A 72,089-nucleotide genomic window follows, 5' to 3' on the forward strand; every position below is an offset into this window, starting at 1 on the left:
TCATCATAACAAGAAGATCAAATTCCTATGATCTGATCAATGAGAATTTCTGAGTTATGAGTTTGGCAAACACTTAAGACATTGTGGAATTGTTTCACAGTTGAAGCCACCTAGAACACCACTGGGTTATGGTGTGTCCGGACGTCGTAATTGAACCTTATGAGATATGGTGCGATCTATGATGTCTCTTATCAATCTACCGTTTTCATTTTGAGGTTATGCGTTAGAGACACCTACATTCACTTTAGATAGGACACCATCTAAGTCCGTTGAGACGACGTCGTATGAACATTGGTTTGGCAAGAAACCAAAGTTGTCGTTCTTAATGTTTGGGGCTACGATGCTTAAGGCTTCAGCCAGAGAAGCTCGAACCCAAAGCGGACAAACACATCTTCATAGAATACCCAATGGTGACAGTTGGGTACACCTTCTATCTCAGATCCGAGGGCAAATTGTTTATCTCTAAGAACGGGTCCTTTCTCGAGAAGGAGTTTCTCTCTAAAGAATTGAGTGGGAGGAAGATAGAACTTGATGAGGTTGTGGAACCTTTACTTCAACCAGAGAGTGATGCAACACAGAAAGATGTTTTTTGTGGCGCCTACGTCTGTTGAAGAGGAAGTTAATGATAGTGATCATGAAGCATCGGATCAAGTTGCTATCGAACCTCGTAGGTCGACAAGGATATGTACTACTCCTGAGTGGTACGGTAATCCTGTCTTAGATATCATGTTGTTAGACAACAATGAACCTACGAGCTATGGAGAAGCGATGGTGGGCCCGTATTCCGACAGATGGTTAGAAGCCATGAAATCCGAGATAGGATCCATGTATCAGAACAAAGTATGGACTTTGGTGGGCTTGCCCGATGATCGGCAATCCATTGAGATAAATGGATCTTTAAGAAGAAGACGGACGTGGGCGGTAATGTTACCGTCTATGAAGCTCGACTTGTGGGAAAGAGTCTTTTCACAAGTTCAAGGAGTTGACTACAATGAGAATTTCTCACCCATAGCGATGCTTAAGTCCGTCGGAATCATGATAGCATTAGCTGTATTTTTTGATTATGAAATCTTACAGATGGATGTCAAAACTAGTTTTCTTACCAGTTTTCGTAAGAAAAGTTGTATGTGATACAATCAAAGTTTTGTCGATCCCAAGGATGCTAAAAGGTATGCTGGCTCCAGCAATCCTTCTATGGACTAGAGCAAGCATCTCGGAATCGGAATATATGTTTTGATGGAGTGATCAAAGCTTTTAGGTTTATACAATGTTTGTTAGAAACTTGTATTTACAAGAAAGTGAGTGGGAGCACTACAACATTTCTGATAAGTATATGTAGATGACATATTGTTGATCCGAAATAATGTAGAATTTCTGGAAAGCATAAACGGTTGTTTGAATAGTGATTTTCAAAGGAAGACCTGGATAAAGCTGCTTACATATTGGGCATCAAGATCTATAGAGATAGATCAAGATGCCTGATGATACTTTCAAAGAACGCACACCTTGACATGTTTTTGAAGGAGTTCAAAATAGATCAGTCAAAGAAGGGGTTCTTACCTGAGTTGTAAGGTGTGAAGTTGAGTAAGACTCAAAGCTTGACCACGGCATAAGAAAGAGAAAGGACGAAGGTCGTCCCCTATGCTTTTGTCATAGGCTCTATACGGTATGCCATGCTGAAGTACCGCACCTGATGTGTGCCTTGCCACATGTCTGGCAGGAGGGTACAAAGGTGATCTCAGAGTAGATCACCAGATAGCGGTCAAAATTATCCTTAGAGGAATAAGGAAATGTTTCTCGGTTATGGAGGTGATAAAGAGTTCGACGTAAAGAGTTACGTCGATGCAAGCTTAACACCTATCCGGATAGCTCTGAGTAGAGATACCGGGTACGTATAATGGAGCAACAATTTGGAATAGCTCCAAGTGGAACGTGGCAGCAGCATCTATGATATAAAGTTTTGCGAAATACATAGGGATCTGAATATGGCAAGACCTGTTGACTACAACCTCTCTCACAAGCATAACATGATCAAACCCAGAACTCTTTAAGTGTTTATCACATAGTGATGTGAACTAGATCATTGAGTCTAGTAGACTCTTGGATGTTGGACACATGGCGATGTTACCTGTGAGTGTTAATCACATGGCGATGTGAACTAGATTATTGACTCTAGTGCAAGTGGGAGACTGTTGGAAATATGCCCTAGAGGCAACAATAAATTAGTTATTATTATATTATATTTCATTGTTCATGATAATCGTTTATTATCCATGCTAGAATTGTATTGATAGGAAACTTAGATACATGTGTGGATACATAGACAACACCATGTCCCTAGTAAGCCTCTAGTTGACTAGCTCGTTGATCAATAGATGGTTGCGGTTTCCTGACCATGGACATTGGATGTCGTTGATAACGGGATCACATCATTAGGAGAATGATGTGATGGACAAGACCCAATCCTAAGCCTAGCACAAAGATTGTGTAGTTCGTATGCTAAAGCTTTTCTAATGTCAAGTATCATTTCCTTAGACCATGAGATTGTGCAACTCCCGGATACCGTAGGAATGCTTTGGGTGTACCAAACGTCACAACGTAACTGGGTAGCTATAAAGGTTCACTACAGGTATCTCCAAAAGTGTCTGTTGGGTTGGCACGAATCGAGACTGGGATTTGTCACTCCATGTAAACGGAGAGGTATCTCTGGGCCCACTCGGTAGGACATCATCATAATGTGCACAATGTGATCAAGGAGTTGATCACGGGATGATGTGTTACGGAACGAGTAAAGAGACTTGCCGGTAACGAGATTGAACAAGGTATCGGGGTACCGACGATCGAATCTCGGGCAAGTACCGTACTGATGGACAAAGGGAATTGTATACGGGATTGATTGAATCCTTGACATCGTGGTTCATCCGATGAGATCATCGTGGAGCATGTGGGAGCCAACATGGGTATCCAGATCCTGCTGTTGGTTATTGACCGGAGAGTTTTCTCGCCCATGTCTGCATGACTCCCGAGCCCGTAGGGTCTACACACTTAAGGTTTGATGACGCTAGGGTTATAGGGAATAGATGTACGTGGTTACCGAATGTTTTTCGGAGTCCCGGATGAGATCCCAGACGTCACGAGGAGTTCCGGAATGGTCCGAAGGTAAAGATTTATATATGGGAAGTCATCAGACGGTCACCGGAATAATTCGGGGGTTACCGGTATTGTACCGGGACCACCGGAGGGGTTCCGGGGGTCCACCGGGAGGGTCCACCTGCCCCGGAGGGCCCTATGGCTGTATGTGGAGAGGGACTAGCCCCTTAGCGGGCTGGCCGCCTCCCCCCTAGGGCCCATGCGCCTAGGGTTTGGGGGAACCCTAAAGGGGGGCGCCCCCCCTTGCCTTGGGGGGCAAGGCAACCCCCCTTGGCCGCCGCCCCCTCCTCAGATTGGATCTGAGGGGGCCGGCCCCCCTCTCCCTTGCCCCTATATATATGTGGGGGTTGGGAGGGCAGCCGCACCCAAGTTCTGGCAGCCCTCCCCCTCTCCCAAGTCCTCCTCTTCTCCTACGGTGCTTGGCGAAGCCCTGCAGGATTACCACGCTCCTCCTTCACCACCATGTCGTCGTGCTGCTGCTGGATGGAGTGTTCCCCAACCTCTCCTTCTCCCCTTGCTGGATCAAGGCGTAGGAGACGTCACCGGGCTGTACGTGTGTTGAACGCGAAGGTGCCGTCCATTCGGCACTAGGATCATCGGTGATTTGGATCACGACGAGTACGACTCCATCAACCCCGTTCACTTGAATGCTTCCGCTTAGCGATCTACAAGGGTATGTAGATGCACTCCCCTTCCACTCGTTGCTAGATTACTCCATAGATTGATCTTGGTGATGCGTATAAAATTTTAAATTTCTGCTACATTCCCCAACAAATCTTAGACCATCTCCATTCACCAATAGCTCAAACCAGTTCGAAGGTCATGTTTTCACCACACTGTGGATTATCTTATTGGACCCAACAGAAGAGATGATGTAGTTTTGAATTATGAACGTAGGATATGTCGTCACCGGACGACGAAAGTCTCCCGGGGGAGTGCGGCTGGTGCCACGACGATCGAGGTCTGTGCGACATGCCTCACCTGGACGATGATCGGCGCTTCAGCATTAAGCTCGAGGAGACCTTCGAAGTTGAAACGGTACACAACGACGAAAAGTGTTATTTTCATAATTAAGCATGACTTCAACTTTTTCAACGTGTAATTTTCATCTTTTATAATTCGAGTATAGCTTATCCCGTGCCATGCAAGACGCTATGTCTTGGAGAGGATGGATTTTGCAGACCATGAAATTTCTAAAACAAAGAAAATTCACCTAAGGAATCATCACGATGTGGATTTTGAAGTAAATCTATATAATTCTGGGAGCGTAACCCATTTTGGTTGAAAAAATTGGGAAGCATTTTGCAAGATGTATGGTTTTGATGAGGGTATGCTTGTCACCATGGATCTTGGTGATCCTAAAATCGAGCAATACAATATGGACATTGGGTCCTTATTGATACGCCTCCAATTCTACCGCCATCTGAGTTTCTCAAACATAGTTATTAGCTAATTTATATTGTTTATTTCAAAATAGTTGATAGCTTGTTTCCATTGACAACTTATTTTCATTGTTCAAAGAATGTGCGGGAGATGGTAGACAAAACCCACTACACCGGTGGCTCGGAGTTAACAACTTACAAGGAGAAAAATCATCTGGTCGGATTTTGTACTGACATTGAGAATTACAATATCTACAATCAAACTCCTCAACATTATGGTCAATATGTGCCACTAGTGCATGTTTTCAACTACGGTAACTACCATGGAGATACCCTGGTAAGATTTTTTACTATTACGACATCCGTGCATCTTTTGCATACTTCTAAAACTAGTACATCATTGCTAACTATGAAGTTATTACTATGTTTTTCAACAGATAATCGTAGAGAATTGTGTTCCTCATTTGATGTATCAGAAAGGTAGCCTTATTGTTTTGAACATACAGCCAGGTCATCCTACGAATCTCAACTGTCGATACTAGATTTCTAAAAGAAATGGAGACATGCAAATCAAAGGATGGAAAAATGTATGGACAGTCGTAAGGAGGTTCTTGGAAGAAAAAGGAAGCGAAGCACAAGAATTGGAGACAGGATGATCTCCATTCTCCATAATGGAGAGTCAGGGTCTATATTGTTTTATGTTATTTTACCTTAAATAGGGTATTTAGGTCCTACCTTATACTGATGATCATGTGCTAAGAACAATTAAGTAGGGTTGGTTCGATGACTATCAAGATGATGATCGTATGACTTGTTATTAATAACGAGTAGAAGTTGTATGATGATGATTAGTAGGACTTGTTAGGATTAGTATTACTTCTGACAAACTCGCTACTCGCGGTCTCGAGACTTGTAATGTTCTATCTTTGTTCGGTCTTTTGAATTCGGAGACTAATATGATGAATTGTATTCGGAGACTAATCTTTTATTGTATTCGATGAATCTACTATTTATATGTTTTGCTCTTTATATTATGTGCAGTAATATGTTTTGTAACCTGTGCAAATATCAGAAAAAAATAATCCCTAATATTCATACTAGTGGCGCACCACTCAGAACACTAATGGTGCACTGCAAAAAGGACTCTAAGGGCGCATCATCCACTAGTGCGCCATTAGTATGCCAAAGCACATGGATAAATATGGCCCCCTAGGAGGCATACTAATGGCACACCGTGGGCTATACTAATGGCGCACTACATGGTGCTCCATTAGTATACCAAATACTAATGGCGCACCACAAGTGCGCCATTAGTAAAAAATACTAATGGCGTGATACTAGTGGCGCACCTGTAGTGCGCCATTAGTAGGCAAAACAGGTGCGCCACTAGTAGGCCTTTTCCTAGTAGTGCATGACTCTTGTATAAAGGTAGGAGATAAAAATAAAAGATAGGCCTTTCGTAGAGGGAAGCAGAGGTTGTCATGCGCTTTTATGGTTGCACACACGAAACCTTAATGCAAAGGAACATCACCTTATATTGCCGCTTATGATAAAGAACTTTATTATGCACTCTGTCACTTTTATTTCTTCCATATCACAAGTTCGTATAAAGCTTATTTTCCTCACACTAAAAGATCATACATATTTAAAGAGTAGTTTCTATTGCTTGCACCGATGACAACTTACTTGAAAGATCTTACTCAATCAATAGGTAGATATAGTGGACTGTCATGGCAACACTTGGTTTAAAGGATTTTGGATGCACAAGCAGTATCTCGACTTGGTGCAAAAGATTTGGCTAGCATAGGATGAGAAGCAAGCTCAACATGTTGGAGGACCCATGTAACGCCCCGGATGTAACTTTCCATAATTGTAACTCCAACTCTTGCCATTTCCGGCTATGTGATATGTTATTTCCACCGTGGTTGGGTTTTGTACTTGTTTTGCAGTTTCTTCATGTCATGCATTTCATCTCATGTCATCATGTGCATCCCATTTGCATTCGTGTTCGTCTCATGCATCCGGACATTTTCCCCATTGTCCGTTTCGTAATCCGACACTCCCACATGCACCCATTGCACCTCTCAGATCTGGTTTCGTGAGCGGGAGAAAAACATTCTCGGAATGGCTGAGTTTTTTTGAGTGGCCATGGTATACCACCGGTAGGCCGCCTTTCAAATTTCGTTCCATTTGGAGGTCGTTTGATGCCCCAACGGTTAACCGGGTAACCGCAAAAGCCCCTCTCTCCTTGCAGCCCAACACACCTCCAAAACAGCCCCCTAGCCCATCTAAACCCCCTCCATGGTTTCCACCGTTGGATCATGATCGTGTGGGCGAAAACCGCACCTCATTTAGACTGTCCTAGCCCCTACCTATAAATATGCCTCCCCCTCCTCAAAATCCGGGCGAAACCCTAGCTCCACCCTCCTCCGCGCCACCCGACACGTCCGCCGCCGCCTGGACCAATCGCGCGCCGCCACCTTTCCTCACCGCCGCCACCCACCGCCACAGCCCGCGGGGCCCGAAGCGGGCCCATGCGAGCCTGCCCGCCGCCGTCGCCTTCCTCCCGCAGCGCTGTGCCCACGCCTCCCGCCGACGGCCGCCGCCCGTCTCCACCATTGCACGTCGCCCCTCGCCGCCGCACCGAACCACGTCACCTGCCAGACCTCCCCCGCCGACGTGTCCCAGAGCCGTGCCGCCCCGAGCTCGCTGCCTGACGTCGCGCCGTCTCCTCCGCCGCCAATCGTTGCCCCGCCGCCGCTCGTCGTCGCCGGATCCGTCTTCCCCGCGAAACTCCGGCCACTGTCGCGCCATCTCCGACGAAACTCCGGCCACCTCGAGATCCGCATCGGCAAACGCTAGATCTGGAGGTTGCATATTTTTCCAAGTCCTTGGTTTTTCATCATCATGTGCACCACTTTGACATGTCATATCTCCATGCTCATAGCTCCGATTTGCGCATACGATATATCAAAATGTTCGTCTCGTGATGCTATTCATTCTAGTGTCATTTGCATGCATTTTACTATCCATATTGATGCCCTAATCTTCGTTGCAATAGTGCTATATGATGTTGTCTACTGAAATTCATCATAACTTGCTGATTTGTCATTTTCATTGCATTTTGTGTGTGCATCCTATGAGCATCAAGTCTACATGTTTTAGGAGCTCCTACATGCCATCTTTACAGTGGTGCAAGCCTTGTATTTTTATGAGCTCTATGGTGACTAGCACAAGCATGCAAAGTAGGCTATGCGATGATGCTGATTTCAGACACTTGGTAATTTTGCCAAGTCTTTTCCTGTTACATTATGTTGCTATGTTGCCTTGTTGCCACAAGTAGATCCATCCATATTTTGATGAAGTTCATTAAGAGTGTTTTGAACATATGGTTATGTTCTATCCATTTAGGCCTCTGGTTGTAATTATGGAGTACTATAGCTTGTTACTACCATGCTCTACTTTTGCTAAATGTTGTTGCTGGAAGATTGTTAACATGAAGTTCATTTTTGCCATGTGTTTTGCTAGTGATCCATGCACCCTATGAACTTGCTCTGCCATGTTTAGATTCATAAATGTGTCTTCTTACTGTTGGTTACCTTGTGATGCTATGAAATGCTTTGTGGTGAGTGGCATGAGCTTGCGAAGTTGCTATCATAAATCTGTTTCTGCCATGTCAGGTTTTTCTTTGAAGTCTGAAACTGATCATATCACTTGCCATGTTTGCATGGGTGCTACCTCATTTTCTGTGCATCTTTGGCTAAATTCATTAAGGGAGTTTTGTTCTTTGCCTTTACTACAAGCATGCCATGCCTTTGTCTGCCATGATATGTTCCTGTAGCATGTTGTTTGCTAGCTCTAAACACTCCTACCCGATGCTGTTTATGACATGTTTAGTATTTTCACCAAGTCCGTGATGTTGTTATCATTTGCATTTTTGCCATGCTATTTTAGGCCTGTTCTAGTGAGTTCTAGAAGGAGCTCAGTGTTCATTATTTGTAGAGCTTCACCTGTACTTCACTGCCATGTGCTTTGTTTCTATGTTGGAGTGATGTAGCATAGTTACATGATGCATTTGAATTGGTATGATGCTGTTAAGGACAATTTTGCATCGTTCCTGTTTTGCTCATCATTTGCAAACCGCGCATCTGTTTTCAGTGATCCTTATATCGATTTCGACTGAAATAACCCCATCTTTCTAGCGGCATGCTTGGTTTGCCAAGTTGATGCCTTGATCATATTTTCCCTCCGGGGTACCTATATGCATTACACATCATATCTTGCATTCCATGCCATGTCTTGCATCATGTTGCTTGTGCATTGTGCCATGATTGACTGTTGTTCCGTTGCTTGTGTTATTTCTATGGGTAGAGCCAGGATACGAGTACGTGAACGAGGAACCTGTTGAGTACGTTTACGAGGAGCAAGCTTTCGACTACTCTGAGAACTCTGCAGGCAAGATGATCATTACCCCCGATATCACTTCTATCTTTGCTTGCTTGTTGTTCGTTCTATCGCTATGTCGTGCTACCTACCACTTGTTTATCATGCCTCCAATATTGCCATGTCAAGCCTCTAAACCACCTTCCTAGCCAACGTTGTTTGGCTATGTTACCGCTTTTTCTCAACCCTCTTATAGCGTTGCTAGTTGCAGGTGCCTTGCAGGTTGTTCCATGTTGGAACATAGATATGTTGGGATATCACAATATCTCATTTAATTAATGCATCTATATACTTGGCAAAGGGTGGAAGGCTTGGCCTTTTGCTCAGTGTTTCGTTCCACTCTTGCCACCCTAGTTTTCGTCATACCGGTGTTATTTTCCTTGATTTTCCGTTCCTTACGCGGTTGGGGTTATGGGACCCCCTTGACAGTTCACTTTGAATAAGAATCCTCCAGCAAGGCACAACCTTGGTTTTAACATTTGCCTAATAACAACTAAAACTTTGCCTAGGGAGTAATTAACCCGAGGATTATCTTAATTCAACCCCCCGGGCCAATGTTCCTCTGAGTACTGGTCCAACCTGGGCGATGTCCGTCGCCCCCTGGGCAACCAGGGTCTTAGCCAACCCGACGTCTTGCCCATCCAGTGTGCCCTGAGAACGAGATACGTGCGACTCCTATCGGGATTTGTCAGCACATCGGGCAGTCTTGCTGGTCTTGTTTTACCATTGTCAAAATGTCTTGTAACTGGGATCCCGAGACTGATCGGGTCTTTCCGGGAGAAGGAATATCCTTTGTTGATCGTGAGAGCTTGTGATGGGCTAAGTTGGGACACCCCTGTAGGGTATAAACTTTCAAGAGTCGTGCCCACAGTTATGTGGCAGATGGGAATTTGTTAATATCCGGTTGTAGAGAACTTGACACTTGACTTAATTCAAAATGCATCAACCGCATGTGTAGCCATGATGGTCTCTTTTTGGCAGAGTCTGAGAAGGGAACACCGTTGGATTATGTTTGAACGTAAGTAGTTCAGGATCACTTCTTGATCACTTCTAGCCTTGCGCCCGTTGCGTAGTTTCTCTTCTTCCTCTTGTACTCGTATGTTAGCCACCATATTTGCTTAGCGCTTGCTGCAACTCCACCTCGTAAACACATCCTACCCATGAGCTTAAATTGTCTTAATCTCACGGGTTTTGAGATTGCTGAGTCCCCATGACTCACGGTTACTACCAAAACAGTTGTAGGTGCCGATGAGACCAGTGATGGTGATGTTACCGAACTCAAGTGGGAGTTTGACGAGGACCTTGGCCGTTACTATGCGTCTTTTCTGGATGATCAATAATGGTGCGTAGTTGGGACGATCGGGATCTAGCATTTGAGGTTATCTTCCTTTCATTTGGATTTGTCCATAGTCGGACTATGTGTGTACTTTGAATGATGTATGAATTATTTGATCATTGTGTGACGTGGCGATTGTAAGCCAACTATTTACCCCTTTCTTGTTCATTACATGAGATTGTGTGAAGGTGACCCTTCTTGCGACAAAACGAAAATGCGGTTAAGCCTCTAATTCGTGCCTCGACATGTGGGAGATATAGCCGCAACTTGGGCATTACAATCCATGACAATATAACTTCTATTCGGATATTGGAAAACATAACTTATTATGTTGTCTTCCTTGTCCTACATCAACTTATTAGCATATAATATTTTAATGAGTGCTCATAATCACAAAAGATGTCTAAGAAAGTGTATTTGTATGTGAAACCTCTCTTTCTTTATTACTTATTAATTGCAACAATGACCAGCACTATGTTTGTCAACTCTCAACAAATTTTATTCATCATACTATTTATATGTGAAGTCATCACTCTCGAATAGATCATTATATAATATTTTTATTTCTTTTTATTCTTTTCCAAGATCAAAGCAAGGAAGCAAAGCCATGAACTCAAAACTACTCTTTATTATATAACTCTCGGACTCGATTACATAGATGGAACACAAAGCAAACCTCAAAGACTAAATCATACTAAAACTTTTATTCTACTAGATGACGATAAGACCAAAAGGATCAAACTAAGACAAACGATAAATATAAATATGTGATAGTGATACGATACCAGGAAACCTCCCCCAAGCTTGGCACAAGCCAAGGGGAGAGCCCATACCCATGTACTCAAGTCTCCTCTAGAGCTGGTGATGATGAAGTTGATGATGTAGGGATCTTGTTCTCTGTCTTCCAAGGCATAGGTTCACCATCGTAAAAATATGAACGAGTCTCCGGAATCTTTAAATCTACAGTCAAATGCATCCTCTTAAATCTATATTCATACTCACAGTTTTGGTTTTGCATGTCATAGATCTGGGCTTGGAGATGCTCGATTTTCTCATGGAGCTTGAAGATGGCCTCTCCAATATATTTGTTTTCCAACTTGTGGTCATGGGTGAATTCCATGATCTTGGAGTGGTTGGCGGTGAGTCCATGTTCTAGTATCCCCTGGCACTTGAAGACCTCCTCCTCCAATGTTCGATCTTGGCATCCATGCTTTCGGTCCTTCTTGGCCCTTGAACGTCCCGGATGTGAAGCACCCCCTCACGCATCTCAATGGATTGAGGGTGTTGCATCACCTCTGGAAGGTAGGGGTTGATAACCTTCTTATAGAACTTGTCCTTGGGGGCACTTGGAGACGTCATGGCGATCTAGATCTTTCAGAAAAATAGCTCGAAACAAGAACAGAGGATATTTCCATGATACGATGGTCAAAACGTTTGGGAGATTATATAATGAATTTTTACCATGCAAAACAAGTAATCTGGGAGAAAATAGAGTCCGGAGGGCACACGAGCTGGCCACAAACTTGGGAGGCATGCCCCCATGGCTTGTCGCCTCCTCGTGCGCTATTCGAACTGCTATTTATTTTCCTAATTTTTAAAATATTCCAAAACGGAGTAAAATTGCTGTTAGAAAGCTTTTGGAGTCAGTTTACTTACCGTATCACATACCTATTCCTTTTCACGGTTTTTGTGCGTGCTGGAAAGTTTCCATTATGTACTCCTTTGGTGTTATGGTATGAATAATATTAGTTTCAACATTTATGGGAGTACTTGATATATAATGTTTGATTCTTTGCCCATTCACCACCTTCGGGTTATTGCATTCAGTGTTGTTGATCCTGATGGCACCGGAACGATAAACTTCTTCGATAATGTAAGACCCTTCCCATTTAGAGAGAAGTTTTCCTGTAAAAAATCTTAAACGAGATTTGTACAACAAGACTTGGTCACCTACATTAAATTCCCACTTTGTATCATTTTGTCATGCCATCTTTTAACTTTTTATTTAAACAACTTGGCATTTTTATAGGCTTGGGTTCTCCATTCATCAAGTGAGCTAATGTCAAATAAACGCTTCTGACTAGCAAGTTTGAAATCATAGTTGAGTTCTTTGATTGCCAAATAAGCTTTATGTTCTAATTCAAGAGGTAAGTGACATGCTTTTCCATAAACCATTTTATATGGGGACATACCCATAGGATTTTTATAAGCAGTTCTATAAGCCCATAATGCATCATCAAGTTTCTTAGACCAATTCTTTCTAGATCTATTAACAATCTTTTGCGAGATCAATTTTATTTCTCTATTACTGAATTGTACTTGACCACTAGACTAAGGATGATAAGGTGATATTCTATGGTTAACATCATACTTAGTAAGCAATTTCCAGAAAGCACCATGAATAAAGTGTGAACCACCATCAGTCATTAAATATCTAGGGACTGCAAACCTCAGGGAAATAACTTCTTTGAGCATTTTCATCGAAGTGTTATGATCAACACTACTAGATGGAATAGCTTCTACCCACTTCGTAAGGTAATCAACAGCAACCAAAATATGAGTATACCTATTAGAGGATGGAAAAGGTCCCATATAATCAAATACCCAAACATCAAATGGTTCAATAACAAGTGAATAATTCATTAGCATTACCTGACGTCTACTAATGTTACCAATTCTTTGACATTCACCGCAAGACAAGACAAACTTACGAGCATCTTTGAAAAGATTAGGCCAATAAAAACCATATTGTAATACCTTGTGTGAAGTTCTATCTCCAGCATGGTGTCCTCTGTAGGCCTCGGAGTGACACCTGCGTAAGATTTGTTCCAGTTCATGCTCAGGTACACAATGTCTAATAAGACCATCTACTCCTTCTTTATAAAGGTGTGGGTCATCCCAGAAGTAATGTCTTAAATCATACAAGAACTTTTTCTTTTGTTGGTATGTGAAACTACGTGGTATAAATTTAGCAACAATATAATTGGCATAGTCTGCATGCCATGGAGTACTACAAGAAGCATTTATGACAACTAGTTGTTCATCAGGAATGCTATCATCAATAGGTAGTGGGTCATCAAGAATATTTTCTAACCTAGACAAGTTATCTCCTACGGGGTTCTCAGCTCCTTTCCTATCAGTAATATGTAAATCAAATTCTTGTAGAAAGAGAACCCATCTAATAAGTCTAGGTTTAGCATCTTCATTTTCCATGAGGTATTTTATAGTAGCATGATCTGTGTGAACAATTACCTTGGAATCAATAATATAAGATCTGAATTTATCAAAAGCAAACACAACTGCTGAAAATTCTTTTTTAGTAGTAGCATAATTTCTTTGAGCAATGTCTAGAGTTTTACTATCATAATGGATAATATTTAATTTCTTATCAACTCTTTGTCCTAGAACATCACCAACACCATAATCACTAGCATCACATATAATTTCAAAGGGTAGGTTCCAATTAGGTGGTTGAACAATAGGTGCATAAATTAAGGCTTTCTTAAGTATTTCGAAGGCTTCTAAACAATCATCATCAAAAACAAATGGAACATCTTTTTGCAAAAGATTAGTGAGAGGCCTAGAAATTTGAGAGAAGTATTTTATAAATCTCCTATAGAAACCAGCATGACCAAGGAAGCTTCGTATACCTTTGATATCTTTAGGACACGAAATTTTTCAATTGTATCAACTTAGCTTTATCAACTTCAATGCCTCTTTCGGAGATTTTATGCCCCAAGACAATACCTTCATTAACCATAAAGTGGCACTTCTCCCAATTCAAAAAAAAGAATAGTTTATTCACATCTCTGCAAAACTCGATCAAGGTTGCTTAAGCAATCATTAAAAGAAGTTCCGTAAAAGGACAAATCATCCATGAAAACCTCAAGAATCTTTTCACAAAAGTCAGAGAATATAACAGTCATACATCTTCGAAAGGTAGCAGGTGCATTACATAAACAAAAAGGCATGAGTCTATAAGCAAAAGTACCTAAAGGGCATGTAAAAGTAGTTTTTTCTAGATCCTCTTGTGACACGTGTATTTGGGAAAAACCAGAATATCCATCTATAAAGAAAAAATGTGCATGTTTGGAAAGTCTTTCGAGCATTATATCAATAAAAGGTAGAGGGTAATGATCTTTCCTAGTAGCTTTGTTTCATTTTCTAAAATCAATTACCATTCTATAGCCTGTGAAAATTCTTTGTGGAATCAGTTCATTTTCATCATTAGGAACAACAGTAATACGTCCCTTCTTAGGCACACAATGAACAAGACTTACCCACCTACAATCAGCAATAGGATAGATTATGCATGCTTTTAGAAGCTTTAATATTTCATTTCCTACCATTTATTTCCACTGGTGCGCGTCGGTCCTAAACAAACGGTTTAAAACCCCTTTCCGCGACGGCATTTGGAACCGTCGCCAAATGAGTGTGGGCGATAGGGGGGGTCCTTCCCACACGACCAAAACCCGTCGGGGATATGCCCTCCTAGCACACACGTTCGGCAAAATGAGGTCGTGTGCGACCGGCGAGCACTCAAATACAGAAATACGTACAATAGAGCTAAAAAAATACAATTATACGACGAAATTGTTTCCGGTCGCAAGTACATCCCACATAGTCAGTTCCCGCTAAACATTTCCGTTCGTATGCACATCCCACACAATCTCTCCAAGGAAAACGTGTCCGTTCACAAGTACATCACACACAATTTTTCCCGTTAAATCATTTGTGTTATTGAATGTATCACAGATGGTCCGTAGAAGAAACTGTGTGGCAAAGGCTGTCCATCACACACATTTTTTATGTGATAAACGTTTGCGCAAGGTGACCCAGCGCAAACAGTTTTCAAGATAAAGTCGTGTGTGATTGTTCATCGATCCAAAATGGTTTATTCCTAGAAACTGTGTGTGTTGCCTGAGGTCATCGCCCATGGTATTTTTTCAACAACCGTTTTCAATAGCAAAACACAATTAGCAGGCTAATTCACCATTAGCAGGCTAATTATCCGATTATTTATAATCCATTTATTAATCTAATTGACATTTCATATTATGCACACAATATATTTCATTTCCATATTTAGGAAGCAGAATTTCATAATTGAAATACATCAGAGTGCAACATAATATAGCTTGAGCACTCAGCTACCACATTACACAACTTTTGAAATTAGCATCACAGACGGTATATAGACAGATGCATCTCATCTGGAAAACTGGTGAAGCGGAAGGTGAATATTGATCCTTCATTCATGTTGAAGGTCTTTGTAACTTTAGGAAAGTGCATGTGGATGATTGACCGTCCGTCCTTCGTCCTCTTCACGAACACTTCAATATTGAACCATGGGTGTTGTATGAAAACCTTCCTCGCCTCCTGATCATATAGGTGGTTTGAGAGGTAATCATTAGTGAACTGCTTTGGAAAGGCCTGAAAACAAGGATGTGCATAAATATCTTCTCTATATTGGAAATGGGGCAAAGGAATAAAAAATGCAAGGTATAATAGTTGGTACCATCTTGTAGTGAACTGATGTCTTCTTCGTTGTGCAGACAAAGATCTTGTTGTTTTTTGTCGCTAATTTCTTTATCCTAACAATCTTTCTGAGTTTCTTGATTTGATTGATATTCATGGACAACTCATTTCCCCATATGCAAAAAGGGCCGAACAATGGGTCAAAACCTCTGATAGCAGGACCTACATGTGCAAGACCAAATTGTTAAAAACCAAAATATTACAATGGTTCCTGGAATTGCACAATAATGTGCTATTAGACAACGGACCATGCACGTGCTAACCTCGATTGTAAACCTCACTGCTTCCCATTGTTTCCCGACAACACATATAAGGTAGTTAGTCATCAGGTTAAGTAAGGGTTCGCATGCTATCAGTAAAATATGTTGATGAAAAATAAGCACATTGTAGATTCATCAGATTAATTGATGCCACACGGAAAACCCATTTACCCAAACCAAGCATGATTAAGTACTAGGAAATATAGCAATTGTATATTATGTTTCTCATGTATTAAGTGCAGCCAAATTCGATTTATTCATCACATGCACAACACTACAAAATTCTACCCACGACAATTGGACATCGCATTGCAGAATTGAACTAACCAGTTAACTAAACAGCACAACAAATGAACCAAACATTAACTGAGCACCACATTGCAGAATATAACATACTCCCAATAGAAGATCAGAGAGTTAACCAAATAGTTAACTACAACCAATTGTAGCAATTGTATTTGTTTCTCATGTATTTACTACAGCCAAATTCAATTTATTTCTCACATGGTATACAATAACATAATGTACCCACAATTTTGTAAAGATAAATTCGATTTATTTCTCACATGGAAGAAAATACAAAATTGCAGCCAGAAGAATTGAACATCACATTTGTAGAATTGAACCAAACAGTTAACTTAAGACGACAACTAATTAACAAAACAGTTAATAAGTGAGCACCACACAACACGACATATAGAACATATACACTAGAGCAACCGATTGCATGGTGAAATTAGATAGCAAAATTCACTAGAATTTGTGAAGGAAAGGCAGGAGAAGCACATGCAACGGGTAAACCGAGCATGCTTAACTGGCACATCTAGCAATTGGCAAGGTGCTCCGTCAAGATCTGGGGACCGCACGAATGGCAGCCATCACGACCACATCCGTGCGTGCGGCCGCAATTTGCTTCTCCGCTGCCAAATGCTCCTTAAGGTCCTGGATATACTGCGTGCACCATGGCTTAGGCTGGCGCTTTTTTGGTGGAGGTGTCTGTGATTTGGGTGGAAGGTGTCGCGCTCGCGCCGACGGTCGGGGCATGTGGGATGTGGAAGGAGGAGGAGGATGGGGGTCGGGTGTGGATTACCTGCCTGGATAGAGGAGGCCGAGCAGCGTGAAGGAGGGTCACCGACGAGGAGGTGGTGGCACTGCAAGCAAGGAGTGAAGGTTTCAACTTGGAAAGGAAGGAGGAAAGAGGGGAAATGTGGCTTGTGGTTAGGGGAAAGGGGTGGGGAGGTAGATATTTCCGTGGAAACCGAAAATTTGGAATCGCTTCAGCCAAAAAACTAGCGTGCAAAGTGTCATCAGGCACGGTCCCTTATTCAGAACTGTGTACGATATATGGACATCACAAACGATTCAAATAGCTTAGCTCGTGTGTGATGAGTGAACGTTAAAAGTTTTGGTTCGAATTTCCATGGTTACAATGGTCATCCACGTCATTGCATAATTTGGGTACACAAAGGAGACTACAACACACCCACACTTCTTAATCGGACAAGTTCAGCAATTAAACAAAGCTAGCTGACCTAAACATAACTCTAACAAATTAAAGACCAGCACTCTTAATTAAACAAAACAAAGATTACTACTACGGCTGGTGCTCGTCGATCTCCGCCGCCGCCTCCATGTCCAGCTCGCGCCTGACGGTCTCCTGGTGTAACACCCCCTATGCGACTATATCTCCCACGTGTCGAGGCACGACCTAGAGGCATAATCGCATTGAAGCCATATGTCGCAAGTTAGGCAATCTTCACAACACCCCATGTAATATGAATAATAAAGGGGTGATAACATAGTTGGCTTACACTCGCCACGTCAATCAAGTACATAAATAACATCACATCATCCAAACACTCATGGCCCGACTACGGTGCCAAAATGAAAGATAACCCAACATGCGACAACGATCCCGTTCACCCCCAACTGGGCACCACTACTGATCATCGGGAAAGGAAACATAGTAACGTTGAGAGTCTTCGTCGAACTCCCACTTGAGCTCATACGCGTCTCCTGGAGCGGAATCATCAGGCCCTGCATCAGGTGTAATAGTAATCTGTGAGCCACAGGGACTCAGCAATCTCGCACCCTCGCGATCAAGACTATTTAAGCTTATAGGTATGGCAAGGTAAATATATGTGGAGCTGCAGCAAGCGACTAGCAAGTATGGTGGCTAACTTATTCGCAAAAGACAGCGAGAAGAGGAGGCAAAGCGCATGCGAGAAAATAGAGAGCAACCTGCGCAAACATTACTCCAACACCGTGTCCACTTCCCGGACTCCGCCGAGAAGAGGCCATCACGGTAACACACTCAGTTGATTCATTTTAATTAAGTTAAGGTTCAAGTTATCTACAATCGGACATTAACAAATTCCCATCTGCCCATAACCACGGGCACGGCTTTCGAAAGTTCAAATCCCTGCAGGGGAGTCCCAACTTAGCCCATGACAAGCTCTCACGGTCAACGAAGGGATAGACCTCCTCCTAAGACGTTCTGATCAGACTCGGTATCTCGGTAATTCAAGACACTTCGACAAGTTAAAACAAGACCAGCAAAACCGCCCGAATGTGCCGACAAATCCCGATAGGAGCTGCACATATCTCTTTCTCAGGGCACACTCAGATTGTCTAAACTTTCGGTAGGCCAGCCCAGAGTTGCCCCTGGTAGCCACTAGCGGCTGACAGTTTGGACCAACACTCAGAGGAGCACTGGCCCGGGGGGGGGGGGGTTAAAATAATGATGACCCTTGAGTTTGCAGAACCCAAGGGAAAGAAAAGGCTAGGTGGCAAATGGTAAAACCAAGGTTGGGCATTGCTGGAAAAGCTTTAATCAAGGCTAAATATCAAGGGGTTCCCATTATAACCCAACCGCGTAAGGAACGCAAAATCCGGGAACATAACACCGATATGACGGAAACTAGGGTGGCAAGAGTGGAACAAAACGCTAGGCGAGAGGCCGAGCCTTCCACCCTTTACCAAGTATATAGATGCATTAAGATAACATAGCAATATAATGATATCCCAACAAGTAAATAAATGTTCCAACGAGGAACGGCCTTCAATCTTCACCTGCAACTAGCAACGCTATAAGAGGGGCTGAGCAAAGCGGTAACATAGCCAATCAACGGTTTCCTAGGACAATGGTGGGTTAGAGGTTTGACATGGCAATTTGGGAGGCTTGCAAGCAAGTGGTAGGCATCGTAGCAATGGCATAGCAAAAGAGCGAGAAAACTAGCATAGCAAAGATAGTAGTGATTTCGAGGGTATGATCATCTTGCCTGCACAGTTGTCAGAGTTGACTGGATCCTCGAAAGCAAACTCAACGGGCTCCTCGTTAGCGAACTCGTCTCCCGGATCTACCCAAACAAGACAAACAAGCAACAAGGACACAATCAACCACGTGCAAGGATCAAGCAATATGATGCAATGATGATATGCTATGCGGGATGCGATGCGGGATGCAAAATGCAAGATATGACAGGAAATGCATGAACCTGGCCTCAACTTGGAAAACCAAGTACGCCACTGGAAATATGAGATGAAATCGCTTGAAAACGATATAAAGAACGTCGGAATCGGAGTTACGGTTTGGAAATGGCAAGCGATTCAAAAATGACTCCGGTCTGCGATTTACAACAAGTAGGCATCTAAATGCAATGAAATGAACATGCTACAGCACCCAAACATGACAACAAAATACATGGCAGAGATGCATTCAAGATGCTTAACAAAAGTCTAGCACTGAGCTACGGCCAATTCGTCCATTAACAGGTTCAAACAAGCATGGCAAAAATGCATATGACAAACAGATCTCAGACTTAGTGAAATTAACACTTGTCTGGAATTTCAGATCAAGTAGCACTCTTCGGAGCAACAAAACTATATGCTACAGGAACTGAACATGGCAAAGTAAAGCATGGCATGGAGCTAGTCAAAGAGCTTAACAAAAGTCCCTTAGTGACCTTGAGCCAAAAGGGATCAGAAAATACAATTGCAAGCATGTGAACATAGCAAAAACATAATCAGTTATAAGACTTAGTGAAAAACTGGCACGTGCTGAAATATAACTCAAGTAGGCATGTTTACGAGCTCGATGCACTCACTACGGTGCAAGTCATGACAAGACAAGCATACATCCATCAAGAAGGCACAAAATTCTAGCTAGACATGGCAAGAACAAAAGCATAGCATGCACGGATCAACTACAATATCACCGGCAAAATTGCAAACAAGTTGACAATCTGCCCAGATTCACAAAGTAGCAAAAGTAGAGCTCGATTGACTCAAGCTAGGATGCTCCATAATTGCAAGCAAAGACATGGATGGATAGAGCACTACAATAATAACAAAACATCCTTACTGATCATCCTCAAAAGAGGCACGGATCAATAGGAAACAACATGAACATATGGCATCATGAGCTAAACAGCTCCAGGACTTTGTGAAATTGCTAAGTCCCTGAAAATAGAATTAGCAAGTGCACCACTTTGCAAGCTTGCACTAGTCACCACACACATCACAAAAATGCATGGGTTGCACCTATGGAAAGATGACAAAACCCTTAACAAAACACATGTAGAGCATCAGGGCATATCATGCACACATTAATCATGGCAAAAATGACAAAAACCTAAATGGGGTAGCAGATCTAACAATTAACTCAAGTAGCGCTCTTCTAATAGCATTTCGGGCATCAAGATGAGCTCAAATAAAAATGATGCAATGGAATGAAATGATGTACTCTCTGAGATGAACATTTTGATATGCTATATGCATGAATCGGAGCTATGGATGCAAAGTTACGGGGCTACGAACATGTGCACTTGTACTGAAATTTCTGGGACTTGGAAGAAAAAATCACCCCACGAGAAAAAAAAATCAACTCCGGCGAGAAGAGGCCGGTTCCTCCGTCTCCGGCGACGGCGAGGCTCGAACGCGGCGGGGGGAGTCCGTGGAGCGGCCGGACTCCGGCGGGGCGGCCGGATCTGGCTCCGGGAGGCGCGGGCGGCGCGGATCCGAGGCGGCGGCGGCCGGATCGAGGCGGCGGCGGCCGGTGGATCGATGGAGAGGTTCCGGTGGCGGCGAGGTTCCGGTGGCGGCGGCGGCGCGGCCGGCGACGAGGAGGTGAGGCGGGCGGCCGGCTCGGGCTGAGGAGGAGGAGGCAGGCGGCGGCGATGGCCTCGCGGGGGCCCCGAGCGGCCCTCGCGGGCCGTGGCGGCGGCTGGCGGCGGAGTGCCATGTGGCGGACGTCTATTGGCCCGGGGCGGTGGTGGCGGAGCGTCCGGACATGTCCGTCGGCAGGATTTTTGTCCGGCGTGGCGCGGGGACGATTTCTAGGGTTTCGGGGAGGAAGGAGATCCGAAAATCAGGGGGGGTTTAAATAGGCATAGAGGGAGCTAGAAGAGTCAAAATGAGGTGCGGTTTTCGGCCACACGATTGTGATCGAACGCTCTAGATGATGGAGCATATTTAGGTGGGTTTTGGGCCAAATTGGAGGGGTGTTGGGCTGCAACACACACGAGGCCTTTTCGGTCCCTCGGTTAACCGTTGGAGTATCAAACGAAGTCCAAATGATATGAAACTTGACAGGCGGTCTACCGGTAGTAAGCCAAGGCCGCTTGGCAAGTCTCGGTCCAATCCGGAAATGTTTAATCCCCACACAGGAAAGAAAGCTAGAAATGACCACCGGGGGAGAACGAAGCGCTGGAATGCAAAACGGACAACGGGGAAAATGCTCAAATGCATGACACGAACACGTATGCAAATGCAATGCACATGATGACATGATATGAGATGCATGACAACGATAACAACACATGGAGACAAAGACCCGAACCCGAGGAAATAAATATAACTTAACGCCGGAAACGGCAAGAGTTGGAGTACAAATTGGGAAAGTTACATCCGGGGTGTTACACCTGGGGAAAGGGCTGCATGTCATCCATCACACCATACTCGGCAAGCATCTCGCCATCCGTGTCCACCACCTCTTTGGAAAAGGCCGCCATGACCTTGGCGTGGGCGGACGCGATCTGGGCTTGGACGGGCTCTGTCGTCGCAAGGTATGCGGCGGAGGAACGGACGGCTGCTCGAACGCTCTCGGTGATTTTTTTGACACTTGAAACAGTAGGAGAGGATCCTACTATATGTAATAATTATAGTATCAAAAAGGTCTTAAAAGTCATAACCTTACATCCATTTCCATGGAGAAGTTGGGGGTGTCAAAGGAATAAAAAGAGAGTTAAGAAGGGAGAGCTAAATGCTAGAAACAAAAGAGGTCAAAAAGAGTTTGTGTTTTTCTCCCACTCTATAACGAAGTAGGGAAAGGTCTTCTCTCAACTGAGCTAGCCAGCATGTTTTCGATGGTACGATCCCTCTGAAGTGTTTGTTGTTCCTCTCTTTCCATATGCTCCATGTAGCCTGCAGGAAAATATCCATGAACATTGGCCTATTCCATGTAGATTTTTCCTTTTCTATCCATTGAAGTCTTGTGCCGTGTGTTATCCAGCCAATGTCAAGGTGTGACTAGCTTTCTTGGCTAAATGGGCAGGTAAAGAAGAGATGTTCCAAAGTTTCCTCGGTAGGTGAGTCACATAGAAGGCATGTGTGGTTATCACCAATGTTGTAGTGCCTCCTCTTGAGCATATTTTGTGTTTTGAGTCTGTCTGATAGGAGAATCCAGCCAAACACTTTAATTTTCATGGTGACCTTGGATTTCCAAAGCCACTTGTAAGATTGGTGGGCATTGATCTCTCTAAAGTAATATGAGTAGTATTGCTTGGCTGGGTAGTCTCCTTTGGCCCAAATGCATGTCCACTTGTGATCCCCTTGGGTCAAGTTGATAGGTGCCAACAATTGTTGTAGGTCTAGAAATTCTGCATGTGCTTGTTCTGACAAGGGAAGATGGAACATTTCCCCCAATGTTTCAGCCGTTAAGAAGGCTTGAACTGAGATATCTTCATTTCTAGTGAAAGAGAAGGCCCTGGGATAGCTGCTAGCTAGAACATCATCCATCCATAGATCTTTCCATAGCAAAGTGTTGTGGCCATCCTGAATGGTAACCTTGGTGATGCCTCTATAGATGGGCATGAGCTTTGTGATATCTCTCCACCAGAAGGAACCACATGCATCCCATATTATGTGGTATAGTATGTGTTCCATATTAGTTCCACCCAAGGTAGATCCCAATGATTATAGAATTTGTGTAGGTACTTAAGCAGCAAGCCATCACTTTGAGTTCGGAGGTCTAAAATACCCATCCCACTGCATTCCTTTGGCTTGCAGATCATGCTCCAAGCAGCCAGAGAGTTCAATTATAGTTATAGGTAACTTGAGAGTGCATAGAGCAAAGATTGTCAACGAAGTGATCAAAGAGTTGAGTAGCGAGAGTTTTGCTCCATAAGAAATCATGTTGAGAGTAGTTGTAAGGCGTCGTTCCACTTTGCATACCAATGGAATTAGATCATGAACTGAGGGCATTGTGGACCCCAAAGGCAGCCCGAGGTAAGTGAACGACATTTTGCCAGTCATGCAACTAAAGATTTGGGCGATGTTATTACTCAGAGAATCATCACAATTGATTGGAATAAGAGATGATTTGTGAAAATTGATTTTTAGTTCAATGGATGTAGCATAATCAGACAAGATTTGCTTGATTGTTGTTGCTTGTGTTTCACATGCAGGGAGGACCAGTATGGTGTCGTCGGCGTATTGGATAACCGGGTAGTCTTTTTGAGTGGTGCACGATAAAGGACGCTGAATTATACCTTGAGCGAAAGAATCATTAATTACTGCTCGAAGGAGGTCGACTGCCAGCACAAAAATCAATGGAGATAACGGATCATCGTGTCGCACTCAACTTATGCAATGAAATTGTCGCCCCGGTACACCATTAAGCAAAACTGAAGATTTTCCCAATGAGAGGATAACCTTGATCCAGTTTAGCCACTTATTGTTAAATCCCATGTGCTTCATTATATCTAACATGGCATAATGTTCAATTGTGTCAAACGCCTTAGCGAAGTCAAGTTTAAGGACTATTGGTTTTTTGAAGCTTGGCATTGATAGATGTACTCGAACGCCCATGCCAGACAATCTTGGATAGATCATCCTTTCAAAAACACATATTGATTTCCATGCACTATCTTTAAGATGAGCTTTTGTAGACGATTGACAAGTAGCCTATTAATTATCTTAAGACAGTAGTTAAGTAGAGTGATGGGCCTATAGCCACTGACTGAAGTAGGTGCATTAATTTTTGGTACCAAGGTAATGAAACCCTCATTGATGCTTTCAAGGTTTAGATTTCCCTGATGTAATTGATTGCAAATCTTGTATAAGTCCTCTTTAATCACGTGAAAACAAGTTTTGAGGAAGTGACCAATAAATCTGTCCGGTCCCGAGGCTCTGTCAGCAGGCATGTATTTAATAACATCATGGATTTCTTTGTGAGTGGATGGCACTGTGAGTTGGTCAAGATCCTCTATCCTTTTGATAATTCTGGCTAAATCAAATTTCATTTCGTGTTGCGCAGATGAGCCAAGCCGCTTTTTGAATGCTTGAAAAATAACGGACTCCTTCACCGCATGATCTTCCACACAGTAGCCATCATCAGTGGTAAGTGATGTATTATTATTTCTTCTATATCTTTCTGAGGCCATTGCTTGGAAAAATTTTGGTTGCTCATCACCAAACTTGACCCAACGGATAGTGCATCTTTTCCTCCAATATTCTTTCTAATAAGCAAGGAGTCGCAGAATGTGATTTTTGTGTATTCGACGAAAGTTGGCTTCAGGTGTGGTGAGGCGCCTTTTATTTTCAAGTTCATCAAGTTCAAATAGATCTCTCTTAGAGTTTTCAATAGCAATTGACGGTTTGGAAATACCTTTACTCCAGCTCTTAAGGTCATGCCTCAGGATTTTAAACTTTCGAGATAGGACAGTAGCCATGTTGGCCGAACGTACTGGTTTGCACCAAGAGTGATTAACCGTTTCCAAAAAGCCAGGATGGTGCACCCAATAAGATTCAAATCTAAAAATCTTCGACCGGGGGATGGTTGTCTCAATGCACACAACACAAGGAATGTGATTGGAGACCAGCCGGCCTAGGGGCTTAACTAGGGTTTTAGGGTATGATGAAGTCCAATTAGTGCTCGTAAAAAACCAGTCAATCTATTCTAGGAGGGGGTCTACCTGCATATTACTCCAGGTATAAGCTCGACCTTTGATTGGCAGTTCCACTAGGCTCTGGGTGTGGATAAAATCATTAAATGTGATCATCTCCCCAAAATTTCCACCAGGTTTATTATGGTTATCTGGGTCATGAATGAAATTAAAATCACCCAAGAGGAGCCAATCTTCATTGTGGGGGATATTGAGGTCAAGAAGCCACTGTATGAAATCCCTGTGTTCTTCACCTTGACAAGGGCCATAAACATTCACTAGGGTCCAATGCTGTGCCGATTGTGTGGATTGAAAATGGATAACCAGAGCAAAGTCCTTGGAGGCTATTATAGTGGCCATAAAAATGGAGCTGTTCCAAATCGTGGCAATTCCACCCGAAGCACCACGAGCAGGAATAAATCAAATTTGTCAAAATGTCGCGGGCAGAAAGACTTAATAAAGTTATTATCGAAAGTGTGCTTCTTAGTTTCCTGCAAGCATATAACAGCACACCCGCTAACGTTGATGACATTAAATAGAGCAAGTTGTTTTGGTTCAGAATTTAAGCCACGCACGTTCCAACAAAGAATTTAAGCCACGCACGTTCCAACCAAAAGTACCATGGACTAAATGAAAAGAGAATTAAGCGCTGGATGAGGAGGGAAAAGTATCCTCCTTAACTTCATTGAGAGACGCTTCAGAGAGCTCCACTGCAGTTATTGAACATTTAACTGTACCAACTAGCTGAATCGTGGCAATGGGTGTCGCAGGTGGAACTGCAGTATTGTCCTCAAGTGCAGACGGAACCATTGAAGACTTCGCTGACGGATTGATCTGAGGTTTCACCTTAGATGCTCTTGGCTTGCTGTCAGTTATGGCAGGGACTTTGAAACCATCGTATTTGTTGGACTTGGTGCTCCTACGGAGAGAAATAGAGGACATATGCATAGTCTTCTTCCCCTTCCTGTTATGAACGGTTGAGGTATTCCATGCTTCCACAGAGGTATCAATAGTGGTTGCATCCGGTGCCACGGTTTCAGTGATCATTGGAGCTTCAGGAAGCACATTATATGGGGTTTCTGTGATTGCAAGGAGTGCATTACCAGGTGAGGTGTTGACCACAACAGAAGTATCCATCGGCTCAAGGTCTGGGTTGACAAATGAGTTTAAGTCAGGTGTGTCCTGGAGCTCTTCAAGCTGAACAGAAGAAGCAACAGATTCCCTTGTTTGCTTGGTAGCAGAGACTGTCACTATGTCATTTTCAATAGTGATCACTGCTTTAACCTGCACCCAATCATTCCGAAGGCCAACACTAGTGCTCCAAGGACCATAAGAGGCAACCCGTGTCATGATAGTAGTTCTTAGAAAGGAGTTCAGCCTGATGAAGGAAAACCCTTGATTAACCAGCATTTAACAAACCACATTACCTGGCTTAGTCATAGAAAACTTCAGCCCTATCTGAGTGAGTGACACTGCCACTTCCAAAGTATTTCTCTAAAAAGCAGGTGGTTCCGTTGGGCTGATTGGAGCAGATGATGTGGCCATGTAAGAACTCTCTCTAGCAACCATAGAGTGAAATAAGTTCGCAGGTACCAGAACATAGGAATCATACACTATGGCACTAGAGTCAGAACTGCCAAACATTGACATCGAGTCATTCCAAGCCATACCTGGGCTATCCTGCATGTTGTTATTGGGCACAATGCCATCCTGAACTTGGAGCCCTTCCGCAGCTAGCCAAGCTTGATAGTTATAGAGAGCAGGAGGTGGTGAAGGTGGCCATTGTCCCCAATTAGCCTGAGAACGAGTCCCATTACCTTGGTTTTCTCCATTTGGATTGTTTGCTGCATTAGCGTTCATCTGGGCATTCTGGGAATATCCAGTTTTTTAGCTGAGCTTGATAGAGTTTCTCAGCCGTGAGCCCATCCCCATGCAAAGGATGAGGAATGCCATCTGCCGAAAGTGGGTCAATCCCCGCTGGTTGAACCTCAGGAAGATGAGAGTTCCAATCATTGCTACGCAGTATAGTGACACAAACTGTCCAGCAAGGACGTTCTCCTCCTAGCTGATGCATAACAAAAATTTTTGGGACTAAACGCAAATGAATGACTCTAACTTTGATCAGAACCAACTTTCTATCCCCCCTCGGATTGTTCCAGGTGATTAGTTCCCCAAATTTATCAACTGTTTTGTGCATGTAGTGTGAGGTCTGATAATCTTGCGGGAACCCAATATACAAAAGGCAAATCTGAGGCCCATATGTGGCCTGACACATATTGAGAGCCACATCATGAGGAATAAAAGAAATTACTGTGAGGATGTTTTCCTCATCTTCATCTAGTTCAAAAGTAGTACCCACAACAACATCTCTAGTCATCAAATCCACAAAGCCGAAAATCCCAACTCCTAAAGGATGATCATCAATCTCTATTTGGAAGTATTGGGATTCATGCAACAAACCTTCAATGGTGTGACGCAGCGCCGCCTTGTGATCGAACAGAACGAAGCGGTTGACCTTAGCAAGGGCGACGAAGTCATGGCGGAGCGGAGGAGTTGTGCTGACCACCATGTCATCTCTCACCTTTCGGTCCTCGGGGCCGAGCTCGATCGTCATGCCCTGCGGGAGGTAGGGCAACACATTGACCGGGAAGTTCGCCATGGGAGGGGGTGGAGCTCAGGAACGGTGGCGTTGATGGAACAGGGAACCAGGGGAGAATGCGTATCGGCACCGGTTCTACTCTCCTTGGGAACCCAGACTAACTTTGTCTTCCCTCCACCCTACCAACCAGATGATGGCACGTGTCGGGATGCACCCTTGGATGTGTATCGGACGGCTGCTGTCACTTGAGTGTCGGCAGTGGCGCAAATGGGCACAACATCATTATTAAAAGCCTGATTAATTTGATATCTCAGGGAGTCTGCTTCGATTGGATTTGTCATAATTTCCTTGCCCTTCTCTAAGGGATAACCATCATGATTATTTCCTTCCATGTGCAGAGAAGATATATGGGGATCTTTTTTTTGAATATTCGTAATTGTATCCAAAATATGAGAACGAGATTTTGGTTTCCAATACATTCTTCTCGCCGATGTATAGCAAAAATGAGGGGTGTGGCCCAGGAAGGAACAAATGTGACATCGAATGAGGCCAGGGCAGTCAAAGTATAAATGGGCCTGCGATCCACAATGGTAGCATGTTGATACAACATAATGTTGTGGTTCACTGTAAGATAATCCAGCCCTAGGCGGCCCAGAAGGGCATGCATAGGGATCAGAGGAGCACCGGTTGCAAACCTGGTTTGGACACGATTCAGCTTTGTGACCCGAAGCATTGCAAATATAGCACATATTCATTCGGTTATTAATGTAATCTGAGGATGGTACCGAAGGAATAGACCAGATTTTGGCAATGTGACTATTTGAATAACCAAATTTTCGTTGATCGTTAATGTAGAGCAGCATGAAGGGGGGTATAGAGTACCAACAATCTTGCCTGAATTTACTGCCCTGGAATTGATTGCGTGGCTTACTACACGAAGATGGCACCTGAGTTTGAAAATCCCCTAGATGGATAGTATGTTACAATAAGTGTTGATTGGACTCCGTGTCTCGTGCTAGTGAGTGATTATTTCCCGCATGAAAACTACCAAAATGGAGATCAGTAGTAAATGCATTGCCTTGATTATTCATGGAACTATTATTACCAGAAAAGATTTGATTGGTTGATCATGGCAAGGCACTTGCCGTTGCCAGATCTTTCCGGTGACTCGCCAGTGATAGGAGAATTCCGCTGTGAACACGATGTTGGATACAATAAGCTAAATTTTGCCAATACAGAGACAGGAAGGATCCAAAGCTTCATTGCTAGAGTCAAATGAAAATGTGGGTTTAATCGCCATAGGTTTGCGTGCAGAGAGTTCAGCCAGATACGATAGAGTTGAAAATGTGGGTCTAATCGCCATAGAATGCCAACTAGAATCCTTCCAGGGAAGAACTTGACTCTCAGGACGATAGATTTGAAAATGGCGTACAAAGTCTGGCCAAATACGATCTTTCAGATGATATATGAAATGACCAACTCGATTAGAAGCCATAGAGAAATGAAACTTACGATCACCCACACATTTGGTCGACAAATCCCCAGTAGAACCTCCAATACAACACCGAAGGGCAATACCAACTGAATCTTTCGAGAGGAAAAGAGGATGAGGAGAAGAAGACCACCAAGAAAAATTCCTTGGTTCCATTGAGAGGAGAGAAGTGGACCATAGATCCAAAACGACGACGAACCTGTGCTGCAATCACCTGACCTGGCTTGAAGTCCCAATGTAGAAGACCATCCATGATTCCTTTGGTTAGAAGACGCCATTTCTATGGTAGAGGTTGTGGAGGAGGAGGGGAGACGCCATGATCTTCGCGATTGCCAGCTCTTCGGCCGTGGGTTGCCGACCGTTGTCGAAGAAGCATTGTTCGATTTGTGCAGTGACTGCCAGGAGATGGGCGTGGGCAGCCTCGACATGGTCTCGGGCGGCCTCAACATGGTCGTGGGCGGCCTCCATCAGGGCTAAGGCCGCCGCTGCGGAATGGAAAGCTGCGATGCCACTCTCGCTAGTTGCTATCCCCGAGGCAGATGTTTTTCCCGCCACTTGAGAAGCAACAATGACTGTTTGGGCTGCCTTTGCCGCCTGGTCGCAAATTGCGGCCATGCTCATGCACCTTGTTAGCATGCGCTTGGCGGCCGCAGCCGCGCTCTCACCGTAGTGGACCACCGAAGTTGCCCTCACGACGTGGGTCACATGCCCATCTTTCACCGGCGATGATTGAACAGTCAAATGATATTTGGGGAGCGAGCTAGTGTTCGTGAGACGCCAACCGTGGACTGTAGCCGATGCACTTTCTCGCATAAGCCATAGGCGCACTATACATCGACGGTGCTCCAAGATAATTTTTTACTACATCTCACATGGTTGCTGATAATAAACTGTGTGCGATCTACTTGATTTTTCATCTTGATTTGAATTACATAATGGGGTCACGGTGGCAATGGATGGTGCTTGAATTGCTAGACCTTTTATCTGGAGTGAACATGCAACTATATGTGTATCGTAAAAGAATTGGAATTATTCAGGGTTCGTTTGAACATTTTCTAAATTAAATTGGTTTTCTAGCCATTTGAGGTGAACAATTCAACTTTGAACTACATGCACATGCTCCAGTGCATATAAATTGGTTGAAACATCAAATATGTGTCCTTGGGTGCGCGCTTAGGTCCCATGCAAGAAATGGGAATGAATTTCAAACACCAGGGCACCGTTGATTGCCGGCAAAATATTGAGATGCCTGGTTTTTAAATTCTATTAAATCAAAAACTCGTCTGAAATTCATGAAACTTGGCATGCTATCATGGAGCGGCATCAACATGTCATGGTAAAAAAATTGCCCATTTGGGGCAGGTTTAGGTATATGCTTCTCACAAACCGGAGCTTCTCACAACAAGCATGATGGTTTTCGATAGGGAACGTCCCACCTTTGGGGACGAAACGATATCCATCTCCTCTTATTTCTTTTAATTTTTTTCTCATGTCAACATAGAACAACAGGAGTGTTGTGTGAGTTTTTGTGATTTTTCGGGGTTCATTTGGACATTTTTAAGCATTAACTGAGTTTTCAATGCATTTTATGTGCATAATTCAAATTTGAACTACATGCACATGCTCCAGTGCATATAAATTGGTTGAAAGATCAAATATGTGTCCTTGGGTGCATGCTTAGGTCCCATTCTAGAAATGCGAATGAATTTCAAACACCGGGGCACCGTTGATTGTCGCAAAACATTGAGATGCCTGGTTTTTAAATTCTAGTAAATCTAAAACTCGTCTAAAATTCATGAAACTTGGAATGCTATAATGGAGCGGCATCAACATGCCGTGGTACAAATTTTGTCCCATTTGGGGCAGGTTTGGGCATATGCTTCTCACAAACCGGAGCTTCTCACAACAAGCATGATGGTTTTCGGTAGGGAACGTCCCACCTTTGGGGTCGAAACGATATCCATTGCCTCTTATTGCTTTCATTTTTTTTCTTGTGTCAACATAGAACAACAGGAGTGTTGTGTGATTTTTTGTGATTTTTAGGGGTTCGTTTGGACATTTTTATGCATTAACCGAGTTTTCATTGCATTTATGTGCATAATTCAAATTTGAACTACGTGCACATGCTCCAGTGCATATAAATTGGTTGAAAAATCAAATATGTGTCCTTGGGTGCAGGCTAAGGTCCCATGCAAGAAATGGGAATGAATTTCAAACACTAGGGCACCGTTGATTGCCGGCAAAACATTGAGATGCCTGATTTTTAAATTCTAGTAAATCCAAAATTCTTCTGAAATTCATGAAACTTGGCATGCTATCATGGAGCGGCATCAACATGCTGTGGTACAAATTTTGTCCCATTTGGTGCAGGTTTGGTATATGCTTCTCACAAATCGGAGCTTCTCACAACAAGCATGATGGTTTTTGGTAGGGAACGTCCCACCTTTAGGGACGAAATGATATCCATTGCCACTTATTGCTTTCAATTTTTTTTTCTCATGTCAACATAGAACAACAGGAGTGTTGTGTGAATTTTTGTGATTTTGCGGGGTTTGTTTGGACATTTTTATGCATTAACTGAGCTTTCAATGCATTTATGTGCATAATTCAAATCTTAACTACATGCACATGCTCAAGCGCATATAAATTGGTTGAAAAATCAAATATGTGTCCTTGGGTGCATGCCTAGGTCCCATGCAAGAAATGGGAATGAATTTCAAACACTGGGGCCCCGTTGATTGTCGGCAAAACATTGAGATGCCTGGTTTTTAAATTCTAGTAAATCCAGAACTCGTCCGAAATTCATGAAACTTGGCATGCTATCATGGAGCGGCATCAACATGTCGTGGTACAAATTTTGTCCCATTTGGGGCAGGTTTGGGTATATTCTTCTCACAAATCGGAGCTTCTCACAACAAGCATGCTGGTTTTCGGTAGGGAACGTCCCACCTTTGGGGACGAAACAATATCCCTTGCCTCTTGTTGCTTTCAATTTTTTTTTCTCATGTCAACATAGAACAACAGGAGTGTTGTGTGAATTTTTGTGATTTTGCGGGGTTCGTTTGGACATTTTTATGCATTAACTGAGCTTTCAATGCATTTATGTGCATAATTCAAATCTTAACTACATGCACATGCTCAAGCACATATAAATTGGTTGAAAAATCAAATATGTGTCCTTGGGTGCATGCCTAGGTCCCATGCAAGAAATGGGAATGAATTTCAAACACTGGGGCCCCGTTGATTGCCGGCAAAACATTGAGATGCCTGGTTTTTAAATTCTAGTAAATCCAAAATTCTGTTAACCATTCACGTGACACCACGTGTCTAGGTTTTAATGGCTGTACGAGGTGTCACGCGGACAGGTGCTTGACCTTCACTGAACAGGAGGCGTGCAAGCGCCATCCAGTGCGCAGGCTAACCGAGAGGCGTGCAAGTTGTCCTCGAGGTTGCAGGCTCACGGGGAAGCATGTGAGCTGTATGTTGCACAAGCTCACTGGGAACGAGCCCTTGACTTCCATGGACGCCCGCCTTTCTCGCATCCTCTACACTAATGGCACCCAAGCTGCTGTTTAATTAGCTTTTTAAATATAAAACACTCATCGCAAACGTTTTAGTTAGAACACACATATGCAAACTGACAGCTTCCCCAGGAAGCCAAGAGAAAATGTGCCGAGCATGATTTCTATAGCTCTTGATCGCAAACGTTTTAGATAGAACACCAGTATGCGAAGTGAGAGTAGTGCATGATTTGTGCATCCCTTCAACGCAAACGGTTGTTTTGGATGACCCGTGTGCAACCACGTACAAACAATTTGGTAAGATTTGTCAATCCTTGTAACACTGTGATTTGTCAAAACATGAATCTCAAAATCATTAGCAGTATCTAACTTTTGCAACTAAGATTCAGTAATTAAGCATAGATTTCATTCATAGATTAAGCAGTCGTTCTTAATTTGTACAAATAGTTCAACTCGACAGCTGAAGCAACCAAACTTTTCCCCAATTGTTGGCAACCACGTACTGAAATAGCTAGTTACACTATATATATACTAGCTAATTTTAAGTATGTTGTACAGGTCCACCACATCTATAGTCAGATGAACTGAATGAAATAGCCCCTAAATACTACTACTACTGCAGAGGGGCTTTCTACTACTCCCGGCTGCCTCTCCTCTGCCGAGCGTGCTCAGTATGAGGCGGAGGAGGAGGAGCCTACCAACGAGCTTGGCAACCGCAATGAAGTGCCTGCCGCTAATGTAGCATCAGCGACGCTCACCTCGAATGCCCTCTGCCGCTCCAGATGACCCCTCTCGAAGCGGTGGTTCTCCTCCTAGATCTCCTGATTCGTTGCCTCTGAGGTGGCGTGTGCCGTGGCCACTGCGGCAGTAAGGCTCTTTGCATGCTTGACGAGGCGCTCCTCCTCCTCTCGTAGGAACTCGGTGTAATGCGCAAGGTCGCTGTCGCACATGTGGGCATCCACCTCCGCCTCCCACCTTCGGGCGGCGGTGGCGGAGCGGGTGATGACCTCGGCGGTCGATGATGGGTTGGCGGCCACGGCGACCGACGACGGGGTGGCGGCCACGTCCACCACCTCCCGCCTTCAGGCCGCGGTGGCAGAGCGGGTGATGGCCACAGCGGCCGGCAGTGGGGTGGTGGCCACAACGGCCATCTCCCGTCTTAGGTTGCGGCGGCGGAGCGGGCGATGGCCCTAGCTTTCGATGGTGGTTTGGCGGCAACAGCGGCCGGCAATAGCAGCCGACGGGCATCGACGATGGACCGTGTGGTGGGTGTTCGGCACACACCCAACAGGGATGCCACGCGCACTACACTACGCTGGGGACTACGCCGCCGCCGCGGTGTAGCCTCCCAGCTGGAGCTGTCCTCTGATGACGGCAGAGTGGCTGACCGACGATGACGAACCAGTGCCATTGGCGATTGTTGGAGAAGCAGACGAGGTAAGATACAGGGATGGAGGGGAATATGCGAGGCAGGACTTGCCAGACATGAGGGTTTTTATAGCAGGCCGGTAAGCATTGGGATTTTGGGGGATTTCACCGAGTCGGGCGGGAAGCTTGCGTGGGAACCTGCGAGGTTGTGCGGGAACGGGCTCACCGATGGTTCATTGGCGCCACCATTTGGCAAAAGACGCCCCCACATGCTGCGCAAGCTTGCGTTGTAAGCCGTCTGCGGCAGCGGGGTGACAAGATGTGCGAGAGGAGGACGAATGGACTCGTACACATACGGTTAATAAAAAAACCTTTGCAAATTAATTACCTACTATGCCACCGTCCTGGTTTACATTATATAATTTTTAAAACATGCATTAACATTTTGTTGGTTAAATTTGAGGGCAAAGTATGGCATGGAATATAAAGGAGACTATAGTCTAGACGGAGGTGGTACCACACGACCGCTCTCTATGCAGCGACGCAACTGTCGGCCGGCTTGTAGGCGACCATTTCCTGCTAGTTCAACTGCTCTATGCGTGTGGTTGCTTTTGGTTAAGGCGGCCTTGGCGTGCTCTGCTCACATCACGCCACGTGCGCTCCGCTCTCACATCTCTCCGGTTGCTCGACGCGACGATGCAGTTACCCGCTGCAAAAACTGCCATGCGGACGTGCCGAGAATCCACGCCGCCCGGCCCACTTTTATTCCTATAGCCATTTACCTTCATCTCTCATCTTACACAACACAATAAGCACACCCACGAGGACACATACAGAGAGGACATCCAGCGGTTCCAATGGCGCTCCCCGTGGCTCCAATGGCGCTCCCAGCGGCCGACGATGACAACGGCGGGCTGTTCACCACCCATCACGTAGTGGACACCCACGTGAGGGGGAAGGCCCTCTCGGTGGTGTACACAAATGATCCGGACTCAGTGGAGAGCTCCATCCAAACTATGGAGCAGTTCCTTGCCGAGGACAAGTACCGAGTGGTCGGCTTCGACCTCGAGTACACCATGGGTCGTGCCGGGCACGATCATAAGGTTGCCGTCGCCCAGTTGTGTGTGTGACATGATGTCCTCCTCTACCACTTCCACCTTGCACAAGGCCATGCGAGCGTTTCTCCAGGTTTGCCAAGAGCTCCAACTACAGTTTCGCTACGATGGACACCACCAACTATCTAAAAGTGCTCAAGGTTTCGGACTTGAAATGCCCGAATCTTGTCAACATCCAGCACCACTACAAGGTCTAGGGTAGCGACAAAAGCAAACTGAACTCCCTGGTTGACCTCGCCTCGGCCATCATCGACCCCTACTATGCAAAGATGAAGCAAGAGAGCAATAAGGACAAGAACGCCTGGCACAGTGTGTGGCATAAGAGACTGGATGAACAACATGTCTAGTATGCGGCATGGACGCGTACACAAGCTACGAGATGTACAGGCAGATCACTGACATGAGGAACTGTCTTCTTCCTAACACAGACGATGGATCGAGCCACATAGCAATGTCGGGAGCGTCACAAGAAGTAGATGACTAGACGATTGTTTCTACTTTAGAATGCATGCAATTGTTTATTGAGGTGTGTGTGAATGATCTGTATAGTCACTTATGTATGTGGATGTTTATTTCAGTTATATATATATATACATGTTATTCTACTATATATAGAGCAATTCACACGGCTTATTAGCAGCAATCGTCTGTGTTACTATTGGTCTTCGCACACATTTCAGATTACGGACCTGTTTGCCGCGTATCACACACATCTTGTTCAGTTGAACCGTTTCCATTGTGTTGCCTAATCACACACAGTTCATTCGAGTGAACCGTATGCTGTGTATCGCACACGCCTTCATCTGGCTGCCCGTTTCTTTTTGCCTCCTCATCCCAAACAGTTAATTGAGTTGAACCGTATGCCCTGCATCACACACGCAACTAAATTCTGAACCGTGTTCGATGCATTTGTCATCGCAAATGTTTTGCACCTTTTTGACGGTTTTTTACACCACCGTTTGCAATTATGGCATCACACACAGTTTCGCCGAAGGGTCTCTGATCGTAGTGTCGCGTTTGGACCATCCTGCAGTAGTGTTCATCTTTGGATTTAACCGTCGCTGGTGATCGACAACTGGTTTAGCATGAGGCTCCATATTAATTTTATGCTGACATAGAGTAGGACTAATGCCCTTAAGACCATCAAGAGTATATCCAATAACAGCACCATGCTTCCTTAAACTTTTCAATAATCTCTTTTCTTCATGCTCTGAAAGGTTAGTACTAATAATAACAGGATATATCTTCTTTTCATCAAGATAGGCATATTTCAGAGTATCAGATAATTGTTTAAGATTGAATACATGATCACTCTTGGGTGGTAGAGGATCTCCAAGAGTCTCAACAGGCAAATTGTGTTTCATGTTTCAAAACAAGCATTTGTTTAAATAATACCTCATCTATTTCATTTCTTTCATTCATAAACATATCATTTTCATGGTTTAGTAAATATTATTCTAAAGGATTAGTAGGAGGCACGGCAATAGAAGCCAGGCCAATAATTTCATCTTTACTAGGCAATTCTTTATCACGAGGTTTTCTACGGAATTTGGAGAAATTAAACTCATGAGACACATCCCCAAAACTTACACTAACAATTTCTTTCTCACAATCGATCTTGGCATTAACGGTGTTCAAGAAAGGTCTACCAAATATAATGGGACAAAAATCATCTTATGGGGAACCTAAAATTAGAAAATCAGTAGGGTATTTTATTTTCCCACACAAGATTTCAACATCTCTAACAATCCCTAGAGGTGTAATAGTGTCTCTATTAGCAAGCTAAATAGTAACATCAATATCTTCTATTTCAGCAGGTGCAATATCATTCATAATTTCTTGATGTAAAGTAAACGGGATAGCACTCACACTAGCACACAAATCACATAAGCCATGCTAACAATGATCTCCAAGTTTAACAGAGACAATAGGCATGCCTACGACAGTTCTATGGTTATCTTTTTCATCGAGTTTAGCAATTCTAGTAGCTTCATCATAGAAATAAATAACATGCCCATCAACATTATCAACCAAGAGATCTTTAACCATAGCAACATTAGGTTCAAATTTAATTTGTTCAGGGGGTGTAGGTGTTCTAGTATAACTCTTGCGAACCATAGCTGAAGCTTTAGCAAGTTCTTTTATCCTAACAGGAAAAGGTGGTTTCTCAATGTAAGCAGTAGGAATAACTAGATCAACATTATAAGTGATAGCTTCTTCTTCAGCTTTAATGGGTTCTACTATCTTTACTTCAATGGGAGGATGATATTTAAACCACTTCTCCTTAAGGAGATCAACATGAGTAGCAAATGATTGACAAAAAGAAGATACTATCTCATAGTCAAGTCCACATTTGCTGCTAAATTCACGAAAGCCATCGGTATCCATAAAAGATTAACACAATCAAACTCAAGGTTTATACCTGACTCCTTACCTTCGCCAAGCTCCCAATCTTTGGAGTTACGTTTAATTCTTTCCAAAAGATCCCGTATGAATTCAATAGTATTCTTCATAAAAGAACCTGTACAAGAAGTATCTAGCATGGATTCATCATTACGAGAAAGCCGAGCATAAAAATTATGAATAATAATTTCTCTTGAGAGCTCATGATTGGGGCATGAATATAACAATGACTTAAGCCTTCCCAAGCTTGAGCGATACTTTCTCCTTCATGATATATATATATATATATAGTAGCACTATTCTTATCGCAGGATCAAAATAGTTATTCGGATCACAACGCCCCTATATAAGGCCTGATGAGATCATCCACAACTTCCAAACCGGATGCGACAAAGAAAGAAAAACGCAGCCCACCTTCTTCACCCGTGCTCTATCCCACCTCGATTCCACCTTCCCCTGCACACAACCACCCGCAGCCATGGCCGCCCCTGCCTCTGCCTCGCCCCTGCCCCGCCCCCATATCCGACCTCCGCGCTGCCTCAGCCCCCGGATCCGGCCTCCGGGCTGTCTCCGCCCCTGGATCCTGTCACCGGGCCTCCTCATTCCCCTGGATCCACCCGGCACCGATCCCGCCACCGCCATCGACCACCAAGCGCCGGCGCGTGGCCCCGCCGTGTACCTTTGGTACGCCGCCGCCCCTTCCCTGCCACCTAGGCTACCCCCAGCCTCGCCCAGCTTCTCTTCCGGCGACGGCAGCCTCGTCAGCAAAGGAGCCCGCCATGGCCATGCGAGACGGCGACCTCCTCGACCTCCCGCGGGCCCTCCACCCTCCTCGCCTCCCGACCAACCACTGCCTCCCAATCCCTTCGGCTGACCTGTAGATGGGGGAGGTCTCGACTGCAGCTAGGAGGAGTCCTGACCTGCACCTGGTCGCACGCGCCACTGCCACTGAGGTCCACCAGCTACAGCCGGCTCCGCGGCAACCACCCCCCGCCATCGCCCCATTCCGGCTCTCCGGCCGCCGGCGTCCATCTCCGCGCAGCCACCGAGTCCCGGCAGCCAAAAAGCTGTCTGGCGGCCATGGATCTTTGCCGAACACAAAAGAAGGCCCATCCCCACCATGCCTCTCCTCTTGTCGCGGCAGGCTCCTGCGCGCCGCAGTTCATGATGCCCTGGTCGAGGTGCTCAAGAGTTATCTCCATGTTGGGATTGTAGCGGCACACCACGAGCTATGAGAAGTCCAGACCCACCTATGCTACTGTTGTTGTTGGTCCTCAAGTTGGATGTGCCCAAAACAAACGAGGAGCGGTAGTAGTAGCAGGTACTGGAGGAGATCAAAGTGTGTGATGTGGCGAGGAGTGTTGTTAGCAAAATTTCCGTTAACATTCTCTAGTTGCGTCCTCGTTACTGCGCCCCACGTCCTGTGGCCACTGCTCGACGTCGCCCCCTTCCGCACTGCGTGCAAGGACTTCTCCAAAATCTGCCCCAAGGTCGTGGCATGGACTGCTCCCTTCTCTCGGCCGCCCTTGCCGTTAGCGGAGGCCGTTGCCTCGATTTCTATGACGAAACACCCTGAATCTTGCAGCTCTCCTCTGCAGCCATCGCTGGTTGCCGCCATCGCCGGGTTGATTGAACTGTAGTGCACGGGAGAATCGAACCGCCGACGAGGCTCGCATCAAATCCTCCCAGTGACCTCTGCCCACAGCTGCTGCTGCTACAGCGACCTGCTCCCTGTCCAAGCCCTAAACTGTCCAATTTTTTTTGTGATGCTAGTTATTTTATGAACAAGGTAAGTGAGCTAGTCACATGAATTCTTTTGATTTGGGGCTAATTACTGGATGTTGCAAAAAGCAAAAGTATAGAACATGCATTGTTAGTTCAGAAGACTGTCGTGTTGTCTCATTGAATTGTTTCATGGTGAAGTGAATGAGATCCTGCTCGAGTATGTATTTTCTTCTAACAAGTTGCTTCCCCCGTTCACTGCCGCCAGTGGCTTATTCTGGCACTGAAGCCAACACTAGTGACTCTCTTTCAAAGGATAAAGCTCTCTGCTAAATTTTCTTGTATACTAGCTGCCTCTTATATACATCAGATGGCATGAGTGGATATCTTTTGTGTTCAAAGACCCCATCTTGTGCTCTGTATCATTGCCAAAATATGCGATGAATTCTTGTTGCTCCCTGTGTATTTTTTATTCCAAACATCTAGTCGTACTTAGCAAAAATATGTATATGCCCAAGCTCTAATGTTTTACAAAGTTGAGGGAAAACAGAACCGTGGAAGTATAATGTTTAAGGTTTTTAAAAATTCAATAAGAAAATAAAACCAAGAAGGTCAAATTGAAATAATAGAGCAGTTCTATTTTTTATATAAAAAATAGTTTTATTCCATTTCTAGCAAGACGCCAAGAAGTTCAAAAAAATAACTATAAGTTCATATTTAAATAACATAGCTGTTCAATGTTTATTACTACACTAGCACAAATGCCCGTGCGTTGCAACAGGAGAAAAAAATAGTGCAGATTTAAGTTTAGTTAGAATTGTATGTGCAAAGTACATTCATAGCTCTTCTTATATTTAGTCTTTACCAAGACCCATAAACATGTGTTTGCATGGTAGAAAATTTCCAAGCTGGTGTGCAAAGGGTGTTTCGGGCTGCTTTGATGCTGGCTAATCGTTCTTCTTCTTCAGGTAGACTCTTGATCGCAGGCGCGGCTGTAGTCTTGTGAAATGGTCCCGGATGATGGTGAATCCCCTGGTTGTGTTCTTTGTCCTTAGATCATGTTGTTCACTGAGGTTTGATGCCCGCTGAGAGGTGCTATGTATTCCTAGTGGCTTTTGTAGTTGCACGGAGTCTGTGCCACCCTCGAGACGTTTTTCGAAATTACATGGGCCTGGCCCAAAAATAAGGTGATGCAGCACCTAGAATAGCCTCTAGACGAAATTTATGAAGTGGCATCTTGTATATTTCGTCCAAGGCTTCATGCACTCATTATGGTGGCTTCAAAGTCCTGGAATCATCACTTGTAACTCTGTTCTTGTTCCCCTTGCGCATGCCATCATCTCCATGCTTGAACTTGCTCCAAGGTTCATGTTTCTTGTCCAAGCTAGACCCTTCATTTGTAAGCAAAACAAATGTATCCAATTTAGGCGGCATCATATTCTCATGAACATTAGAATCGTTACCAAGAAACGAAAGTACCTGATAATTCAATTGGCGTGCGTGAGCTCTAGTAATTGGTCCAGTATGTATAGCAGCAGGGGCTGTGGGTGTAACAATGGTATTGATGTCCTCATCATGACTTGAGCATTTATTGTCTTATTGCTTTGCATGGTCGTAAGATAGCTAGCATGATATTTTCATGGCTTGTCCGGCTTTTGATGTCATTTCTACGCTAGATCATTGCACATCCCGGTACACCACCGGAGGCATTCATATAGAGTCATATTTTGTTCTAGTATCGAGTTGTAAGTAAAAAAAAGTGTGATGATCATCATTATTAGAACATTGTCCCATGTGAGGTTATCAAAATAAAAGTGGCCAAATAAGCCCCCCCCCCAAAAAAAGAGAGAGAGGCTAAAGAGGCCTAAAAAAGAAAAATAGAAAAATAGAGAAAAAAATAAAAAAAATGAGAGAAAAGAAGAAGGGACAATGTTACTATCCTTTTACCACACTTGTGCTTCAAAGTAGAACCATATTCTTCATATAGAGAATCTTGAGTTATCACTTTCATATACTAGTGGGAATTTTCATTATAGAACTTGGCTTGTATATTCGGATGATGGGCTTCCTCAAATGCCCAAGGTCTTCATGAGCAAACAAGTTGGATGCACACCCACTTAGTTTCCAGTTTGAGCTTTCATACACTTATAGCTCTTAGTGCATCCGTTGCATGGCAATCCCTACTCATCGCATTGACATCAAATGATGGGCATCTCCATAGCCCGTTGATTAGCCGCGTTAATGTGAGACTTTCTCCCTTTTGTCTTCGCCACACAACCTCCATCATCATATTCTATTCCACCTATAGTGCTATATCCATGGCTCATGCTCATCCATTGCTAGGCTTGTCATCGGGGTTGTGCATAATTTGAATATTTTGTGTGGTGAAGATGGAGCATAGCCAGACCATATGATTTTGTATGGATAACTTTCTTTGTCCATGTTATTTTGAAAAGACATGATTGCTTTATTAGTATTCTTCAAGTATTATTGTCTTAATGTCAAATGATAGACTATTGCTTTGAATCATTCGTTTATTAATATTCATGCCATGATTAGATTACATGATCAAGATTATGCTAGGTAGCATTCCAAGTCAGAAATTATCTTTTTTATCATTTACCTACTTGAGGACGAGCAGGAATTAAGCTTGGGGATGCTGATACGTCTCCGTCGTATGTATAATTCTTTATTGTTCCATGCCAATATTATACAACTTTCATATACTTTTGGCAACTTTTTATACTAATTTTGGGACTAACATATTGATCCAGTGCCCAGTGCCAGTTCCTGTTTGTTGCATGTTTTTTGTTTCGCATAAAATCCATATCAAACGGAGTCCAAACGGGATAAAAACTAACGGAGATTTTTTTGGAATATATGTGATTTTTGGGAAGAAGAATCAACGCGATACAATGCCTGAGGGGACCACGAGGCAGGGGGCGTGCCCTAGGCCCTCTGGCCACCCCTTAAAGCGGTTGGTGCCCTTCTTTCGCCACAAGAAAGCAAATATCAGGATATAAATCGTGTTAAAATTTCAGCCAAATCGGAGTTACAGATCTCTGGGAATATAAGAAACGGTGAAAGCCCAGAATCAGAAACGCAGAAACAGAGAGAGACAGAGAGACATATCCTATCTCAGAAGGGATCTCGCCCCTCCGCCGCCATGGAGGCTATGGACCAGAGGGTAAACCCTTCTCCCATCTAGGGAGAAGGTCAAGGAAGAAGAAGAAGGGGGCTCTCTCCCCCTCTCTCCCGGTGGCGCCGGAACGCCATTGGGGCCATCATCGTGTGACTGCGATCTACACCAACACCTCCGTCATCTTCACCAACATCTTCATCACCTTCCCCCATCTATCTACAGCGGTCCACTCTCCCGCAACCCCCTGTACCCTCTACTTGAACATGGTGCTTTATGCTTCATATTATTATTATCCAATGATGTGTTGCCATCCTAAGATGTCTGAGTAGATTTTCGTTGTCCTATCAGTAATTGGGGAATTGCTATGATTGGTTTAATTTGCTTGTAGTTATGTTGTTGTCCTTTGGTGCCCATCATATGATCGTGCACATGGATCACACCATAGGGTTAGTTGTATGTTGACAGGACTATGTATTGGAGGGCAAGAGTGATAGAAGCTTCAACCTAGCATGGAAATTGATACATACGGGATTGAAGGGGGACCAATATATCTTAACACTATGGTTGGGTTTTACCTTAATGAACGTTAGTAGTTGCGGATGCTTGCTAATAGTTTCAATCATAAGTGCATAGAATTCCAAGTCAGGGATGACATGCTAGCAGTGGCCTCTCCCACATAAAACTTGTTATCGGTCTACTAACGTAGTCAATTACTTAGGGACAATTTTGCAACTCCTACCACCACTTTTCCACACTCGCTATACTAACTTTATTGCTAAAACAGCCCCTAGTTTTTATTTACGTGCTCTTTATTATCTTGCAAACCTATCCGACAACACCTACAAAGTACTTCTAGTTTCATACTTGTTCTAGGTAAAGCGAACGTTAAGCGTGCGTAGAGTTGTATCGGTGATCGATAGAACTTGAGGGAATATTTGTTCTACCTTTACCTCCTTGTTGGGTTCGACACTCTTACTTATCGGAAGAGGCTACAATTGATCCCCTATACTTGTGGGTTATCAGTCTATTGCATTATAAGTAGTGAGAGATTGAGAAATATGAATGTGTATGTTGGTGCTCTGTTGTGTTTGCTACTTTTACAACATCAGTGCTGCCATTCCTTTGTTTAATGAAAATATGAATGTGTATTTTCTGACTCAAACACAAAAATTCATAGAAGTTCAATATAAAAGCCACTAGAAGTTCAAACACTAAAACTCCAACAAAAATCATAAATTGAAGATACTTATCAAAACAAAGAGGTTCAAAAAATGTACTTTAATTTTTATTGCAAAACATATTTTTCATGTTTCTAAAAAATCCAAGAAAGGTCAAATTAAATAACATAACATTTCAAAAAAGTTTATAAAAATATGAAGTTTCCCCAATTCTAAAATAAATTTAAATTCACATTGAAGTTCATGTATAAAAAAGTTGAAGTTCACATATAGTACCAAGGTGCATTTCTGAAAAAGATGTAAGAATAAATTTATTTGTTTTCTAAGAATAAAACCAAGAAGTCCAAATTTCAAAAATAGAAAATTTCACTATTTATAAAAACTCACATTTTCTTGGTACTAAAAGAAATAAAATGAAGAACTTCGAATCTTCACATTTCTAAAATCACAAAAAAGAAGTTGAAAAAAAAGTTAGAGCGGTTTTGATGTCTATAAAAAACTCGGATTTTTTCGTTACTAAGGTGAAATAGGGAGAAGTTCAAATTGACAACAGACGGAAGTTTACGTACTGCATGGTGTGTCATTGGTATGAGAAAATATAAGTAAAAAGGTGAAGTCCAATTTTTTTGTTGCTAGAAGTTCAAGTGCACAGACCGGGAAAAGTTCAAAAAGTTCCTCCTCTTCAACAAGTTTCCTCAACGGAAGCTCAAATTAAAATAACAAAAAAATAGTTTAGAAAAATTAATTAGAAAAATAATGTGGAGGGTGTCCAATATTTATGACAAAACAGAGATAGTTTGATTCTAAAAGAAATAAACCAAGAAGTCCAAATTATAAAAAAAGGGAAGTTCAATATTTATAAAAAAAACATAGGTTTTCTTCATAACTTTTTTTGACCATAAAACAGTAAGGTAAAAAGCCTCACTTTAGATCTTTTTCATATAAATAAGGAGTAACATAGTCTTTACAATGTATGTTGGGGAGACAACCAAGGCAGATTATTGAAAAGTATAAAAGAGTGAAAGAAAATGATTAAATGTTATCAATCCAAGATGACATGCCTTCCTTTAGACTAGGTTTTGTTCATTACTAAAGAATAAATTTAAAGAAGTTCAAATTAAAATAAAAGGAGTAGTTGATGTTTATGGAAAACTCAATTTTTTCCATTTCTAGGAAAAATAAAAGTACGAGGTTCAATTTAAAAAAAAATGTTTGATGCTTATTTGAAAACATATTTTTTCTAAGAATGAGACTAAGAAGTTCAATTTGAAATAACAGAGAAGTTCGAAGTATATAAAAAAACTCAGATTTGTTGCAAAAATTTCATGTGCACCTCCGTGCACAGTTCAAAATTTATATTGAGGGTCATTCGACCTCCAATTACATGTTTTAAAATGGCAAAAAATGACGATCGACCTTCAATTGTGTGTAATACAACATATACACAAAAATGTGACAGAAATTCATTGTGAAAACAGCGAGAAGTTCTAGTATGGCAAGGAATGAATTTCAGGTGAGAAATAAAACTATAGAAAAGTAAAAGCTTAAAAGTTTTGTTGACAGAAGTTCAAGTGCTCTGTCCGGGAAAGTTCAAAAATTCTTGCAAGAGAGGTTCACCTTGTATTTCCATGTTCAAAATATTTTTTGTGTGTTAAAATAATTCTCTCACTCCACGAAGAAGTTCAGTTATTATTTGGGAGCGATTTGATTTCAAAGAGAAAATGAAAATTCAAATTATAAAAATGGAAAAAGTTTATGTACTACATGCTGTGTGTTTCATATGAGAAAAATGAGTTAAAAGCCAAGGCCCAATTTTGTTGTTGTTATAAGTTCAAGTACTCGGTCGGAGAAAGTTAAAAAAATTATTGTGAGAGAGGTTTGTACACAAGGAATATCATTTGTGTAACACTGACGAAGGGATGAGAAAATTACAAACGAAAAATACGTCACAGAAGTTCAACGTGAAAACAACAGGAAGTTCAACTACTACACTGAATGAATTTTAGATGAAAAACTTTTAAAATCGCCGCGTGTATGAAAAAATGATCAACACGGGAAAGTTGCGTGTTTACATCAGCTTTCCACCGGTATATCACTTGCTTAATTCTGGTGAGTGTTCCTGTGAGTGGTTGGAGAGCTGCGAGCAAAAAAAGCACGTGAAAAACTGAGTGAAGTTGAAGTAAACATGCCGAGAAGTTCAAGTTCTTCACGTGGTGCATTTTTGAAGAATCTGTTTCGCGATAAAGGTAGAACGAATGATTCTGCCATTTTCGAAATTACTTGAAAACGGCTAGGAATCAGAAAAAACCATCAACATGAGAAAGTTTTGCATTTTCCGTAGCTTTTCAATGGTATATTATTTGCCCCATTCCGATAAAATTTGTAAAAATTACAACGAAAATAAGTTTTTATCCATTTTCAAAATTGACATAAAACCATAATGAATTGGGAGAAATAATATATACCAAAAAGTTTCGTATTTACTCAATCTTTCCAATGCCATATCATTTGCTGCATCCAGACGTATGGTTAAAAAATTAGCTAGAAAATACGAACTCGGTGGAACTTGTCCCGTTTTCTAAATTACTTTTAAACCATTCAAAATTAGAAAAAACTTTCAACAAGAGAATGTAGCGCATTTTCGTACTCCATTTCAATTTCCTCATTGGATTAGACGTTTAGAAATGACATCGAAAAGACGAACTCGGCTGTTCGATTTGTCAAATTTTACGATTTTTCAAATTACTCTTTAACCATAAGGAATTAGAGAAAACTTTCAACATGTGGAAGGAGCGGTTTTATAGTAGATTTCCAATGCCATATTATTTGCCTCATTCCGATAAACGGTTTAGAAATGCGATCGAAAATATGATTCACATTTTTTTATGAAGAAAAAACGGTTTTCAAAATTGCTGTTAAACCGCTTACATTTTGCCAAAAATTCAACTTGGGTCACGATACTAGTGTCCATCGCTTTCCAATGGTATATCACAAGCCCCATTTGGACAATGTTGGCAAAAGTTCAACCTAGCACTAGGAGAAGTTCAGGTCGAACAACTCAGGTAGTAAAATTGCAAAAAAACCCAATTTCATCACAACCCGAGAGCAAAATCCGCCAACGAGCGAGATTTCTATTTTAAACGGGTACATAGGTGCTAAAAAACATTTCTGGATTACACTAACATCATATAGAACACAACTAACCAGAATAATTCACGCGAGGAGACACGGTTGCGAAGATAGCCCCAAGGTCGGGTTCGTACAAAGGAAAGTTCAGGCGCGTTACTCAGGAAGTTCAGGTTGTGATCAGAATATTATTCTGATCCCGTGATCAGAATAGTGTTTATGTATGTAACATTCCACATAGATTGAATAATCCACAAACTTCATCCACATAGATTAGATGCATACCAGGATGTAACGTTCCATCTCTTGCATAAGGATTAGCTAGCAGTTTCTCTATCATACCCGAAGGAATTTCATAATAAATATTTTCAGTAGGTGCGGTAGGTTGAGGAGCAACTTTTTGCTCTTCCAGTCAAGCTGAAGATACCCCGAACAAACCCCTCAAAGGATGATTTTCCATAGTGACAAGTGACAGTTAATTTTAGCACGTAGTATAAAATGTTCCTTACCAAATTCCACTCACCGAAGGGGCTTTACTCCCTGGCAACGGCGCCAGAAAAGAGTCTTTATGACCCGCAAGTATAGGGGATCAATCGTAGTCCTTTCGATAAGTCAGAGTGTCGAACCCAACGAGGAGCAGAAGGAAATGACAAGCGGTTTTCAGCAAGGTATTTTCTGCAGGCACTGAAATATCGGTAATAGATAGTTTTGTGATAAGATAATTCATAATGGGTAACAAGTAACAAGTGTAGAAAAAGGTGCAGCAAGCTGGCCCAATACTTTTTATAGCAAAGGATAAGCCTGGGCGAACTCTTATATAAAGCAAAGCGCTCCCGAGGACACATGAGAATTAGTGTTAGGTTAGTTTTCATCAAGCTCAGATGATTCACGTTCGTTACTTTGATAATTTGATATGTGGGTGGACCGGTTCTTGGGTGCTGTCCTTACATGGACAAGCCTCCCACTTATTATTAACCCCTATCGCAAGCATCCACAACTATGAAAGAAGAACTAAGATAAATCTAACCATTGCATTAAACATGTGGATCCAAATCAGCCCCTTACGAAGCAACGCATAAACTGGGGTTTAAGCTTCTGTCACTCTAGCAACCCATCATCTACTTATTACTTCCCAATGCCTCCCCCTAGTCCCAAATCATGGTGAAGTGTCATGTAATCGATGTTCACATAACACCACTAGAGGAAAGACAACATACATCTCATCAAAATGTCGAACGAATACCATATTCACATGATTACTTATAACAAGATTCATCACATGTCCTCAGGAACAAACATAACTACTCACAAAGCATATTCATGTTGAAGATCGGAGGGGTAAGAAATATCATTAAGGGTCTGAACATATGATCTTCCACCAAATAAACCAACTAGCATCAACTACAAGGAGTTATCAACACTACTAGCAACCCACATGCACCAATCTGAGGTTTTGAGACAAATATTGAATACAAGAGATGAACTAGGGTTTGAGAGAAGATGGTGCTAGTAAAGATGTTGATGAATATTGATCCACCCTCGATGATCATTGGTGATGACGATGGCCTCAATTTCCCCCTCCCGGAGGGAAGTTTCCTCGGCAAAATAGCTCCGCCGGAGCCCTAGATTGCTTCTGCCCAGGTTCCGCCTCAAGACGGCGGCGCTTCATCCTGAAAGCCTCCTTATGATTTTATCTAGGTCAAAACCTTTCATATAGAAGAAGATGGGCACCGAACGAGGGCCAGGGGGCCCACAAGCCCTGGGGACGCGCTCCAGGCTTGTGGCCACCTGGTTGGTCCCCTTCTGTTGTTTCTTAGCCCAATATTTTTTATATATTCGAAAACATTCTACATAAAGTTTCAGGACATTTGGAGTTGTGCGGAATAAGTATCTCAAACTTGCTCCTTTCTGGTCCAGAATTCTAGCTACCGACATTCTCCCTCTTCATGTAATCTTGTAAAATAAGAGAGAAAAGGCATAAGTATTGTACCTCAATGTAAAATACCAGCCCATAATGCAATGAGTATCAACATAAAAGCATGATACAAAATGGACGTATGTCACGGGATATCCACGTCCACCTAAGGGACCAGGAGGGCCATTGCTGGTTCGGCAGGGGGACGTCACATTGCACAAAGAGCAGACCAGCGCATGGCAGCATGGCAGAGAAGACATAAGCAATTTACCCAGGTTCGGGCCACTGTGAGGCGTAAAACCCTACTCCTGCTTTGGTGGATTGATGGTGGAATGGACATGGTTAAGCATAGTACACCTGCCCGGCAGGGGTTGCCTAAGGGCAGTAGCAACTACGCATGTATGGGGGTGTGGGTTCATCAACTTTCCAACCCTTTCTACGATTGCCATGGGCCTCCTTTTATAGATTAAGGGGTCACCGCAATGGCAAAGTAGTCATTACACATTGATATGATAGCAAACAGTGCTATCATACCTACCTCTACGGGCTGACAAGGCGCATTAAATGCACCGCTTAGTGTCACATCACTGGTTGCCCGGCAAGGCTTGCCGGGCTATCTTGCCAGCTTCGCGTCGGATCTCTTGACACGTCGCAGGACGGTTGTCACATGTGGGTTTCTTCCTTAGGAAATAGCTGCCATGTGGCGAATGGCTACCATTTAATCACTTTGCAGCTTGACACCGCACTAATGGACGATGTTGGTCATGCTGGAGTGGTTGGTGAGGCGGTTTTGCCATGAGCCCTGGCAGGCCCTACCGGGGTATCTTGGTCGTTTGCTTCTGGGGGTGGCCTTGCCCCTTGCCGGGCTCACCTATCCGACAAGGGAGGCCTTTCTCTTGGTGATATCTTGCTTCACTGGCTTGGCCTTAGTCTCTCTGAGTTGCATCACTACAAAAAAAATACACTTCCGTGATGATACGTGTTTGTCACAGTAGGTCGCTTTTTTGTCATGCATGTACATCCATGACAAATTTATGACAGAATCAAGATAGTCATACCTGTGCTGTCGTAGAAGTGTTCCATGACATTACCAAAATTATCATCACGAAAGTGTCCACTTGCATGACGATAAATCGCGCGTCACAGAAGAGCTTTCGTCAAGTGTGACCGACACGTGGCATCCATCGTAACGGAACGCCGTTAAGCTATCGGGTCGAGTTTTGGATCCGATAACCCGTTAACATCCCCGACCAATGGGGATTTTCCACGTGTAAAATCATCATTGGCTAGAGGAAACACGTGTCGGCTCATCGTCGGGACAGATGTCATCCACTCACTGGACAGAATGCGCCTATGATACGTCGACACATGGCACGGCCCAACAAGTTTAAATGGGCTGGCCCACTTAAAGGCCCACAAGATTTTGTGGACCATAATGGGCCGGCCCAGCTAAAGGCCCACGAGATTTTGCGGACCATAATGGGCTGGCCCAGCTAAAGGCCCACAAGATTTCGCGGGCCATAATGGGCCGGCCCAGGTAAAGGCCCACAAGATTTTCGTGTGCCATAATAGGCCGGCCTAGGTAAAGGCCCACAAAATTCTTGCGGATCATAATGGGCCGGCCCAGCTAAAGGCCCACGAGATTTCACCGACATTAATGGGCCGACCCAGCTGTAGGCCCACAAGATTTTGTGGACCCTAGTAGGCCGGCCCGTTAACTGGCTGCCATGTTTTGGGCCAAATGCCGGCCCATATTTGATCCAATCTATTAATGGCCTGCCATGCTCCGGGCCTAATAGTGGCCCATATGAGATCCGGCCCATTAAAATCCTACCATGTTCTGGGCCAAATTACGGCCCAGATCAGGTCCGACCCTTTAAGAGGTTTTGGGCCTAATTATGGCCCATATCGGATTCGGCCCGTCAACTGGACACTATGCTTTTAGGCCCACTTGCTAAAGGCCCACTTAGTAATTCGGCCTGATATTAGTTTTGGCCTGTTAAGAGCCCTTTTAACATTTCGGCCCTATATTAATTTCATCCTGTTAAAAGCCCATCATATACTTGGGCCTAACTACGGCCCGGTTTGCATCCGGCCTGCTCGCAGCTGATATCTGATTGGGCCAAACAAGGACCGAGACAATTTTTCGGCCTGTTAAAAGCCCGTGATTTGATTCGCACAATCATGGGCCGGGGTTCATTTCGGGCTGCTACCGGCCCGTGAGCTGATCGGCATGTTTCAGGCCCAACCTACATCGTGATTGCATGACGGCACGATTATGTACCATAGTTTTACGGTTTCGCCGGTTTACTGCGAAGACAGGATATATATACAGTAGAATAACTGCAGCATCGTGAATAAGAAAAAACCTATACTATACAATAAAGAAATTACGGCATATTACATCCACTAGGCATCAAAGTTCGCCACTATGATAATAAAGCACAAGCAGACAGCAGAGTACATACACTGGGCATCAAAGATCGCCACCAATGCAAATAAACACGCCGACAAAATAATATACAAAACCGACATCACTTCAATAGAGTTCAAGAAAGGTTAGCCCTGCTGGGGAGCTGCAGTGCAAGCAGCTGAGCAAGATGATGAGACTACGCTTGTTCAACACTTATATCTTCCTCACTCTGAAAGATAAACAAGCAGACAGATGACAGGTTTTGCACATAAAAGTATCAGTGCTGACAATTCATCACATTTCTTACTGACGAATAAAGTGACACAATTTAAATTTGCATTAACACAATATGGTATTGTTCAGGTCAAGACATGGCAGGAAATGACATTATGAAGGAGTTGGCAGCTTCACGACACCACTGGATTACAGATCAAGAAATCATAAGTATTAATGGTTAGTGTGTTGTCAATTTATACCATTTCAGATTGGCAAATAAAGAGACGGTTTAAAAAATAGTAGAATGATATGACATTGTTCATAGTTAAGACATTGCAGAATATGACATTGTGCTGTGGTGGGTAGGTTCACCACACCACTGGATTAGGGATGAAGAACAGAAGCATACATGCAGTGCAAAAGAAGATCACTTGCTATATATAATTTAATTTACATGTTATGAAGAAGGAAGTTGGTTGTTCAACTGAAAACTTAAATTGAGAAAGGACAAACTTTTGTTTATGAACTACATAATAAACTTTAAACAAGCAATTTGATGAAAACACCAAAAATAAACAGTTGTTGCAGTCATGCCTAACCAAATATATACAACAAAGTTTGAAGGCTTGAGGTGAACAAACTTACATTATTGGTGAAGACAGGCTCTACAAAGCCTTCTCCATGCTGATGGGGGGGGGGAATTCAAGAAGTTTACCATAGAATCTTCTTCAAAAGCATTGCCTTTATTCTACATTTTGTTAAGAGTAAATATAGATGTGATAATATACGAAAAATGGAGAATATTTAAGATAAGATGAAGAGTGATGCTACATAACCAAGTAGCTATAAATGTAAGTGCAGCGATACAGGCAAAAGGTACAGCCAAGAGCAATGCATAGCTAAACTTCTTCAGTACCAACCTTATGGTAAGAATAAATATAGATCTGATGTGTAGAAAATGGAGGGCAAAGGAAAATAAGCTGCAGAGTGATGGTACATGAACAACTACCTGTCATTATAAGTACACTGATAAAGGACAGCATGTACTTACAAGAACAATGCAGAGCTAAAAAAAGTTGGCATTGGATATATTCTACACTAATGTAACCATTCATACAGATCAGATAATTTGGAGCGAACAATTGATAAGCAAGCTATAATGCATACTATTGTCACATAATGAACCAGGTATGTATGCAAGTACAGTGATACATGACAACAGCACTACTAGGAAAAGGGCTACTAATGGCGCACCAGTTTTGCCTACTAATGGCGCACTACTGGTGCACCATTAGTATCACGCCACTAGTATTTCTTACTAATGGCGCACCACGCAGTGCGCCATTAGTATAGAACACCATGCGCCATTAGTATCTGGCATACTAATGGCGCACTGTTGGGTGATGCGCCATTAGTATGAATATTAGGTTTTTTTTTACTTTTCAGAATTTTGCACAGGTTACAAAATATATTATTGGACATAATATAGACAGCACCCCACAACAAGAGCAGATTCATCGAATACAATAGAAGATTAGTCTCCGAATACAATTCATCATATTAGTCTCCGAATTCAAAAGATCGAACAAAGATAGAACATTACAAGTCTCGAGACCGTGAGTAGCGAGTTTGTCGGAAGGAATACTAATCCTAACAAGTCTTACTAATCATCATCATACAACTTCTACTCGTTATTAATAACAAGTCATACGACCATCATCTTGATAGTCATCGAACCAACCCTACTTAATTGTTCTTAGCACATGATCATCAATATTAGGCAGGACCTAAATACCCTAAATCTTGCGCTTCGCTTCCTTTTGCGCTTCGCTTATGGAGAATCTCTGAATATAGACCCTGAATCTCTCCATTATGGAGAATGGAGAACATCCTATCTCCAATTATTGCGCTTCGCTTCCTTTTGCTTCCAAGAACCTCCTTACAACTGTCCATACATTTTTTCCATCCTTTGATTTTCATGTCTCAACTTCTTTTAGAAATCTCGTATGGACAGTTGAGATTCGTAGGATGACCTGGCTGTATGTTCAAAACATTAAGACTACCTTTCTTATACATCAAATGAGGCACACAATTCTCTGGGATTATCTGTTGAAAAACATAGTAACAACTTCATAGTTAGCAATGATGTACTAGTTTTAGAAGTATGCAAAAGATGCACGGATGTCGTAATAGTAAAAATCTTACCAGGGTATCTCCATGGTAGTTACCGTAGTTGAACACATGCACTAGTGGCACGCATTTACCATAATGTTGAGGAGTTTGATTGTGGATATTGTAATTCTCAATGTCAGTACAAAATCCGAACAGATGATTTTTCTCCTTGTAAGTTGTTAATTCGGAGCCATCGGTGTAGTGGGTTTTGTCTACCATCTCCCGCACATTCTTTGAACAATAAAAATAAGCTGTCACTGGAAATAAGTTGTCAACTATTTTGAAATAAACAATATATAGCTAATAACTATGTTTGAGAAACTCACATAGCGGTAGAACTGGAGGCGTATCAACAAGGACCCAAATGTCCATATTGTCTTGGTCGATGTCAGGATTACCAAGATCCATGGTGATAAGCATACCCTCATCAAAACCATACATCTTGCAAAATGCTTCCCAATTTTTGCAACCAAAATGGGTTACGCTCTCAGAATTATATAGATTTACTTCAAAGTCCACATCGTGATGAGTCCTTAGGTGAATTTTCTTTGTTTCAGAAATTTCATGGTCTTCAAAATCCATCCTCTCCAAGACATAGCGTCTTGCATGGCATGGGATAAGCTATACTCGAATTGTAAAAGATGAAAATTACACGTTGAAATAGTTGAAGTCATGCTTAATTATGAAAATAACACTTGTCGTCATTGTGTACCGTTTCAACTTCGAAGGTCTCCTCGAGCTTAATGCTGAAGCGCCGATCATCGTCCAGGTGAGGCATATCGCACAGGTCTTGATCGTCGTGGCACCAGTAGCACTCCCACGGGAGACTTTCGTTGTCCGATGATGATCACGACATATCCTACGTTCATATTTCAAAACTACATCATTTAGGGTTTGTCGACACCGAGGCATCCTAAAAGCTAAGCTTTTATCATTTAGGGTTTGTCGACGCCGAGGCACCCTAAAAGCCTAAGCTTTCATCATTTAGGTTCTTATCAACACCGAGGCACCCTAAAAGCCAAGGTTTTATCATTTAGGGTTTGTCGACATCGAGGCACCCTAAAAGCCTAAGCTTTCATCATTTAGGTTTTGTCGATGCCGAGGCACCCTAAAAGCCTAAGCGTACATCATTTAGGTTCTCATCGACACCGAGGCACCCTATAGAAGACAATTTAAGTTTTCATCATTTAGGGTTTATCGATGCCGAGGCACCCTAGGTTGGGCCTAATCACTTGGCACTAATCACTTGGCTCTATTGCCACCTATGTTGGGTTTATCATCTAGGGTTTATCGATGCTAACAAGAATTCTAAGTTGGGCCTAATCACTTGGCTCTATTTCCACCTATGGTTTAATACAGCAAGAATGGCGGGGCAGTTGATCCTACTTAACTAAGTACTAAGATACCCCAGCCCATGCATTAGTCGCAAGTACCCCATATGTCCTATTTTTAGCAAAGTCATGCTAAAATTCACGGAAAATTTCAACATGACCTTTGCTGAAAATAGGACATATGGAGTACCCAAATTTGCCGAAAAGGAAGTTAATCGACATTCCGGCAAACTCAAGGGCCTCTCGGGGTAGAGCAGCAGCATCACAAGTTGACAAAATTCCCAAGTAGTACAGGGGCAGCATCACAAGTAGTACCAATGAACATATAGTCCAGCAACTTGAAAAAGCTGAAGTTCTCAGCGTGAAGTAAACAGGAGTATCTAGAATAGTTATTTGCTTGATATCAAGTTTGACATATACGATAGTGATAGATGTAAGGAGCAGAACAATGCCAAAGCCACAACCTCAAATCAGGAACAAATAAAAACACAAACTACAAATTGATGCGATCTAAATATACTTTTCCCTTACAACAAAATAGCACTATGATTTACAATGTAATACTCCAAGCTGAGCTGAATATTTTCAAAGGTAGGACTATTTAGTTCATGAAACATAACATAAAATTTTGTTTCCTCTTGTTCAGTAATAATTAGTTTTTTAATGAATAACAATGGCATTTGATTTCTGCTGGTTTATTTAGAAACAACAGATCCCCAAGTCAAAAAACCAGAATCCTGGAGCACTTCAGGAGCACTTGAATTTCAAATTCTGCTGGTTTCTGTTGTTTATATTTAAATAAACAGTGCAACTTCAGTAACATGCAACTAAGAGCAGAATAGTTATTTGGGGTACTAGCTAGCCAGACACCACCAATTACCAAACTTAGTTGTTAGCTGAATATTTCAAAGCAGACTTAGGTACAGATGTCACCCATACTACCTTGGTTGGAACAGTCAATGCAATCTACTAGGACAGTAATAAGGCATGCATTTACAAGTTTAAGAAAAGTCTATAGATCTTGCTTCAGTTAATCTGCAAGGAATCCTATAGATCTTGCTCGAATGCAGTAGCAAACTGAAGAGGAAAAACTGAAGATTACTGTGAATAACAATGTACAATGGCAAACTCAAACTGAATCTAGTAACCATCTGAATTTACAGTAGATTTTCTACTCCAAGTTCAAGCCCAAACATTTTGAATTACTTTAGCTAAGATTGTACATTTCTGATCTTGTTTCAATTGTTGAACATGTTTCAATTGGAAACCTCGACGGTGCACCAGGTGGAAGAGGAGAGCAGCAGGGGGAGAGGGGAAGCTCACCGGGTGGCACAAGGAGGCCGGCGAGAGCTTAGTAGCAGAAGAGGGTGGCGGTGCCCGAGGGGGAAGACGAGGGCGATGCAGCGGAGATGAGCTCGAGGACAGGGTCGGGGAGGACGAAGCGGAGCTCGTGGACTTTCCGCTGAGGTGCGGGGACGGCGATGGCCGCGGCTAACACGGCAACGAGGCTCGGGATCTGGCGGAGAAGGCGAGCGGGGGAGAGGGCGAGAGGGCGAGCACGGTGGCGCGACTATGGCGTCGGCCGGGCGGCGGAAGGAGGGGGCGCGCATGAGGGTGTGGCGAGGGTGGGATCGAAGTGGATCTGGCGAGGGAGGGATGAAGGGATCGGTCGAATTAGCAATGGCGCACCCTAGAGTGGTGCGCCATAAGTAATCTTTTTTTGATAGCAATGGCGCACCACCCAAAGGTGCGCCATAAGTAACTTTTTTTTCCATAAGTAATTTATTATTATTTGTTGCATCTAATAATTTTTTAGAAAATGCATATGAATATGAAACAGTAATATTTTTTTATAAAAACAGTAATAATTTTTTGAAAATATCATCAAATTTGTTATTTGAAAATATTTATGAATCGAAAAAATATCATCAAATTTATTATTTGAAAATATCATCAAATTTGTTATTTGAAAATATAAACAAATTTGTTTTTTTGGATTTTTAGTTGCATTCATTTGTGACGGTGGAGCGGGGGAGGGTGTGGTGGGTCGTCAGCGGCAGTGGAGCGGGGGAGGGTGTGGGGGGTGCTCCGCGGCGGTGGAGCGGGCTGGGGAGGGTGCGGTGGGTCCGTGGCGGCGGTGGAGCGGGGTAGGGTGCGGGGGGTGCTCGGCGGCAGTGGAGCGGGTCGGGGAGGGTGCGGTGGGTCGTCGGCGGCGGTGGAGCGAGGGAGGGTGCGGTGGGTTGTCGGCGGGGTGGAGCTGGTCCCAGGATACTAATGGCGCACCACACAGCCATGCGCCATTAGTAACCCAACATACTAATGGCGGACCCCCTGGTCGTGCGCCATTAGTAGTTTTGCAAGAAAAGTATATATATATATACTAATGGCACACTTTGCAACGGTGCGCCATTAGTAGTTTTGCAAAAAAAAGAATAAAAAAATATAGTAGTGGCACACTCCATGGCTGGTGCGCCATTACTAGTTAGAACTACTAATGGCGCAGTTTGCCAGGATGCGCCATTAGTATGTTTGGAAAAATGAAAAAAAATTGTTACTTGTAGCGCACCTTGTGCCTGGTGCGCCATTAGTGTCTTCCACACTAATGGCGCATCACCACATGGTGCGCCATTAGTATATACTAGTGGCGCACCACTTCTCTGGTGCGCCATTAGTGTTAATTTCATCTATAGCCCTTTTCCTAGTAGTGCAGGTACTAACAAGAGCAAAGCAGCGGGCAGCATATTTGTGATATCCTGTCATTCTTGTCAAACCGGAATTATTCTTCGAGCAGATTTCCTGCAAAAAAGATCCGTAAGGCACATGCGGAAAAGTAGAAGTTCAAATTATCATGTGATTTCAAAGACAATACCTCATCCTGGGAATGAGACCAGTGCATAAAAAGGTTTTTCCATTCAATGTCTTCTAAATTTAGCATAGGAGACTTCACTGGAAATTCGTTTATAGACTTGCCATCAGAGTGTGATTTCCTCAGGTAACACCGATACTGCTGCAATGCTTCCTTGAAAAGCACAAGCAAGCTTTGCTCGTCACGACTATCCAGATTGACCCTCGCCTAGTTACAACCATGTAATGTAAATCAATCATGTGTTCAATCAGCAGAAAACAGGAAAATAATAACCATGAATAATAGCACTTACACATAAGTTAGACAGGAAGATGTGAAAATGGTGTTTGTCTTCACAATAATATTCCCATGATGGGAATATATGCACGTAGTCCCTAACAACATTGAAAGCATTGTCTTTTAAACTAGGAATAAATGGAATGGGGTTCCAATCTGCAGGAATTGGCCGTCTCTACAGTTGGGATAGGTCTTTGGCCAGTGGACTTGTTGTACTTTTTGCTGGAGTGGGATTTTTCTATGGTACAGCTAGTGCTATGGCAAATGAAATCGGTATACATGTTGCTGGAGGGCAGGTCCTGTGTGATGGGGCTAGTGGTGTGGCTAGTGAAGTATGGGTACAGTCTGTTGGAGTCGGTCCTATGTTTTGTGTCACTGGTTGTACAGCCAATATAAGTGGGGTGCTGTCTGATTTCTCCGGCACCACCACGTTTTTCAAGGACTTTGCTGGTGCTCCTTCAGGTTCGGCAATCACCCTCTTCCTTTTTGATGTCTGATGCACAAGAACATAATTTGAGTGGAAAAACATGGTATGATGACAGATGGAATATGTATTGATAATGGATGGGCATGGCATCTCGACATATATGATGAGTAAACTAAGCAGATGGCGGTGCAACAAAGTAGAAGAAATGCAAGACAACATATGTAAGATACCCGCAATCAATAAAACATTGCCAAATTAGAACAGGCACCTTGATGGGTGAACAGGACAGGCCATCTGCCTTTGACTCCTCAAGGTTAGAATAGTCATTAGGATGATATTCTGAACAAGAATCAACAGGTGGGGAGCGTATGAGTTTCATTGCATCCAGAATGGCACTCAATGCCTTGGTGCCAATTTTGTAAGTCATTGCAGTGTTTAGCTTCAAGAGTGGACTGCTGCTAGTGCGACACAAAGCAGCTACACATATCATAGTGTAGATATAACGGGAAAACCTTAAGCATCAGAGTAAAATCAGCAAAGTGGAACTTCCTAGAATATATGTGCTAGTATTGCCGGTACGGCTAGAAAGGCTTCGGATACCAGCTCTCTTCAAGTGAAGGTGCAGTACTGTTAATATCAATGTAACTCTCAAAGGCGACACAGCTCCCCGCATTTCCTTGCTATTCTTATAGGATTCAAGTGGGCAGGCCACTACAAATCCTATTCCTATGTTTACAAGATCCTACGAATCAAAGAGGCTCAAAGTGTCCATCACAACCGACCGCATAGACCTCTACACTACAAATGTCCCTGCTCATCTTCAGTACAAGGAACATACTGTACTACTATCATACTCCCTCCGTTCCAAAATATAAGTCTTGGTAGAGATTTCCACAATGGATCACATACAGATGTATCCAGGTACATTTTAGATTGTAGATTCACTCATTTTGCTCCATATGTAGTCCATGGTGGAATCTATACAAAGACTTGTATTTAGGAATGGAGAGAGTACATATTAAAGAAGAACAGAAGAGGAACACGGTAAAGAAGAGCAAGCAGATTTTGGATAATAAAATGTTGGTTGCGTAGTGCCCACACATGACGAACCAGAGCGCATTAAGAATGCAACTCCTAGCTGTCTCTCGACCATTTCAGGCGGTTGGATGAAGATCCTACGTCTCCTAACCCTTCTTCTTCCTTGTCTCTGATTCTTCCCATACGGAACACCGCACGGGCCGCCAGCCGGACCACCGGCCCCCACCGCCTGTGTTCCTCCGCCACCCCCACCCCCACCCCCACCCCAACCCCCACCCGCGTCGAGTTTTCTTCGTTCGGCGAGGCCCCACAACCACCCGAGCCCCTTCGATCGCACCGGCGAACTCCGGCGAGCTCTCAAAAATAGACTGACCCAATTTTGAAATTTAGTCTACTATGATTTAACTAGTGTGGAATATAAAAGGGGAAAACCATAAGGATTGCGAGTATGGTGTTGAACGTGCCATGGCAGATCTGAAGGTGCAAACCGTACAAAGGCAACTTCGCAACCAAGAGAAGAAATTAGAGTAAAGCAGTGGCGATCTATTTTCTTGCCGCGATAAATAAGTTGAGCAGATACGAAAGAGTACCACCTCTGGTGCGGTGCCGTGTAGGCATCTGCTGAGAATTGGACGGTGCTGCAGTAGCGATGGCTGTTGGCGGCATGGAAACAGATCTAGGAGGCTAGACGGTGGCGGCGGGCGCGGTGGACGAGACGGTCGTATGACCGGCACCGTCAAGGTGGACGACGGCGGGGATGAAGCGCGAGGACAGGATGCAAGGATCCCGGTCCGAAGCCGTGGATGAGAGAGGTCGATATCTTGTAATGGACGGCGGCATCGGGGTATCAGCTCCGGCATGGTGGAGGAGGATGGCGGTGGATGGGGTGGCGGACGGCGGCGGACGGAGGAGGGTGGGGTGGAGAGGGTGTTTGGGCGCCCACGGAGTACGAATGGGGAAAGGGAGGTAGAGAGGAAGGGGGAACCATGTATTCAGGGTGCGCTTATCTCAAATGCGAGGAAATTTACAAACTTAGCCCCCGTTTCAAATTTCTACTACGTCACAACAACACTAGTCGGTCGGGGATAGGACGGTAATCTCGCATACACCGAATATTTGCCGACGAGAGCTTGTTTTTGGCGCCCACCGTGTATGAATATGAATCATGGAGGGAGTCGATTTCGGCCGAGGACACATTGTGTTTTGGCGCCCACCGTGTATGAATCCGGGTTAGAGGCGGTTACGTCACATTTGGGTGAAATTACAAACCTACCCCTATCGAAACCTATAGAAATCCAGAATATAGGCTTTGCGTGGCAGGGATAGGCAACAGTGATTTCCATCTCGCAGATTTTTGTTCCGGGCGGTTACTGTGACTTTCCCCGCTTCGTTCAAATTTTGCAGAGTGCCCGTTTACCGTGCCAACTCAATTCGAATCCCGTTTGTATTCTTTTTTTTCGGGCGGGATCCATTTTCAATTGGAATTACATTCTATATACATCATTTTTTATACATACTTTCAAAAGCACGACACCATTTATACATAAATATGCTTTACAAATGTCATGATCTCAGATTCATAAGGTTGTATCCATCAATTTGGATTTTCAAATATTTGAAACCACTTTATGTTGAAATCCAATGTATGCATTCCTCGCTAACTGTCTCCAATTAATGTGTGTTTCATGCGGGGTTTTTTTACTTCTCAAACATGTATAATGTGTTTCACACGCGCAACATATAGTGTAATCCCGTTTAGACATTAATTGCATATAAACCATGCATTGTTTGTAATTGAAGAATCTATGGATCACCAATATTGATAAACTATGCATGTTTGATACACCAATTTGCGTTATGATATTATCGATGTCGTGATCTCTAGTTTAAATATTTGAATCCCCTTTAATCCAGATATTCGTCTCATATAGCTATCACTCATGCTTATATAGGACTATCTCTCTGGACCTATACGCGTTCATCGTCTCTCAGGTATCTCTCGTGCTACCTGTATGTCGACAATGATCTTTTATCTTCATAACACACTGACGGTACTCTCTCCCTCGACGTTCATCACTCTATCTCTCTCCAAGTATATCTCGCTCCCAGCTATGTGTCTCTAACTATGATTCTCCATGTGGAATCTCTTTCTCTCACACAAACACAAAACTTTGTCTCCCGGGGTCTCATTTCTCTCTACTATTCCCATGTGTGCCACTCGCACACCCCTCATACATAGATGTCTTTCGCTCCTTAGATATGAGAACCTACGACTCTTCCTCATCAATATCTCTTTCTCACACACAAACACAAACTCTGTCTCCTAGGGTCTCATATTTCTCCATTGTTCTCTTGTATGTCGCTCACACACACCCTCTCTCCCTAGAGATATCTTGCGTTCCCTCATATGTCTCTCTAGCTATTACTCTCGTTGTGAAATATCTTTCTCTCTCGCAGACACAAAACTCCATCTCTCTGGATCTCATTTCTCTCTGATATCTGTTTGTATGTGACTCACACGCACCCTCTCTCTATCTCTCTCACACCCACACACATAACCAACCTTCTGCTCCACTCGACTCCTATCTCTAACGCACACTAGCTAGCATATTTATCTTTCTATTTATCTGTTTCTCCATCAACCTTCTTTCTCGCCCTCACTCTTGATTCCTATCACGCACACTACATATGTTTCTCTCTACATGTAGTCAAGTGCCCTCTCACACACATATATAACTTCACCCTTTGAACCACCCAACGGTCATCTCCAACACCCAAACTAGCGGATGTCCCTCTAGCTAGTATCTCCATCTCTGTATCTATCTGTAGTTTCTCCGTCAACATTTCTTTATCGCACGGAGTCTTGCTTCCTATCACCCACACTATATATGTCTCTCCATACATATGCATTTATAGGTTGGTCTCTTTTGCACAATCGTTGTGCCTCACTCCCTCTGCTCGCCATAGATGCATGCTCCAGCCCATGCCACTATCTCTTAAAGACAAAAACACATGCTCAATTGTTGGGACTTCTTCCATGCATTCTCACATGCATGCATATTGTCATACCGATCCATCTCTCCCATGTCGTTGATCTTATGACTTATGTCTTCTTTCTTTTATCTCGATCATGCGCGCACACGCACACACACACATCCCACATATACATGTATACCTCTCACACATGCACGTGCAAGGTCTCTATGTCTCCATACGTAGTTAATTACCCTCAATCCTAACCCCACATCGAATCGTTCTCCTCTTTTGTGCACATAACTTCCGCCTAGATGGGTAAAACACACACCCACACTTAACAATCTCCTTCTAGCTACCCCCTGCCTCTCACTCTTCTCATATATCCCCGAAACCAATAAGACCATCCCTTAGTTTAATTCCCTCCTACATGCACCATCGATATATAGTAGTCTTCCTCGGTGTCTCTCGAACAAACATGTTCTCTCGAAGTCGACTCCTCTCATGCTTATAGGTCCTAATGCATTTTTCGAGGCTAACTTTGACCAAACGTTAGAGAAATAATATATGACATGCAACTTACCCAAAGCATACCTTCAATTTTGTATGTCAAAGGAGCTTCCAATAATATAATTTGCATAGTATACATCTCATGTGCTATTAATCTTGTCAATAGTCAAAGGCTATCTCGAAAAACACATTAGGCCCTATATACATGGAAGGAGGGAGTAGGTCCCATGCAAGAAATGAGAATAAAATTCAAACATCTGGGCATCATGGCTCGGTCGATAACATTGAGAAACTTGGTTTTAAAATCATGAAACTTGGCATGGTGTCATGTCATGGTAGTACCATGCCGTGGTAAAAAAATTGGCCTAATAGGAACAATTTTTGGTATAAGATTCTTGCAAATCGGAGCATCTCTCAACAAGGCTCGTGGTTCTGGGAGGGAACGTGTCACCTTTGTGTGCATAATTCAAATTTGAAATACAAGCACATGTTCCAGTGCACCAAAGTTGGTTGAAAAATCACATGTGTGTCCTCGGGTAAATTTCTAGGTTCCATGCAAGAAATGGGAATGAAATTCAAAATTCTGGGCGTCGTGGCTGGGTTGGAAACATTGAGAAACTTAGTTTTTTAATTCCTGTAAATCCAAAACACGCATGAAAATAATGAAACTTGGCTTGGTGCCATGACATGGCACCAACATGCTGTGGTAAATTTGTAGTCCGATTTGCGAAGGCGCACACATTAACAATCAACAAAGTCATTTTGGAAGAAGTGATGTCATGTTACAATCGGAAACACAAGTATTATTGAAACTGTGGGCGTTCTACTTACTAGTACCATTTATGTGCCGCCACGCGTCCCCTTTTTTATTAGCTAGGAGGCGACGTGCAGGGTAGCTATTTGAGTACGAGAGGCGTGCGATCAGACCCCTGCGTGTGCTTATCAGGAGGAGAGCCCTTTGACCTCCATCTGCCGTCCACCTCTCTCCCAAGGTCTCCAGTAATGGTGCCCGAGCCTCTTTTTAATGGCGTGGCTATGTCTCACTCAACTGAGATTTAAGAGAGAAAAAAGAAGATCCGAAAGCACGGATCTTGATGTAAGATCCGACGGACCTATATAGCATCTACTACGACTTATAGCAAGACTGATGAATATATAAGGACGATTAAATTTTTATTTGATCAAAGAAGGGCTTGCCCCTTCCGATTTTCATTACTGAAAACCACCACAATTCACAAGAAGTTCAGCACAACTCCAGCCTAACACGAAGGACTAAAAGCTACCAGATTGAAATCGCAGCATCCCAAGAGGCCAAGAAAGGCCAAACATCCGCGCTAGAACCCAACATTTCACAACCGACGACACAATCCACATCCTAAACCGATTATTACATCAAAAGAAACCAGGAAACTAGTCTTCGCGGCAACCGGCAATGAGCTCTTTTGTGTCCTCAAGACGCTGCTTGAGAACATCCACGGATTCCTCCACCAGCCTTTGGCGCTTGTTGCGGAGCATGTCATTCTCGTCAATAAGTTTCTTCAACAAGGCACTAGTCTCCTACAGGTCTGCACTTCGGACGATCTTCTCCCTTAGCAGGTCGCGCTCGGCCCAGAGCCTCGCATTGCCCTCCCTTAGTTGCCGGATGACGCCGGTAGCCTGTTCAAACGAGGCTATCATGTCGTCCTGCAACCTCGCCGAGCAGGAGATCTGATCCGTCTAGCTATGGACGATCGCATGCATGCGCCTGTAACAGTCGTCGCGTGCCTGCGAGAAATTTTCCTAGGCCGCCGCGGCGCGGCGGGACATCTCTGCTGCTTCTGCGGCGCGGCCAGACCAGTCTGCTGCATTGATGGCGCGGCAGGACCTCTGTGCTGCTTCAGCGGCACGACGGGACCTCTGTGTTGCTACTTCCGCGCGGCGGGACATGTCGGCTGCTCTCGCAGCGAGGCGGGACATCTCTCGTGCTTCCGCTTCCATGCTCGCCTCTCCCTGGTGGCAATCTCTCGACCCAGAACTCACGCTCGCCATGGCAAACACAAGGGAAGGATGCTGAATGACTTGTTTGTTTTTGTGGATGAGGAGTTGAGGAGGAATGTGCAGTCATCTTGGCATACTAGTATTTATAATCGAGTACTAATACGCTCCTAAGTGGGAAACCGTTTAGGTTGTGATCAGTGTGAACAGGTTTGTAATTCAATATAGCGTGGAGTAATTTGGAATGTGGCGAGACACAAGCTCAAAATTTATTGACGGTTCTAGTTTCGAAGTGCGGCACTATTCCCGAATGGAGTACTTCTTTTTCTACTCCCTCCTTTCCGGTTTATAGGGCTTATCTCAAAATTTTAGTTTTTCCATTTTATAAGGCTCAATTTGGTTGTCCCCAATACATGTTCAGATTCCAAGGTTCATTAAATCATTGCATGCAAGTATTAAGAGAAAATTGACCAATGCATGTACTTTATGCATGCATGCATTGCAATTAATGCATTAAACCTATCTCTCGGGACTTCTCGCACGCACCATCGTGCCACCCACAAAAACTTGTACTCTGAGTTTAGTAGTACGTTATACAGGAAGAGAAGAGGTGCACGCATGCACTTGTCCTCTCACACATGAGTCTATTTTTTCTCGAAAAGGAGGATGATGACCCCCGGCCTCTGCATCTGGGAGTCACACGCAAATTATTGAAATATATCTAGTGCAATGCTTTGATGTGTCGTGTCAACTCGTACATCAACGAGAAGTTTGATTATCCTCTCCCTCGCGGACTTAACTGCACATGCCTTTGGCTGTATGACAGGTTGGCCACACACCTGTAGGGCCCACCTGTCATACACGCAAAGGCAGGAGCATCCCTCCCTCGCCCATGAGCGTGGTGGCTGGCAAGACTAGGAGAAGCTTTCACTACACGCTCTCCCTCCCGCACGCGGTGGACATGCAGCAGTTCAACCGGTGTCAGATGGCCAGAAGCGTACTGTAGTACTCCTCCAGTGCAGTAGTATTCCATCATTGTTCGACTTCCCAAAGAGGCGAAGAGCCAAGCGCAGCCCGGACGCTCGTGTGGCAGTTTCATGTGTATAGTAGTCTAGGATAGCATGTACCGTGCCTATAAGCTTAAAATCGTTGGGGTCGGCTCCATGCTATGTGGCCGTCTCGAAGTTTTAAAAAAATTTAAAATAGTCTTCTGGCCCTACCCAAAAACTGCCGCGCGTACTGCCCGGGAAAAGTCCCGCCCCCAACTTTTAACTACGCGAAAACAGTTCGAGCTTGTTCGTTCTATATAAATACAGTACTTACTGTATGTTTATTCACCCGTGGGGTCGTTCAATGAATGGAGGGGCAGGGATCACAAGTGAACAATACTGTAGTACTACTAGTAGTAAGTAGGAGTCGTAAAGTAGTCACCTTAAATAGAGAGTTTCTTTTCTTTAATGCCACGTACACAAATTGAAACGCTTGTTGTGGAGAGAAAAAATATAATCACTCCACTATATATGGACGCAGGGCCTAAGCGCTTGCTTTACTAGGGTTGCTCTCTTCATTCTCTCATCCTCTCCAGATATAAACAAGGCAGCGGTAGCAACATTTTCTCTCTGCTCACCGCTGGTCATAGATCTGGTCGGATCCCTTCGGCCGGTGTGTGTAGAGGACTAAAAGGTGCATCATTCACGCGGTCATCGCCGCCGAGAGAGGAAACCCACAGCTGCCGGAGTGGCCCGATCCTCTGCCCGTTCCGTTCTCTCCGACACATGGCCGGCTCGGGAGGTCCTCCGACCCTTCTTCCTCCCTGCCGTATTGTCCGCAGATCTGACCTGCCGCCGCCGACATCCCGACGACCCTCAGGTATAAGTTCTTAGAAAGCGGCCTTGCTCTACTGCCCGAGTTCCCCACGTGTCTGCATGTGCATCTTTTTCTACTCCCATCAGCTCTTCCAAAGCCACCTAAATTTTTAGTATTATTAGAGGTAAAGCTACTTCATGCATTCGAATCTAGGGCTTTGTTCAAACAACGAAGAAAGGGGGGAAAGTTGTAGCATGAATCTAGGACTTGATTCAAAGAGGAAATAATATGGTGAAAGTAGTAGAGACCGGATACCCAACTGGTCTCTTGGTTGAAAAGGGAAATAATGGGAAAACGCAGTACAAACTGGATAAGGAACAGATCTATTATTGGTTGAAAAAAGGATAGAAAGTGGCGGCTGGTGGACAAGTCAACAGAGTATGTCTAGGATTAGATTTGCAGCCCTCACATAGTAAAAGGTCTCCCGGATTAGATTTGCTGCCCTCACATAGTAAAAGGTCTCTGGATTAGATTTGCTGCCCTCACATAGTAAAAGGTCTCCAGTATTAGATTTGCTGCCCTCACATAGTACAATGGCACTCCTGCTGTTTTCCCCAGTATGATAAGTAAGTTGCTCCTTTACGCTGCTGAGTGTCCTAATGTCCCCATGGTCCAATGCCCTTAAACCAACTCTTTAGCTGCTGTTGATTTACTGTGTCTGGTAAACAAGCAATGCCACCATTAAAGTAATCCCATATTTGAGGACTCTCATTGTTGATCATAATGCTTCTGGTAACATGAAGCATCGCTGACGTTTTAAAATTTCTATTGTCCTTGCGTGATTGCCATGAACATAATTAAGATGCTTCTTTTCATTTTGTATATGTTTCGTATATTCTTAATGACCAGCAACTGTTTACTTTCTATCTTTTTATGCAGATAGGGATATCCATTTCACCTTGTTGCTATTGTGACCTTTTGGTGAACTGCAGAAAACACTTTATTTGGAATGAGTGTCTTGTGCAGTTCAACTAAAATGTCACGTGGGCAACATCTCTCAATTTTGGTGGAACTGCACAAAATGGTGATTGGAGTTTCCAAAATCTCCGTCAAGTTCTGCTGGTAATCTCGTGCAACATTTTATTAGCCTTTGCAAGATGGAGCCGTCACTGTCACCATAATGGCACTTTATTTTAGTGGAACTGCACAAAAGGATAAGAAAATTATAGTTGCACCTTACATGAGCCGGACAACCAACCTTAATGTTCCTCAATTTTAGTGCAACTACTAAGGCTGGTTGTAGTGGGAGTATCATAACTAGTATCATGCATGCCAACTAGACGTTTTGGATGATGTTGCACACAATAAATGAGGAAAGAGAGGATGTAGTATCATATCATGATACCGTATCATATTAAATGCTCTGCTAGTTTGTGTCATGCATGGCAATTAATAAGGCAATCTAAGATACTAACTTGTGATACTATGCATTACGGAGTTAGTATCAAACGCTAGTATCATATGCATGATACTAGTATATGATACTCCCCATTACAACCAGCCTAAAGAAAAACCCGCCAGCTCACAAGAGCAAGTACTTCTTGCTAGCTGAATGATGCAATCTTTGCTTCATTTCAGGTGAACTGCAGAAAAAGGCGCATGAATTGAATCATGGAACTCCAGGAAGACCTCATCCAAGTAGAGCTGGAGGTTAAGTTTAAGGAGGCCGCTATTAAACCGAAATCATGCTCTCATGTCTCCTTGTTTGTGCTGTGCAAACAGGAATACTCAACTACAGATGTTGTGACGGTCAAGAGCATTCGCCAAGTTCTTCGATTGTATGACATGGCTAGCCAAAATGGATTTAATACCGATATTCACTTTATCAAAAGGATCTAATGGGTTGGTTCTGAATCTTGCAAGCTGGGAATCAGTGAGATGTGTAGGCATCTTTGTTGTACTTATTATTTGGATCTTATTTGTTGGTTCTGAATCTTGCAAGCTGGGAATCAATGAGATGTGTAGGCATCTTTGTTGTACTTATTATTTGGATCTTATTGGTTGGTTCTGAATCTTACAAGCTGGGAAACACGGCATGATGATGCAGAGGACAACAACCACAACAAACAGTTCAAACTTGGTAGTATTATCTTTTGTGAAAGTGCGACAAATGTGATGATCGTGTGCGTCCTGAGAATAATAATTCTAATTGTTGTGCATGTTGATCATGTGGCACTGATAGAACGAGCGAATGCATTGCTTGTTTTAAGTACAAATTTCTATTAAAGCTAATTAAATTTAAGTAAAGTGACCACTAACTCCTGTTATTACAGTACCAATACAGACCCGCTCATGATCCGACGTGTGGCCGAGGGTGCATCTTCTGCCAGGCGTGCAGCAGACGAGGGAGGGGTAGTAACTGTTGTCGCCTGTACACACTCAGCTTACTGTTGAATCCAGTTCCCCAAGAGCTGAAAAATGAACTGTTGCCGCCGCCTACACACTCGTTCACTCGAAGAGACTCCAATGGCGATCCGAGGGGTGAGCCTGCTGGATATGGACTTCAGCAAGGAGTTCCCCTTTGAGTTCGCCGTTCATTCCTATGGCTGCACCAAGTTGAATGTGATGTACACCAACGATACGGACTCGGTGAAGCTCTGCCTCGCCTCAGTCCTATGGCTGCACCAGGTTCTGGAGCATTCGCCCGTTCCATCGGCAGCGCCGACTGCACCTTCACTATGGTGGAGAGAAGGAAGAGCGCGACGATTCGGCCATCTGGTGCAACAAGCTTGTCGACATCCAGAAGCAATACAAGATCATCAGCAATGGGAAGGAGAAGGACTCCGTGGTTGACCTCGTTGAGACCATCATCGACCCCTGATACGCCAACATGAAAGAAGATGACCTGAACACGTGGGAGGTACCTCTGAATCTAGCCTACATAACCTACGCGACCAAGGGCGCATACGCATGCTACGACATGTACATGCAGATCTTGGACATGAAGGTGTGTCTGCTTCCTGTAACCGACGAGTACACGGACAGCCACAGCGTCATGATCAAGTGTGCCAGGAAGGTCTAGATGTTGTACTTTATCTGTTTATAAGCACCTTTATCATGTGAGTGTTTCATGCATTAGCCTATGTGTCATATTTATCTGTTTTGCCCGAAATATTTCTTTTAAGAACCCATTAACCTGATTGCTTTTTTAGTGGCAATTTGCTTATGTATGTAAACTAGTTCACTTGTCCGTAAAAAAACTAGTTCACTCGGCTGCCGTGCTTTGAATCTCCTTCCTCCCAACACATTCCCCTCCTCAGGTGGACCCAGCAGGTCTCTGAATTTTCTCCCACTTTCTTTTTCAATGTAAACTGAGTTTTCTCCCAGTACTTTCCCCTAGAACCAACTCAACTGTCCCACGTCTAGCCTAAAAAATAATAATACCCCACGTACTATTAACTCATCAAATTAAAATGATATTTTATTTCGTAAGTTGAAAGTTCTTACAAAATAATAATAATAATAATAATTGTTTATATATAACTTGGCAAGTTAACTCCTAGTGATTGCGTACATAAGCTTGCAAAGATTTTACTGACGTGCAATCATGTGTTTATGTTTTTATAACATTTCTCCGTCTAGCTAAACATGATATTTTCGCCCAGCCTAGCAAGTCTGCGTCTTTCTTGAAAAATGCAAATGGGATTTAAATGGGCTGCATAGATGCTACATCATTGTTTCACCCAGCCCACCAAATAGACTAAAAAACAAATGGACTGACAGCTGGGTCCACAGCCACAACCCAGTTTTTTTGTGATTTGCCAAGTAAGTCGCTTTGTCAGGCCTGTTGGGCTGCAAATCTTTCAAGACGAGGAGAGCTTTCATTCGGCTGGCCGAGAAAATGGCCCATCAGTAAGGAGAAATGGGTTGTACATTTTTAAAACACATCAAACCGGCAATTAGTTTCAAATATCTTTTTTTCATTTCGAGATTTTAAATTACATTAATTTTTATGCGTGGAGAATTAGTTGGATTTTATATTGATATACATTTATTTTTAAAATCAGTTTGAATGTGAGTCGAAATTTTGGGATTAAAAACAGTTTGGACCGCACCGAAATATGAAAAATTTCGTATAACTTTTTAACCGTGGCCACAATATGGGCTGTAATGCTAACAAAAAGAATATGGGCTCCAAAAAAGCCTTAAGAATTAGCAAATGGGCTGTATGCTGTTTTCCACAGATTTGAGGCTTTCCTAAAAAAAGATTGACGCACAAGCAGTGATTGTTGGATGGCCATCCAACGGCCGTCGTGCTTCTTCAATCTCTGCTCTTCCTGCTCCAGCCGCTCAAACAGGCGCCAGCGGGACTGCCTGCTCCCTCCTCCCCACGGCCGGCTCTGCTGCCGCGTAGGCCTCACCGCCCCACCGTACTCCCATCGCTGGCGTAGCCATCCCTCTACTCACCCACACCTGCTGTTATTCTCCAGTGACGTCAGATGAACCAGTAAACCCTCGTACAGTCGTACTCCCCTCCGCATGGGAAACAACTGCCGAGTCTTCCCTGCCTCCGTGTCGTTCCCTTCCTAGGCCTCGCCGTCGTCCACCGCCCTGGTGCTCTTGGCGCGGCCTGGTCAACATGGTCAACGACCGACATGCATCTGAAGTGGACTTTACGTGGAGAGGCTGACAGCTGGATCCAAGGTCGCACGCAAGGAAATGCCTCCTTATTACGCGCAAAATAATGATTCCTCCACCTGACATCAGGGACCCACCGAAAGGGCCTCTGTATTTCGCGAAAAAAATGTTACCGCCGCTGACAGCTCGGACCCACCATCTATATCTTCGCGCGCAAGGAAGTGCCTCCTTATTACGCATAAAAAATGAATACTCCACCTGTTAGCTGGGACCCAGTATAGTGACACGCTGACTTGTGGGCCTACTAAGTTGACGGGGACGGAGGGCTTTGTCAACTTAGTCAATATGCACGATTCTAGCTCCAGTGACCGTATGATGTCCATCCAACGGCCGCAGTGCTTCTTCAACCTCTGGTCTTCTTGCTCCAGCCGCCCAAACCAGCGCCGGCCGTGCCTCGTGCTCCCGCCTCCCGTGGCCGGCTGCGATGCGGCGGAGGCCTCACCGCCGCCTACTACTCCCACTGCTGGCCAGGCCATCCCTGTGCTCACCCACACCCCCTGTTATTCTGCGGCGACAGCAGCCTCACACCGCAGCG

This window comes from Triticum urartu, chromosome 2A (genome assembly GCF_056163025.1).
Source record: "Triticum urartu cultivar PI428250 chromosome 2A, HENAU_Tu73, whole genome shotgun sequence".
NCBI classification, from domain to species: domain Eukaryota; kingdom Viridiplantae; phylum Streptophyta; class Magnoliopsida; order Poales; family Poaceae; genus Triticum; species Triticum urartu.